Source organism: Bubalus kerabau, unplaced genomic scaffold (assembly GCF_029407905.1).
Source record: "Bubalus kerabau isolate K-KA32 ecotype Philippines breed swamp buffalo unplaced genomic scaffold, PCC_UOA_SB_1v2 scaffold_31, whole genome shotgun sequence".
Taxonomy (NCBI): domain Eukaryota; kingdom Metazoa; phylum Chordata; class Mammalia; order Artiodactyla; family Bovidae; genus Bubalus; species Bubalus kerabau.
Window position 1 is genome coordinate 4,375,672 of NW_026577885.1, and position 72,089 is coordinate 4,447,760.

Below are 72,089 nucleotides of genomic sequence, written 5' to 3' on the forward strand. Positions count from 1 at the left end.
GCCCCCGTCCTCGCGAGCTGAGGGCCTTCTTTTCCTGCATGGCCTGGAGAGCAATCCCGGGTCCTCTCTCCAAACGGAAGAGGAGGCTGGACTCCCTTGAGGCCGCTCAGGGGGCTCCAAAGACCCGCGTCGCGACTCGAGAGGAGAGCGGAGTCCTTGGCTTCCCCTCGAGACGAGGCCTGACTCCCCGTGGGAGCCTGGAATGCAACCCCGAGATCCCTGCCTTCCCTGGAGAGGAATATTAGGTCCCGGACACACGCCTAGGTGAGGTCTCTTCGGCCCTGCAGGGACTCGAGCGCAACCCCCAGCTGTCCCTCGCAACCCGAGGGGAAGATTGGGCTTCCCAGGGCCAACCCAAGGGGAAGGCTGAGATCCCCGTCGTAACTCGAGAATGCCGCCGCAACTCGAGAAAAACCACGTGGTTCCCACCTCTTGGCAAGATGAGGCCCTTGCCCGCGACGGCATCTCAAGGGAAGTCCCCTGTTCCGCCCTGAAGGGCGAAACGGTCCCTGACAGCCTTCCTGCGACCCCCAAAAGTCCCCCGACAAGCCGGGGTCCCCCGAGGGGAACACAGAGGGACCCAGCACCGCTTCCTCTGAGCCCCTTCTCCCCTCCTGATCGCGACAGGAGAGGCGATTCCCCTGCGTGGTCTGGAAGGTTTTCCCGGTCTTCCCGGCGCCCCTCAGGATGAGGCCGGTCTCACGAGGAAATTCGAGACGAGCCACGTGGGTGGGGCCACATGCCGAACGCCCCCGATTCCCCGGTCCGCTCTTGAGAAGGACCCGAGGCCCGGACCCCTCTTCGAAAGCAACCCTGTGGGTGAAGGCACAACACGAAGGGGCACTGCCACCCCCGTGCATTGTCCGCAAAGACCCGCGGGTTCCACACACAGCTCGACCAGGGGCCTGAGACCCCCTGAACAACTCGAGAGGCCAGCGGGGTTCCCTTCCTCAGACAAGACGAGGCCCGACTCTCCTGTCCCAACTCTGCAGGGACCCTGCGGTCGCAGTCCGAAACGGAGAGGAAGCCTGAGGTTCCTGCCTCCCCTCGAGGTGAGGCCCTCTTCCTTTGCGCCAGACCCAGCGGAGTCCCGAGGGGCCCCGCCACCTCCACAGGATCCCTCGCCTCTCAGAGGCACCCTGGGAAGTTCCCTAAGGTCCCCGGCAGAAGGCGAGGGAAACTAGGGTTTCCCGCCGCTCCCCGAGAAAGACCTCGAGACTCCTTCTTCAACGCGTCTCGAGGCCCTAGTCCCCTCCCCTGACTCGAGAGCCAGATCGCGCTCCCCCTCGCCACGCCCATGGAGATCTGACTTCCCTGGCGCCGCACGAGAGGCTCCCTGAGATCCTCGTCGTGCCTCGGGAGAAAACCCCCACGGGAGCCGCAGCTCGAGCAAACCCCTGAGACGCCCCCGTCCTCGCGAGCTGAGGGCCTTCTTTCCCTGCATGGCCTGTTGAGCAAACCCGGGTCCTCTCTCCAAACGGAAGAGGAGGCTGGACTACCTTGAGGCCGCTCAGGGGGCTCCAAGAGACCCGCGTCGCGACTCGAGAGGAGAGCGGAGTCCTTGGCTTCCCCTCGAGACGAGGCCTGACTCCCCGGGGGAGCCTGCAATGCAACCCCTAGATCCCTGCCTTCCCTGGAGAGGAATATTAGGTCCCGGACACACGCCTAGGTGAGGTCTCTTCGGCCCTGAAGTGACTCGAGCGCAACCCCCAGCTGTCCCTCGAAACCCGAGGGGAAGATTGGGCTTCCCAGGGCCAACCCAAGGGGAAGGCTGAGATCCCCGTCGTAACTCGAGAATGCCGCCGCAACTCGAGAAAAACCACGTGGTTCCCACCTCTTGGCAAGATGAGGCCCTTGCCCGCGACGGCGTCTCAAGGGAAGACCCCTGTTCCGCCCTGAAGGGCGAAACGGTCCCTGACAGCCTTCCTGCGACCCCCAAAAGTCCCCCGACACGCCGGGGTCCCCCGAGGGGAACACCGAGGGTCCCGGCACCGCTTCCTCTGAGCCCCTTCTCCCCTCCTGATCGCGACAGGAGACGCGATTCCCCTGCGTGGTCTGGAAGGGGTTCCCGGCCTTCCCGGCACCCCTCAGGATGAGGCCGGTCTCACGAGGAAATTCGAGACGAGCTACGTGGGTGGGGCCACATGCCGAACGCCCCCGATTCCCCGGTCCGCTCTTGAGAAGGACCCGAGGCCCGGACCCCTCTTCGAAGGCAACCCTGTGGGTGAAGGCACAACACGAAGGGGCACTGCCACCCCCGTGCATCGTCCGCAAAGACCCGCGGGTTCCACACACAGCTCGACGAGTGGCCTGAGACCCCCTGAGCAACTCGGGAGGCCAGCGGGTTTCCCTTCCTCAGACAAGACGAGGCCTGTCTCTCCTGTCCCAACTCTGCAGGTTCCCTTCGCTCGGAGTCCGAAACGGAGAGGAAGCCTGAGGTTCCTGCCTCCCCTCGAGGTGAGGCCCTCTTCCGTTGCGCCAGACCCAGCGGAGTCCTGAGGGGCCCCGCCACCTCCACAGCATCCCTCGCCTCTCAGAGGCACCCTAGGAAGATCCCTAAGGTCCCCGGCAGAAGGCGAGGGAAACGAGGGTTTCCCGCCGCCCCCCAAGAAGACCTCGAGAGTCCTTCTTCAACGCGTCTCGAGGCCCTAGTCCCCTCCCGTTACTCGAGAGCCAGGACGCGCTCCCCCTCGCCACGCGCATGGAGACCTGACTTCCCTGGCGCCGCACGAGAGGCTCCCTGAGATCCTCGTCGTGCCTCGGGAGAAAACCCCCACGGGCGCCGCAGCTGGAGGAAACCCCTGAGACGCCCCCGTCCTCACGAGCTGAGGGCCTTCTTTCCCTGCATGGCCTGGAGAGCAATCCCGGGTCCTCTCTCCAAACGGAAGAGGAGGCTGGACTCCCTTGAGGCCGCTCAGGGGGCTCCAAGAGACCCGCGTCGCGACTCGAGAGGAGAGCGGAGTCCTTGGCTTCCCCTCGAGACGAGGCCTGACTCCCCGGGGGCGCCTGCAATGCAACCCCGAGATCCCTGCCTTCCCTGGAGAGGAATATTAGGTCCCGGACACACGCCTAGGTGAGGTCTTTTCGGCCCTGAAGTGACTCGAGCGCAACCCCCAGCTGTCCCTCGCAACCCGAGGGGAAGATTGGGCTTCCCAGGGCCAACGCAAGGGGAAGGCTGAGATCCCCGTCGTAACTCGAGAATGCCGCCGCAACTCGAGAAAAACCACGTGGTTCCCACCTCTTGGCAAGATGAGGCCCTTGCCCGCGACGGCGTCTCAAGGGAAGTCCCCTGTTCCGCCCTGAAGGGCGAAACGGTCCCTGACAGCCTTCCTGCGACCCCCAAAAGTCCCCCGACACGCCGGGGTCCCCCGAGGGGAACACCGAGGGTCCCGGCACCGCTTCCTCTGAGCCCCTTCTCCCCTCATGATCGCGACAGGAGAGGCGATTCCCCTGCGTGGTCTGGAAGGGATTCCCGGCCTTCCCGGCGCACCTCAGGATGAGGCCGGTCTCACGAGGAAATTCGAGACGAGCCACGTGGGTGGGGCCACATGCCGAACGCCCCCGATTACCCGGTCCGCTCTTGAGAAGGACCCGAGGCCCGGTCCCCTCTTCGAAGGCAACCCTGTGGCAGAAGGCACAACACGAAGGGGTACTGCCACCCCCGTGCATCGTCCGCAAAGACCCGCGGGTTCCACACACAGCTCGACCAGGGGCCTGAGACCCCCTGAGCAACTCGAGAGGCCAGCGGGGTTCCCTTCCTCAGACAAGACGAGGCCTGACTCTCTTGTCCCAACTCTGCAGGGACCCTGCGGTCGGAGTCCGAAACGGAGAGGAAGCCTGAGGTTCCTGCCTCCCCTCGAGGTGAGGCCCTCTTCCGTTGCGCCAGACACAGCGGAATCCCGAGGGGCCCCGCCACCTCCACAGCATCCCTCGCCTCTCAGAGGCACCCTGGGAAGTTCCCAAAGGTCCCCGGCAGAAGGCGAGGGAAACGAGGGTTTCCCACCGCCCCCCGAGAAAGACCTCGAGAGTCCTTCTTCAACGCGTCTCGAGGCCCTAGTCCCTTCCCATGACTCGAGAGCCAGGACGCGCTCCACCTCGCCACGCGCATGGAGACCTGACTTCCCTGGCGCCGCACGAGAGGCTCCCTGAGATCCTCGTCGTGCCTCGGGAGAAAACCCCCACGGGCGCCGCGGCTCGAGGAAACCCCTGAGACGCCCCCGTCCTCGCGAGCTGAGGGCCTTCTTTCCCTGCATGGCCTGGAGAGCAATCCCGTGTCCTCTCTCCATACGGAAGAGGAGGCTGGACTCCCTTGAGGCCGCTCAGGGGGCTCCAAGAGACCCGCGTCGCGACTCGAGAGGAGAGCGGAGTCCTTGGCTTCCCCTCGAGACGAGGCCTGACTCCCCGGGGGAGCCTGGAATGCAACCCCGAGATCCCTGCCTTCCTTGGAGAGGAATATTAGGTCCCGGACACACGCCTAGGTGAGGACTCTTCGGCCCTGCAGTGACTCGAGCGCAACCCCCAGCTGTCCGTCGCAACCCGAGGGGAAGATTGGGCTTCCCAGGGCCAACCCAAGGGGAAGGCTGAGATCCCCGTCGTAACTCGAGAATGCCGCCGCAACTCGAGAAAAACCACGTGGTTCCCACCTCTTGGCAAGATGAGGCCCTTGCCCGCGACGGCGTCTCAAGGGAAGACCCCTGTTCCGCCCTGAAGGGCGAAACGGTCCCTGACAGCCTTCCTGCGACCCCCAAAAGTCCCCCGACACGCCGGGGTCCCCCGAGGGGAACACCGAGGGTCCCGGCACCGCTTCCTCTGAGCCCCTTCTCCCCTCCTGTTCGCGACAGGAGAGGCGATTCCCCTGCGTGGTCTGGAAGGGGTTCCCGGCCTTCCCGGCGCACCTCAGGATGAGGCCGGTCCCACGAGGAAATTCGAGACGAGCCACGTCGGTGGGGCCACATGCCGAACACCCCCGATTCCCCGGTCCGCTCTTGAGAAGGACCCGAGGCCCGGACCCCTCTTCGAAGGCAACCCTGTGGCTGAAGGCAAAACACGAAGGGGCACTGCCACCCCCGTGCATCGTCCGCAAAGACCCGCGGGTTCCACACACAGCTCGACCAGGGGCCTGAGACCCCCTGAGCAACTCGAGAGGCCAGCGGGGTTCCCTTCCTCAGACAAGACGAGGCCTGACTCTCCTGTCCCAACTCTGCAGGGACCCTGCGGTCGGAGTCCGAAACGGAGAGGAAGCCTGAGGTTCCTGCCTCCCCTCGAGGTGAGGCCCTCTTCCGTTGCGCCAGACCCAGCGGAGTCCTGAGGGGCCCCGCCACCTCCACAGGATCCCTCGCCTCTCAGAGGCACCCTGGGAAGTTCCCTAAGGTCCCCGGCAGAAGGCGAGGGGAACGAGGGTTTCCCGCCGCCCTCCGAAAAAGACCTCGAGAGTCCTTCTTCAACGCGTCTCGAGGCCCTAGTCCCCTCCCGTGACTCGAGAGCCATGACTCGATCCCCATCGCCACCGCATGGAGACCTGACTTCCCTGGCGCCGCACGAGAGGCTCCCTGAGATCCTCGTCGTGCCTCGGGAGAAAATCTCCACGGGCACCGCAGCTCGAGGAAACCCCTGAGACGCCCCCGTCCTCGTGAGCTGAGGGCCTTCTTTTCCTGCATGGCCTGCAGAGCAATCCCGGGTCCTGTCTCCAAACAGAAGAGGAGGTTGGCCTCCCTTGAGGCCGCTCAGGGGGTCCCAGAGACCCGCGTCGCGACTCGAGAGGAGGGCGGAGTCCTTGGCTTCCCCTCGAGACGAGGCCTGACTCCCCGGGGGAGCCTGGAATGCAACCCTGAGATCCCTGCCTTCCCTGGAGAGGAATATTAGGTCCCGGACACACGCCTAGGTGAGTCTCTTGGGCCCTGCAGTGACTCGAGCGCAACCCCCAGCTTTCCCTCTCACTCGAGAGGAAGATTGGGCTTCCCAGGGCCAACCCAAGAGGAAGACTGAGATCTCCGTCGTAACTCGAGAATCCCGCCGCAACTCGAGGAAAACCACGTGGTTCCAACGTCTTTGCAAGATGAGCCTCTTGCCCGCTATGGCGTCTCAAGGGAAGTCCCAGTTTCCGTCCTGAAGTGCGAAACAGTACCTGACACCTTTCATGCGACCCCCAGAAATTCCCCGACACACCAGGTTCCCTTGAGGGAAACACCAAGGGTCCCGACACCACTTCATCTGAGCCCCTTCTCCCCTCCTGATGGCGACAGGAGTGTCGATTCCCCTGCGTGTTCTGGAAGGGATTCTCGGCCTTCCCGGCGCATCTCAGGATGAGGCCGTCCGCACGAGGAAATTCGAGATGATCCACGGGGGTGGTGTCACATGCCGATCGAACTCGATTTCCCGGTCCACTCTTGAGAAGAACCCGTTGCACGGACACCTCTTCGAAGGCAACCCTGTGGGTGAAGGCACAACACGAAGGGGCAAGGACACTCCCGTGCATCGTCCAGAAACACCCGTGGGTTCCACACACAGCTCGAAGAGGGGCCTGAGACCCCCTGAGCAACTCGAGAGGCAAGCGGAGATCCCTTCCTAAGACAAGACGAGGCCTAACTCTCCGCTCCCAACCCTGCAGGGACCCTGAGGTCGGAGGGTCGGAGTCAGAAACAGAGAGGAAGCCTGAGGTTCCTGCCTCCCCTCGAGTTGAGGCCCTCTTCCATTGCGCCAACCCCAGCGGAGTCCCGAGAGGCCCCGCTAACTCCACAGCATCGCTCACCTTTCAGAGGCACCCTGGGAAGTTCCCTCAGGTCCTCGGCAGAAGTCGAGGGAAATGAGGGTTTCCCGCCGCCACTCGAGAAAGACCTCGATAGTCCTTCTTCAAAGTGTCTTGAGGCCCTTGTCCCCTCTCTGGACTAGAGAGCAATGATGCGCTCCCCCTCGCCTCGCGCATGCAGACCTGGCTTCCCTGGTGCCGCACGAGAGGCTCCCTGAGATCCTCGTCGTGCCTCGGGAGAAAACCCCCACGGGCGCCGCAGCTCGAGGAAACCCCTGAGACGCCCCCGTCCTCGCGAGCTGAGGGCCTTCTTTTCCTGCCTGGCCTGGAGAGCAATCCCGAGTCCTCTCTCCAAACTGAAGAGTAGGATGGACTCCCTTGAGGCGACTCATTGGGCTCCAAGAGATCCGCGTCGCGGCTCGAGAGGAGAGCGCAGTCCTTTGCTTCCCCTCCAGGCGAGGCCTGACTCCCCGGGGGAGTCTGGAGTGCAATCCCGAGATCCTTGTCTTCCCTTGAGAGGACTATTAGGTCCTGGACACACGCCTAGATGAGGTCTCTTTGGCCTTGCAGTGATTCGAGCACAATATCCAGCTTTCCCTCGCAACTCGAAGGGAAGTTTGGGCTTCCCAGGGCCAACACAAGAGGAAGCCTGAAATCCACGTCGTAACTCGAGAATCCCGCCGCAACTCGAGAAAAACCACGTGGTTCCATCGTCTTCGCAGCATGAGGCCCTTGCCCGCCACAGCGTCTCAAAAGAAGTCCCACGTTCCTACTGAAGTGCAAAACGGTACTTGGCACCCATGATGGCACCCCCAAAGTTCCCCAACATACAGGCCTCACTCGAGGGTAACACCCATGTTCCCCGCACCACATCATTTGAGCCCCTTCTCCCCTCCTGATTGCAACAGGAGTGTCGATTCTCCTGCTTTGTGTGGAAGGGGTTACCGATCTTCCCAGCGCACATCAGGATGAGGCCGGTCTCATGAGGAAATTGGAGATGTAGCCTCGTGGGTGGTGCCACATGCGGAAAGACCCCATTTCCCGGTCAGCTATTAATAAGAACCCGATGCCCGTACACTTCTTGGAATGCATCCCATAGGATGAAGGCACAACAAGGAGGGACCCTGAACACCCGTGCATCTTTTGGAAAATTCTGCAGGTTCCACATACAGCTCGACAAGTGACCTGTTACCTCATGAACAACTCGAGAGGCAAGCTAAGTTTCATTTCTCCACAGAATACGAGGCCTGACTCTCCTGTCCCAACTCTGCAGGAATCCTGAGATCGGAGTCTGAAATGGAGAGGAACCCTGAGGTTCCTTCCTCAACACGAGATGAGGCCCTCTTGTATTATACCACACCCAGTGGAGTCCCGAGAGGCCCCTCCCAACTCCACAGTATCAGTGTCTTCTCAGAGGCACCCTGAGCAACTCCCTGAGGTCACCGGCACAAGTCGAGGGAACACAGGGTATCCTGCCGCAACCCGAGAAAGACCTCAAGAGTCCGTCTTCAACGCGTCTTGAGGACGGATTCCCCTACCATGACTCGAGAGCAATGACACGCTCCCCCTCGCCATGCGCATGGACACCTGACTTCCCTGGCGCCACATGAGAGGCTCCCTGAGCTCCCCGTCATACCTCGTGAGAAACCCCACACTGGCACCGCAGCTCGAGAAATCCCACCGTCATCGCGAGATTGGGGACTTCTTTTCCTGCCTGACCTGGAGAGCAATCCCTGGTCTTTTCTCCAAACTTCACAGGAGGCTTGACTCCCTTTAGGCCACAAAGTGGGCTCCAAGAGGTGCCCGTCGCGACTCGAAAGGAGAGCGGAGTCCTTTGCTTCCCTTCGACATGAGGCCTGACTCCTTGGGTGAGCCTGGAATGCAAAACTGAGATCCCTGTGGCCCTTGGAGAGGAACCTTAGGTCCTGGACACAAGCCTAGATGAGGTCTCCTTTGCCCTGCAGTGACTCGAGCGCAACCCCCAGCTCTCCCTCGCAACTCGAATGGATGATTGGACTTCCCTGGCCCAACACAAGAGGAAGCCTGAAATCCCCGTCGTAACTCGAGAATCCTGCCGCAACTCGAGAAAAACCACGTGGCTCCCCCGTCATCGCAAGATGAGGCCCTTGGCCGCTACAGCGTATCAAGAGAAGTCCCACGTTCCATCCTGAAGTACAAAACGGTACTTGGCACCCTTGATGCGACCCCCAAAGTTCCCTGACATACGGTCTCACTCGAGGGAAACACCAAAGTTCACGGCACCACTTCCTGTGAGCCCCTTCACCCCTCCTGATCGCGACAGAATGGTCGATTCCCATGTTTTGTCTGCAAGGCGTTCCCGACGTTCCCCGCGAACCTCCGGATGAGGCTGGTCTCATGAGGAAATTCGAAAAGTAGCCTCATGGTTTGTGCCATATGCTGAAAGATCCCGAATTCCCGGTCCACTCTAGATAAGAACCTGACGCCCGGACATATCTTCGAAGGCAACCCTGTGGATGAAGGCACAACACGAAGTGACACTGACATCCCCATGCATCGTCTGGAAAAACCCGCAGATTCCACTCACAGCTCCAAATGTGGACTGTCACCTCGTGAACAACTCGAGAGGCAAGTGAAGTTGCATTCCTTCACACAATACGAGGCCTTACTCTCCTGTCCCAACTCTTCAGGGACCCTGCATTGGAGTCAGAAATGGAGAGGAACCCTGAGGTTCCTGCCTCAACTAGAGAAGAGGCCCTCTTCCATTGAACCAAACTCAGTGGTGTCCCGAGAGGCCCCTCCCAACACCACAGTATCCCTGAATTCTCAGAGGCTCCCTGAGAAGCTACCTGAGGTCACTGGCACAAGTCGAGGGAACCCAGAGTTTCCTGAAGTAACCCGAGAAAGACTTGGAGAGTCCTTTTTCAACGTCTCTTGATGCCCGATTCCCCTACCATGACTCCAGAGCAAGGACGCGCTCCCCTCGCCACAAGCAGGAAAACTGACTTCCCTAGTACCACACAAGAGGCTCCCTGAGTACCCCATCGTACCTCGTGAGAAAACCCATACTGGCGCCGCAGTTCGAGAAAAACCACAAGATGCCCCCGTCAAGGAGAGATGGGGGCCTTCTTTTCCTGCCTGACCTGGAGAGCAATCCCTGGTCCTCTCTCCAAACTTCACAGGAGGATTGACTCCCTTTAGGCCACTCAGTTGGGTCCAAGGAATACCCGGTGCGACTCGAGAGGAGAGCGGAGTCCTTTGCTTCCCTCGAGACGAGGCCTGACTCCCCGGGTGAGTTTGGAATACAACCCCGAGATCCATGTCACCCCTGGAGTGGAACATTATGTCCTAGACACAAGCCTAGATGAGGTCTATTTTGCCCTACAGTGACTCGAGCAACCTCCATCTCTCCCTCACAATTTGAATGGAAGATTGGTCTTCCCACGGTCAACACAAGAGGAAGTCTGAATTTCCCATCGTAATTCGAGAATTCAGCCTCAAGTCTTAAAAACCATGTGGTTCCCCCTTCATTGCAATATGAGGCCCTTGCCAGCTAGAGTCTCAAGAGAAGTCCCACGTTCCATCTTAAAGTTCGAAATGCTACTTGGCACCCTTGATGCGACCCCAAAGTTCCCCAACATACCGATCTCACTCCAGGGGAACACCGAAGTTCCTGGTGTCTCCAGGGAAGTCCCATGTTCCGCCCTGAAGGGCGAAACGGTACTTGACACCCTTGATGTGACCGCAAAAGTTTCCCGACACGCTGCGTTCCCTCGAGGGGAACACCGAGGGTCCCGGCACCACTTCATCTGAGCCCCTTCTCCCCTCCTGATCGCGACAGGAGAGTCGATTCCCCTGCTTTGTCTGGAAGGGGTTCCCGGCCTTCCTGGCGCACCTCAGGATGAGGCCGGTCTCAGGAGGAAATTCGAGACTAGCCACGTGTGAGGTGCCACGTGCCGAACGACTCCGATTTTCCGGTCCGCTCTTGATAAGAACCCGATGCCCGGACACCTCTTCGAAGGCAACCCTGTGGGTGAAGGCACAACACGAAGGGACACTGACACCCCCGTGCATCATCCGGAAAAACCCGCAGGGTCTACACACAGCTCGACAAGGGGCCTGAGACTCCCGGAACAACTCGAGAGGCAACCAGAATTCCATTCCTCAGACAAGACGAGGCATGACTCTCCTGTCCCAACACTGCAGGGACCGTGCAGTCGGAGTCCGAAACCGAGAGGAAGCCTGACGTTCCTGCCTCCCCTCGAGATGAGGCCCTTTTCCATTGCGCCGAACCCAGCAGAGTCCCAAGAGGCCCTGCCAACTACACAGCATCCCTCACCTCTCAGAGGCACCGTGGGAAGTTCCCTAAGGTCCCCTGCAGAAGTCGAGGGAACCCAGGGTTCCCTGCCGCAACCCAAGAAAGACCTCAAGAGTCCTTCTTCAATGCGTCTTGAGGCCCGATTCGCCTACTATGACTCGAGAGCAATCACGCACTCCCCTTCACCACACGCACGGAGACCTGACGTCCCTAGCACCACACGAGAGGCTCTCTGAGCTCCCCGTTGTACCTCGTGAGAAATCTGATACTGGCGCCGTAGCTGGAGAAAACCCACGAGATGCCCCCGTCATCGCGAGATGAGGGCCTTTTTTCCTGCATGGCCAGGAAAACAATCCCGAGTCATCTCCAAACTCCATAGGAGGCTTCACTCCCTTTACGCCACGCAGTGGGCTCCAAGAGATACCCGTCGCGACTCGACAGGAGAGTGGAGTCCTTTTTTTCCCCTCAAGACGAGGCCTGACTCTCCGGGTGAGTCGAGAATGCAACCCTGAGATCCCTGTCGGCCCAGTAGTGGAACACTAGGTCCTGGACACAAGCGTAGATGAGGTCTATTTTGCCCTGCAGTGACTGGAGAGCAATCCCCAGTTCTAACTTGCAACTCGAATGGAATACTGGATTTTCCTGGCGCCATACAAGAGGCTCCCTGAGATCCCCGTGGTACTTCATGAGACACCCCACACTGGCGCCGCAGCTCGAGAAAACCCACGAGACGCCACCGTCATCTCGAGATGAGGGCCTCCTTTTCCTGCATGGCCTGGAGTCCAATCCCGAGTCCTCTCTCCAAACTCCACAGGAGGCTTGACTCCCTTTAGTACATACAGTGGGCTCCAAGAGATACCCATCGCGACTCGAGACGAGAGCGGAATTCTTTGCTTACCCTCGAGGTGAGAACTGACTCCCCGGATGAGTCTGGAATGCAAACCCGAGATCCCTGTCGCCCCTGGAGAGCAATGTTAGATCCTGGACACAAGCCTAGATTAGGTCTCTTTTGCCCTGCAGTGACTCTAGCGCAATCCCCAGCTCCCCCTCGCAACCCGAATGGAAGATTGGATTTCAAGGCCAACAAGAGGAAGCCTAAATTCCCGGTCATAACTCGAGAATCCCGCCGCAACTCGAGCAAACCCACGTGGTTCTCCCGTCATCGCAAGATGAGGCCCTTGCCCGCTACAGCATTTCAAAAGATGTCCCAGGTTCCGTCTTGAAATGCGAAACGGTACTTGGCACCCTTGATGCGACCCCAAAAGTCCCCCAACACGCCGGTCTCACTCAAGGGGAACACCGAGGTTCCCGGCACCACTTCATTTAAGCCCCTTCTCCCCTCCTGATGGTGACCGGTGGGTCGATTCCCCTGCTTTGTCTGCAAGGGGGCCCGACCTTCCCTGCACAACTCAGGATGAGGCCGGTCTCATGGGGAAATTCGATACGTAGCTTTGTGGGTGGTGCCACTTGCTGAAAGACTCCAATTTCCCGGTCCGCTCTTGATAAGAATCCGATGCTCGGACACCACTTGGAAGGCAGCCTTGAGTATGAAGGTACAACACGAAGGGGCACTAACACACCTGTGCATCATCCGGAAAAACGGGCAGGTTACACACACAGCTCGACAAGTGGCCTGTCACCTCGAGAACAACTCGAGAGGCAAGAGGAGTCCCATCCTCCAGAAAAGACGAGGCCTGACTCTCCTGTACCAACATGCAGGGACCTTGCGATCTGAGTCAGAAATGGAGAGGAACACTGAGGTTCCTGCTTCAACTCGAGATGAGTCCCTCTTACATTCCACCAAATGCAGAGGAGTCTCGAGAGGCCCCTCCAAACTGCACAGTATCCCTGACTTCTCAGAGGCACTCTGAGAAGCTCCCTGAGGTCGCAGGCAGAAGTCAAGGGAACCCTGGGTTTTATGCAGTGACCCGAGAAAGACCTCGAGAGTCCTTCTTCAACCCGTCTTGAGGCCCGATTACCCTACCATGACTCGAGAGCAATGATGAGCTCCCCCTAGCCATCTCATGGGGACCTGACTTCCCTGGCGCCACACGAGAGGCTCCCTGAGCTCCCTCTCGTACCTCGTCAGAAACCCGGCACTAGCGCAGCAGTCTAGAAAACCCACGAGACGCCGCCATCATCGCGAGATGAGGGCCTTCTTTTCCTGCATGGCCTGGAGAGGAATCCCGAGTCCTCTATCCAAACACCACAGGAGGCTTGACTCCCTTTAGGGCACACAGTGGGCTCCAAGAGATACCCGTCGCGACTCAAAAGGACAGCGGAGTTCTTTGCTTCCCCTCGAGACGAGGCCTGATTCCCCGGGTGAGTCTGATATGCAACCCCAAGATCCCTGTCGCCCCTAGGGACGAGCATTAAGTCCTGGACACAAGCCTAGATGAGGTCTATTTTGCCCTGCAGTGACTCGAGAGCAATCCCCAGCTCTCCCTTTAAACTCGAAAGGAAGATAGGACTTCCCTGGCCCAACACATGAGGAAGACTGTATTCCCCGTCGAAACTCGAGAATCCCGCCACAACTCGAGAAACGCCACGTGGTTCCCCCGTCATCCCAAGATGAGGCCCTTGCCCCCTACAGCGTCTCAAGAGAAGTCCCACGTTCCGTCTTGAAGTGCGAAACGGTATTGGCACCCTTGATGCGCCCTCAAAAGTTCCTCGACACACCAGTCTGACTCGAGGAGAACACCGAGGTTCCCGGCACCACTACATCTGGGCCCCTTCTCCCCTCCTGATCGCGACAGGAGGGTCGATTCCCCTGTTTTGTCTTGAAGGGGTTCCCACCTTTCCCGGTGCATCTCAGGATGAGGCCGGTCTCACGAGGATATTCGAGACATAGCCACGTGGATGGTGACACATGCCAAAAGACCCCGATTTCCCGGTCCGCTCTTGATAAGATCCTGATGCCCGTACACCTCTTTGAAGATAACCCTTTTGATGAAGGCACAACACTTAGGGGCACTGACACCCCTGGGTATCGTCCGGAGAAACCCACAGGTACCACACACAGCTCGAGAAGTGACCTGTCACCCCGTGAACAACTGGAGAGGCAAGCAGAGTTCCATTCCTCCACACAAGACGAGGCCTGACTCTCCTGTTCGAACTCTGCAGCGAAACTGCGATCCGAGTCAGATCTGGCCCAGGGGAAGTCAGGAGAGGAAACATGAGTTTCCTGCCTCCACTAGAGATGAGGCCCTCTTCCATTGCACCGAACCCAGTGGAGTCCCGAGAGACCCCTCCCAACTGCACAGTATCCCTGACTTCTCAGAGGCACCCTTAGACCTTCCTGAGATCACCGGCACAAGTCGAGGGAACCAAGGGTTTCCTGCCCCAACCCGTAAAAGACCTCGAGAGTCCTTCTTCAACGCGTCTTGAGGTGCGATTCCCCTACCATGACTCGAGAGCAATGACGCGCTCCCCCTAGCCACACGCATAGAAACCTGACTTCCCTGGCGCCACAGGAGAGGCTCCCTGAGCTCCCCATTATACCTCGTGAGCAACACCACACTGGAGCCGCAGCTCGAGAATACCCACGAGACGCCCCAGTCCTCACGAGATGAGGGCCTTCTTTTGCTGTATGGCCTGGAGAGCAATCCTGAGTCCTCTCTCCAAACTCCACAGGAGGCTTGACTCATTTTAGGCCACACAGTGAGCTCCAAGATATACCCGTCGCGACTTGACAGGAGAGCGGTGTCCTTGGCTTCCCCTCGAGACGAGGCCTGACTCCCCGGGTGAGTCGAGAATGCAATGCTGAGATCGCTTTCGCCCCAGCAGAGGAACATTAGGTCCTGGACACAAGCCTAGATGAGGTCTATTTGGCCCTGCAGTGTCTCGAGAGCAATCCCCAGTTCTAACTCACAATTCGAATGAAAACTGGACTTCCCTGGGCCAGTTGAAGAGGAAGCCTGAATTCCCGGTTGTAACTCGAGAATCCCGCCCCAACTCAAGAAAAACCACGTGGTTCCCCCGTCATCGAAAGATGAGGCCCTTGCCCGATACAGCGTCTCAAGAGAAGTCCCATGTTCCGTATTGAAGAGCGAAAAGTTACTTGGAACCCTTGATGCGACCCCAAAAGTTCCCCGACATACCAGTCTCACTTGAGGAGAACACCGAGGTTCCCGGCACCACTTCATCTGAGACTCTTCTCCCCTCTTGATCGCGACAGGAGGTTCGATTCCCCTGCTTTGTCTGGAAGGCATTCCCGACCTTCCTGGTGCACATCAAGATGAGGCCAGTCTCACGAGGAAATTCGAGACATAGCCTCGTGGGTGGTGCGGCATGCCAAAAGACCCCGATTCCCTGGTCCGCTCTTGATAAGAACCCGATGGCAGAACCCAACTCGAAGGCAATCCTGTGGAACAAGGCACAACACGAAGGGGCAGTGACACCCCAGTGCATCGTCCAGAAAAACCCGCAAGTTCCACATACAAATCGACAAGTGGCCTGTCACCCCATGAACAACGCGAGAGTCAAGCGGAGTTCCATTCCTCCACACAAGACGAGGCCTGACTCTCCTGTCCGAACTCTGCAGGGACTCTGCGATCCGAGTCAGATCCGGCGCATTCGAAGCCAGGACAGGAACCCTGTGGTTCCTGCCTCAACTTGTCATGAGGCCCTCTTCCATTGCACCAAACCCAGTGGAGTTCCGAGAGGCCCCTCCCAACTCCACAGTGACCCTGACTTCTCAGAGGCACGCTGAGAAGCTTCCTGAGGTCACTGGCACAAGTCGATGGAACCCAGGGTTTCCTGCTGCAACCCAAGAAAGACCTCGAGAGTCCTTCTTTAACACGTTTTCAGGCCCAATTCCCCTACCATGACTCGAGAACAATGACGGGCTCCCTCTCACCACGTGCATAGAGACCTGACTGCCCTGGCACCACATGAGAGGCTCACTGAGCTCCCAGTCTTACTTCGTGAGAAAACCCACACTAGCGCCACAGCTCGAGAAAACCTACGAGACGCCCCAGTCATCGGGAGATGAGGGCCTTCATTTCCTGCATTCCCTGGAGAGCAATCCCGTGTCCTCCCTCCAAACAGCAGAGGAGGTTTGACTCCCTTTAAGCCACTCAGTGGGCTCCAAGACATACCCGTCCGACTCGAGAGGAGAGCAGAGTCCTTTGCTTCCCCTCGAGACGAGGCCTGACTCCAGGGTGAGTCTGGAATGCAACCCCGAGATTCCTGTCGCCCCTTGACATGAATATTAGGTCCTGCACACAAGCCTTGGTGGGGTCTCTTTTGCCTTCAGTGACTAGAGCGCACCTCCAGCTCTTCCTCGAATCTCGAATGGAAGATAAGACTTTTGTGGGCCAACACAAGAGGAAGCATGAATTCCCTGTGGTAACTCAAATATCCCACCGCAACTAGAGAAAAACCAAGTGGTTCCCCAGTCATTCCAAGATGAGGCCCTTGCCCGCTGGAGCACCCCAAGAGAAGTCCCACGTTCCAATTGGAAGAGCGAAACGGTACTTGGAACGCGTTATGCGACCCCAAAAGTTACCCGACATACCTGTCTCACTTGAGGGAAACACCGAGGTTCCCAGCAGCACTTCATCTGAGCCACTTCTCCCCTCCTGATCGCCACAGGAGGGTCGATTCCTCTGCTTTGTCTGGAAGGGTTTCATGAACTTCGCGGCACACCTCAGGATGAGGCCGGTTTCATGAGGAAATTCGAGACTAGCCACGTGGGTGGTGCCAAATGCTGAACGACCCCGATTTCCCAGTCACCTCTTCATAAGAACACGATGCCCGGACACCTCTTCGAAGGAAACCCTGTGGATGAAGACACAAAACGAAGGGTCACTGACACCCCCATGCATCGTCTGGAAAAACCTGCAGATTCCACACACAGTTTGACAAGGGGCCTGAAACCCCATGAACAACTCGAGAGGCAAGCGGAGTTCCATTCCTCAGAAAAGACATAGCCTGACTCTCCTGTCCCAACTCTGCTGGGACACTACGATCAGAGTCAGAATTGGAGAGGAAGCCTGAGGTTCCTGCCTCCACTCGAGATGAGGCCCTCTTCCATTGCGACAAACCCAGTGGAGTCCCGAGAGGCCCCGCCAAATCCACAGCATCCCTCACCTCTCAGAGGCACCCTGGGAAGTTTCCTCTGGTCCCTGGCAGAAGTCGGGGGAAACGAGGGTTTCCCGCTGCAACCCGAGAAAGACATCGAGAGTCCTTCTTCAACGCGTCTTGAGGCCCTAGTCCCCTCCCATGACTCGAAAACAATGACGCGCTCCTTCTCGCCACGTGCATGGAGACATGACTTCCCTGGAACCGCACGAGAGGCTCCCTGAGATCCTCGTCGTGCCTCGGGAGAAAACCCCCACGGGTGCCGCAGCTCGAGGAAACCCCTGAGATGCCCCCGTCCTCGCGAGGTGAGGGCCTTCTTTTCCTGCCTGGCCTGGAGAGTAATCACGAGTCCTCTCTCAAAAGTGAAGAGGAGGCTGGACTCCACTGAGGCCACTCAGGGGGCACCAAGATATCCACGTCGCAACTCGGGAGGAGAGCAGAGTCCTTGGCTTCCCCTCGAGACGAGGCCTGACTCCCCGGGGGAGCCTGGAATGCAACCCCGAGATCCCTGCCTTCCCTGGAGAGGAATATTAGGTAACGGACACACGCCTAGGTGAGGTCTCTTCGGCCCTGCAGTGACTCGAGCGCAACCCCCAGCTGTCCCTCGCAACCCGAGGGGAAGATTGGGCTTCCTAGGGCCAACCCAAGGGGAAGGCTGAGATCCCCGTCGTAACTCGAGAATGCCGCCGCAACTCGAGAAAAACCACGTGGTTCCCACCTCTTGGCAAGATGAGGCCCTTGACCGCGATGGCGTCTCAAGGGAAGTCCCCTGTTCCGCCCTGAAGGGCGAAACGGTCCCTGACAGCCTTCCTGCGACCCCAAAAAGTCCCCTGACACGCCGGGGTCCCCCGAGGGGAACACCGAGGGTACCGGCACCGCTTCCTCTGAGCACCTTCTCCCCTCCTGATCGCGACAGGAGAGGCGATTCCCCTGCAAGGTCTGGAAGGGGTTCCCGGCCTTCCCGGCGCACCTCAGGATGAGGCCGGTCTCACGAGGAAATTCGAGACGAGCCACGTGGGTGGGGCCACATGCCGAACGCCCCCGATTCCCCGGTCCGCCCTTGAGAAGGACCCGAGGCCCGGACCATTCTTCGAAGGCAACCCTGTGGGAGAAGTCACAACACGAAGGGGCACTGCCACCCCCGTGCATCGTCCGCAAAGACCCGTGGGTTCCACACACAGCTCGACCAGGGGCCTGAGACCCCCTGAGCAATTCGAGAGGCCAGAAGGGTTCCCTTCCTCAGACAAGACGAGGCATGACTCTCCTGTCCCAACTCTGCAGGGACCCTGCGGTCGAAGTCCGAAACGGAGAGGAAGCCTGAGGTTCCTGCCTCCCCTCGAGGTGAGGCCCTCTTCCGTTGCGCCAGACCCAGCGGAGTCCCGAGGGGCCCCGCCACCTCCACAGGATCCCTCGCCTCTCAGAGGCACCCTGGGAAGTTCCCTAAGGTCCCCGGCAGAAGGCGAGGGACACGAGGGTTTCCCACCGCCCCCCGACAAAGACCTCGAGAGTCCTTCTTCAACGCGTCTCGAGGCCCTAGTCCCCTCCCGTGACTCGAGAGCCAGGACGCGCTCCCCCTCGCCACGCGCATGGAGACCTGACTTCCCTGGCGCCGCACGAGAGGCTCCCTGAGATCCTGGTCGTGCCTCGGGAGAAAACCCCCACGGGCGCCGCAGCTCGAGGAAACCCCTGAGACGCCCCCGTCCTCGCGAGCTGAGGGCCTTCTTTTCCTGCCTGGCCTGGAGAGCAATCCCGGGTCCTCTCTCCAAACGGAAGAGGAGGCTGGACTCCCTTGAGGCCGCTCAGGGGGCTCCAAGAGACCCGCGTCGCGACTCGAGAGGAGAGCGGAGTCCTTGGCTTCCCCTCGTGACGAGGCCTGACTCCCCGGGGGAGCCTGGAATGCAACCCCGAGATCCCTGCCTTCCCTGGAGAGGAATATTAGGTCCCGGACACACGCCTAGGTGAGGTCTCTTCGGCCCTGCAGTGACTCGAGCGCAAACCCCAGCTTTCCCTCGCAACCCGAGGGGAAGATTGGACTTCACAGGGCCAACCTAAGGGGAAGGCTGAGATCCCCGTCGTAACTCGAGAATCGCGCCGCAACACGAGAAAAACCACGTGGTTCCCACCTCTTGGCAAGATGAGGCCCTTGCCCGCGATGGCGTCTCAAGCGAAGTCCCCTGTTCCACCCTGAAGGGCGAAACGGTCCCTGACAGCCTTCCTGTGACCCCCAAAAGTCCCCCGACACGCCGGGGTCCCCCGAGGGGAACACCGAGGGTACCGGCACCGCTTCCTCTGAGCCCCTTCTCCCCTCCTGATCGCGACAGGAGAGGCGATTCCCCTGCGTGGTCTGGAAGGGGTTCCCGGCCCTCCTGGCGCACCTCAGGATGAGGCCGGTCTCACGAGGAAATTCGAGACGAGCCACGTGGGTGGGGCCACATGCCGAACGCCCCCGATTCCCCGGTCCGCTCTTGAGAAGGACCCGAGGCCCGGACCCCTCTTCGAAGGCAACCCTGTGGGTGAAGGCACAACACGAAGGGGCGCTGCCACCCCCGTGCATCGTCCGCAAAGACCCGCGGGTTCCACACACAACTCGACGAGGGGCCTGAGACCCCCTGAGCAACTCAAGAGGCCAGCGGGGTTCCCTTCCTCAGACAAGACGAGGCCTGACTCTCCTGTCCCAACTCTGCAGGGACCCTGCGGTCGGAGTCCGAAACGGAGAGGAAGCCTGAGGTTCCTGCCTCCCCTCGAGGTGAGGACCTCTTCCGTTGCCCCAGACCCAGCGGAGTCCCGAGGGGCCCCGCCACCTCCACAGGATCCCTCGCCTCTCAGAGGCACCCTGGCAAGTTCCCTAAGGTCCCCGGCAGAAGGCGAGGGAAACGAGGGTTTCCCGCCGCCCCCCGAGAAAGACCTCGAGAGTCCTTCTTCAACGCGTCTCGAGGCCCTAGTCCCCTCCCGTGACTCGAGAGCCAGGACGCGCTCCCCCTCGCCATGCGCATTGAGACCTGACTTCCCTGGCTCCGCACGAGAGGCTCCCTGAGATCCTCGTCGTGCCTCGGGAGAAAACCCCCACGTGCGCCGCAGCTCGAGGTAACCCGAGACGCCCCCGTCCTCGCGAGCTGAGGGCCTTCTTTTCCTGCAAGGCCTGGAGAGCAATCCCGGGTCCTCTCTCCAAACGGAAGAGGAGGCTGGACTCCCTTGAGGCCACTCAGGGGGCTCCAAGAGACCCGCGTCGCGACTCGGGAGGAGAGCGGAGTCCTTGGCTTCCCCTCGAGACGAGGCCTGACTCCCCGGGGGAGCCTGGAATGCAACCCCGAGATCCCTGCCTTCCCTGCAGAGGAATATTAGGTCCCGAACACACGCCTAAGTGAGGTCTCTTCGGCCCTGCAGTGACTCGAGCGCAACCCCCAGCTTTCCCTCGCAACCCGAGGGGAAGATTGGGCTTCCCAGGGCCAACCCAAGGGGAAGGCTGAGATCCCCGTTGTAACTCGAGAATCCCGCCGCAACTCGAGAAAAACCACGTGGTTCCCACCTCTTGGCAAGATGAGGACCTTGCCCGCCACGGCGTCACAAGGGAAGTCCCCTGTTCCGCCATGAAGGGCGAAACGGTCCCTGACAGCCTTCCTGCGAACCCCAAGGGTCACCCGACACGCCGGGTTCCCTCGAGGGGAACACCAATGGTCCCGGCACCGCTTCCTCTGAGCCCCTTCTCCCCTCCTGATCGCGACAGGAGAGGCGATTCCCCTGCTTCGTCTGGAAGGGGTTCCCGGCCTTCCCGGCGCACCTCAGGATGAGGCCGGTCTCACGAGGAAATTCGAGACGAGCCACGTGGGTTGTGCCACATGCCGAACGCCCCTGATTCCCCGGTCAGCCCTTGAGAAGGACCCGAGGCCCGGACCCCTCTTCGAAGGCAAACCTGTGGGTGAAGGCACAACACGAAGGGGCACTGCCACCCCAGGGCATCGTCCGCAAAGACCTGCGGGTTCCACACACAGCTCGACGAGAGGCCTGAGACCCCCTGAGCAACTCGAGAGGCCAGCGGGGTTCCCTTCCTCAGACAAGACGAGGCCTGACTCTCCTGTCCCAACTCTGCAGGGACCCTGCGGTCGGAGTCCAAAACGCAGAGGAAGCCTGAGGTTCCTGCCTCCCCTCGAGGTGAGGCCCTCTTCCGTTGCGCCAGACCCAGCGGAGTCCCGAGGGGCCCCGCCACCTCCACAGGATCCCTCGCCTCTCAGAGGCACCCTGGGAAGTTCCCTAAGGTCCCCGGCAGAAGGCGAGGGAAACGAGGGTTTCCCGCCGCCCCCAGACAAAGACCTCGTGAGTCCTTCTTCAACGCGTCTCGAGGCCCTAGTCCCCTCCCGTGACTCGAGAGCCACGACGCGCTCCCCCTCGCCACACGCATGCATACCTGACTTCCCTGGTGCCGCACGAGAGGCTCCCTGAGATCCTCGTCGTGCCTCGGGAGAAAACCCCCACGGGCGCCGCAGCTCGAGGAAACCCCTGAGACGTCCCCGTCCTCGCGAGCTGAGGGCCTTCTTTTCCTGCATGGCCTGGAGAGCAATCCCGGGTCCTCTCTCCAAACGGAAGAGGAGGCTGGACTCCCTTGAGGCCGCTCAGGGGGCTCCAAGAGACCCGCGTCGCGACTCGAGAGGAGAACGGAGTCCTTGGCTTCCCCTCGAGACGAGGCCTGACTCCTCAGGTGAGCCTGGAATGCAACCCCGAGATCCCTGCCTTCCCTGGAGAAGAATATTAGGTTCCGGACACACGCCTAGGTGAGGTCTCTTCGGCCCTGCAGTGACTCGAGCGCAACCCCCAGCTTTCCCTCGCAACCCGAGGGGAAGATTGGGCTTCCCAGGGCCAACCCAAGGGGAAGGCTGAGATCCCCGTCGTAACTCGAGAATGCCGCCGCAACTCGAGAAAAACCACGTGGTTCCCACCTCTTGGCAAGATGAGGCCCTTGCCCGCGACGGCGTCTCAAGGGAAGTCCCCTGTTCCGCCATGAAGGGCGAAACGGTCCCTGACAGCCTTCCTGCGACCCCCAAGATTCCCCCTACACGCTGGGTTCCCCCGATGGGAACACCGAGGGTCCCGGCACAGCTTCCTCTGAGCCCCTTCTTCCCTCCTGATCGCGACAGGAGAGGCGATTCCCCTGCGTGGTCTGGAAGGGGTTCCCGGCCTTCCCGGCGCACCTCAGGATGAGGCCGGTCTCACGAGGAAATTCGAGACGAGCCACGTGGGTGGGGCCACATGCCGAACGCCCCCGATTCCCCGGTCCGCTCTTGAGAAGGACCCGAGGCCTGGACCCCTCTTCGAAGACAACCCTGTGGGTGAAGGCACAACACGAAGGGGCACTGCCACCCCCGTGCATCGTCCGCAAAGACCCGCGGGTTCCACACACAGCTCGACGAGGGGCCTGAGACCCCCTGAGCAACTCGAGAGGCCAGCGGGGTTCCCTTCCTCAGACAAGACGAGGCCTGACTCTCCTGTCCCAATTCTGCAGGGACCCTGCGGTCGGAGTCCGAAACGCAGAGGAAGCCTGAGGTTCCTGTCTCCCCTCGAGGTGAGGCCCTCTTCCATTGCACCAAACCCAGATGAGTCGCGAGAGGCCCCTCCCAACTCCACAGTATCCCTGAATTCTCAGAGGCACCCTGAGAATCTACCTGAGGTCACCAGCTCAAGTCCAGGGAACCCAGGGTTTCCTGCTGCGACCCGAGAAAGACCTTGAGAGTCCTTCGGCCCGTCTTAAGGCCCGATTCCCCTACCATGACTCGAGAGCAAAACCCGCTCCCCATCGCCATGCACATGGAGACCTGACCTCCCTTACTCCTGAAGAGAGTCTCCCTGAGCTCCCCATCGTACCTCTTCGGAAACCCCATTCAGGCACCGCAGCTCGAGAAAACCCACGATATGCCCCCGTCATCACAAGATGAGTGACTTGTTTCCTGCCTGGCATGGAGAGCAAAACCGAGTCCTCTCTCCAGACTCCACAGGAGGCTTGACTCTCTTTAGGCCTCTCACTTGGCTCCAAGAGATACCTGTCAGGACCTGAAGGGAGAGCAGAGTCCTTTGCTTCCCCTCGAGACGAGGCCTGACTCCCCGTGTGAGTCTGGAATGCAACCCCGAGTTCCTGTCACACCTGGAGAGGAAATCTCGGTCCTGGACACAAGCCTAGATGAAGTCTATTTTGCACTTCAGTTACTAGAAAGCAATCGCCAGCTCTCCCTCGCAAATCAAATTGAAGATTGGACTTCCCTGGGCCAATACAATTGGAAGTCTGAATTCGACATCGTAACTCGAGAATCCCGCCGAAACTCGAGAAAATCCACGTGGTTCCCCCATCAGCGCTAGATGAGGCCCTTGCCCGCTACAGCGACTCAAGAGAAGTCCCACTTTCTGTCTTGAAGTGCGAAACGGTACTTGGCACCCTTGATGCAATCTCAAAATTCCCCGACATACCGGTCTCACTCGAAAGGAACACCGAGGTTCCCGGAACCACTTCATTTGAGCTCCTTCTCCCCTCGTGATCGCGACAGGAGTGTCGATTCCCCTGCTATGTCTGGAAGGGATTCCCGATCTTTCCAGCGCGCCTAAGGATGAGGCAGGTCTCACGAGGAAATTCGAGACATAGCCTCGTGGGTGGTGCCACAAGCCGAAAGACCCCGATTTCCCGGTCTGCTCTTGATAAGAACGTGATGCCCTGACACCTTTACGAAGGAAAACCTGTGGATGAAAGCACAACACGAAGGGGCACTGACACCCCCGTGCATCGTCCAGAAAAACCCGCAGGTTACAAACACAGTTCAACAAGTGGTCTGTCACCCCATGAACAACTCGGCAGGCAAGTGGAGTTCCATTCCTCCACACAAGACGAGACCTGATTTTCTGTACCAACTCTGCAGGGAAACTGCGATCCGAGTCAGTACCAGCGACAGGAAACCCAGGAGAGGAAACATGAGGTTCCTGCCTCCACTCGAGATGAGGCTCTCATCCATTGCACCAAACCCAGTGGAGTTCAGAGAGGCCTCTCCCAACTCCACAGTACCCCTGACTTCTCAGAGGCACCCGGAGAAGCTCCATGAGGTCACTGGCACATGTCGAGGGAACCCAGGGTTTCCTGCCACAATGGGAAAAAGACCTCGAGAGTCCTACTTCAACGTGTCTTGAAGCCCGAATCTGCTTCCATGGCTCTATAGAAATGACACGCACCCCCTCGCCATGCACATGGAGACCTGACTTCCCTGGCGCCATAAGAGAGGCTCCCTGAGCTCCCTGTCGTACCTCGTGAGAAACCCCACACTGACGCCGCAGCTTGAGAAAACTCACCATACGCCCCTGTCATCGCGAGATGAGGGCCTTCTTTTCCTGCACGGCCTGGAGAGGAATCCCGAATCCTCTTTCCAAACTCCACAGGAGGCTTGACTCCCTTTAGGCCACTTAGTGGGCTCCAAGAGATACCCGTCGCGACTCGAGAGGAGAATGGAGTCCTTTGCTTCCCCTCGAGACAAGGCCTGACTCACCAGGTGGGTCTGGAATGCAACCCCGAGATCCCTGTCTCCCCTGGAGAGGAACATTAGGTCCTGGAAACAAGCCTAGATGAGGTCTCTTTTGCCCTTCTGTAACTCGAGAGCAATCCCCCGCTCTCCCTGACAACTCGAATGGAAGATTGGACTTCCCTGGGCCAACACAAGAGGAAGCCTGAATTCCCCTTCGTAACTCGAGAATCCCGCCGCAACTCGAGAAAAAGCACTTGGTTCCCTCGTCATCACAAGATGAGGCCCTTGCCCGCTACAGCTTCTCAAGAAAAGTCCCACGTTCCGTCTTGAAGTGAAAAACGATACTTGACACCCTTGATGTGACCCCAAAAGTTCCCCGAAATATCGGTCTCACTCGAGGTGAACACCGAGGTTCCCGGCACCAGTTTATCTGAGCCCCTTCTCCCCTCCTGTTCGTGATAGGAGGGTCACTTCCCCTGCTTTGTTTGTAAGGGGTTCCCGACCTTCACGGGGCACTTCAGGATGAGGCCAGTCTCACGAGGAAATTCGAGACGCAGCTCGCGGGTGGTACCACATGCCAAAAGACTATGATTTCCCGGTATGCTCTTGATAAGAACCCGATGCCTGGACACCTCTTCGAAGGCAACCCTGTGGATGAAGGCACAACACAAAGGGGCACTGACACCCTCGTGCATCGTCCGGAAAAACCCGCAGGTTCCACATACAGCTCAACAAGTGGCTTGTCACCCCTGAAGAACTCGAGAGGCAAGTGGGGTTTCATTCCTCTACACAAGATGATGCCTGACTCTCCTGTCCCAACTCTGCAGGGACTTTGCGATCCGAATCAGACCAGCGCCAGTGAAGTCACGAGAGGAACGCTGAGGTTCCTGCCTCCACTCGAGATTAGGACCTCTTCCATTGCACAAAACCCAGTGGAGTCCCGAGAGACGCGTCCCAGCTCCACAGTATCCCTGACTTCTCAGAGGCACCCTGAGAAGCTCCCTGAGGTCACCAGCACAATTCGAGTGAACCCAGGGTTTACTGCCGCCACCATAGAAAGAACTCAAGAGTCCTTCTTCAACGCATTTTGAGGCCTGATTCCCCTACCATGACTCGAGGGCAATGACGCGCTCCCTCTGCTACACTCATGAAGCCCTGACTTCCCTGGCGCCACACGAGAGGCTCCCTGAGCTCCCCGTCATACCTCGTGAGAAACCAAACACTGGCGCCACAGATAGAGAAAACCCACGAGACGCCCCCATTTTCGCGACATGACAGCCTTCTTTTCTAGCATGGCCTGGAGAGCAATCCCGAGTCCTCTCTCCAAACTCCACAGTAGGCTTGACTCCCTTTTGGTCACTCAGTGGACTCCAAGACATACCCGTCGCGACTCGAGAGGAGAGCGGAGTCTTTTCCTTCCCCTCGAGGCGAGGCCTGACTCCTCGGGTGTGTCTGATATGTGAACCGGAGATCCCTGTCGCCCCTGGAGAGAAACATTAGGTCCTGGACACAAGCCTAGATGAGGTCTCTGTTTTCCTGCAGTGACTCGAGAGCAATCCCCAACTCTCCCTCGCAACTCGAATGGAAGACTGGACTTCCCTGGGCCAACAGAAGAGGAAGCCTGAATTTCCCGTTGTAACTCAAGAATCCCGCCACAACTCGAGAAAAACCACGTCGTTCCCTCTTCATCGCAAGATGCGGCCATTGCCGCTACAGCGTCTCAAAAGAAGTCTTACGTTCCATCTTGAAGTGCGATACAGTACTTGGCACCTTTGATGTGACCCCAAAAGTTCCCCAACACACTGGTCTCACTGGAAGGGAACACCGAGGTTCCCGGCATCACCTCATCTGTGCCCCTTCTCCCCTCCTGATCGAGACAGGAGGGTCGATTCCCCTGCTTTGTCTGCAAGGGGTTCCGACCTTCCCGGCGCACCTCAGGATGAGGCCGGTCTCACTAGGAAATTCGAGACGTAGCCTGGTGGGTGGTGCCACATGCGGAAAGACCCCGATTTCCTGGTCCGCTCTTAATAAGAACCCGATGCCAGGACACCTCTTCGAAAGCAAACCTGTGGATGAATGCACAACACGAAGGGGTACTGACATCCCCATGCATAGTACGGAAAAACACGCAGATTCCAAACACAGATCGACAAGTGTCCTGTCATCCCTTGAAGAACTAGAGAGGCATGCGGAGTTCCGTTCCTCCACACAAGAGAAGGCCTGACTCTCCTTTCCCAACTCTGCAGGGACCGTGCGATCGGAGTCAGAAATGTAGATGAAACCTGACGTTCCTGCATCAACTCGAAATGAGGCCCTCTTCCATTGCGCCATACCCAGTGGAGTCCTGAGAGGCCCCTAAAACTCCACAGTATCCCTGATTCTCAGAGGCACCCTCAGAAGCTCTCTGCGGTCACTGGCACAAGTCGAGTGAACCCAGGGTTTCCTGCTGCATTCTGAGAAAGACCTTGAGAGTCCTTCTTTACCGCGTCTTGAGGCCCGATACCCTACCATGACTGGAGAGCAATGACGCATTCCCCTCGCCACGCCCATTGAAACCTAACTTCCCTGGCGCCACACGAGAGGCTCCCTGCGCTCCCCGTCCTACCTCATGAAAACCCCACACTGGCACCGCCGCTTGAGAAAACTCACGAGACGCCCCCATCATCGTAAGATGAGGGCCTTCTTTTCCTACATGACCTAGAGAGCAATCCCGAGTCCACTATCCAAACTCCACTGGAGGCCTGACTCCCTTTAGGCCACTCAGTAGCCTCCAAGAGATACACGTCGCTACTCTAGAGGAGAGCAGAGTCCGTTGCTTCCCCTCGAGCCGAGGCCTGACTACTTGGGTGAGTCTGGAATGGGATCCCGAGATCCGTGTTGCCCCTGTAGAGGAAAACTCGGTCCTGGACACAAGCCTAAATGAGGTCTTTTTTGTCCTGCATTGACTCAAGTGCAATCCCCAGCTCTCCCTCGCAACTCGAATGGAGATTGGACTTCCCTGGGCCAACACAAGAGGAAGCCTGTATTCCCCATTGTAATTCGAGAATCCCGCGGCAACTGGAGAAAAACAACGTGGCTCCTCCGTCATCGAAATATGAGGCCCCTGTCAGCTATAGCGTCTCCAGGGAAGTCCCATGTTCCGTCTTGAAGTGTGAAACGGTACTTGGCACCCTTGATGCGACCCCCAAATTTCCCTGACACCCCGGTCTCACTCGAGGAGAACATGGAGGTTCCCAGCACCGCTTCAGCTGAGCCTCTTCTCCCCTCCTGATGGCGACAGGAGGGTCGATTCCCCTGCTTTGTCTGGAAGGGGTTCCCAGACTTCCCGGCGAACCTCAGGATGAGGCCAGTCTCACGAGGGAAGTCGAGACGTAGCCTCGTGGGTTGTGCCACATGCCGAAAGAGCCCGATTTCCTGGTCTGCTATTGATAAGATCTCGATGCCCGGTCACCTCTACGAAGGTAACCCTGTGGATGAAGGCACAACACGAAGGGGCACTGACACCCCTGTGCATCGTCCCCCAAAACCGAAGGTTCCACATACAACTCGACAGGTGGCCTGTCATCCCGTGAACAACTCGAGAGGCAAGCGGAGTTCCATTACTCCACACAAGACGAGGTCTGACTCTCCTGTCCCAACTCTGCAGGGACCCTGCTATCCGAGTCAGAAATGGAGAGGAAACCTGACGTTACTGCCTCAATCCGAGATTAGGTCCTCTTCAATTGCACCAGTCCCTGTGATGTCCCGAGAAGCCCCTCTCAACTCCACAGTATCCCTGACTTCTCAGAGGAACCCCACTAAGCTCCCTGAGGTCATGGGCACAAGTCGAGGGAACCCAGGGTTTCCTGCCACACCCCGAGAAAGACCTCGAGAGTTCTTCTTAGAAGCGTCTTGAGGCTTGATTCCCCTACCATGACTCGAGAGCAATGAGGCGCTCCCCCACGCCACGTCCATGGAGACCTGACTTCCGTGGCACCACAGGAGTCTCCCTGAGCTCCCCGTCCTATCTCGTGAGAAACCCCAACCAGGCACTGCACCTTGAGAAAACCCACGAGACACCCCCGTCATCGCGAGATGAGGGCCTTCTTTTCCTGCATGGCCTAGAGAGCAATCCCGAGTCCTCTCTCCAAACTCCACAGGAGGCTTAACTCCATTTAGGCCACTCTTGGGCTCCAAGGGATAACCGTCGCGACTCGAGAGGAGAGCGGAGTCCATTCATTCCCTTCGAGACGAGGCCTGACTCCCCGGGTGAGTCTGGAATGCAACCCCGAGATCCCTGTCGCCCCTGGAGAGAAAAACTCGGTCCTGGACACAAACCTAGATGAGCTCTATTTTGCCCTGCAGTGACTCGAGAGCAATCTCCAGCTCTCACTTGCAACTCGAATGGAAGATTGGACTTCCCTGGGCCAACACAAGAGGAAACCTGTATTCCCCATCGTAACTCAAGAATCCTGCCGCAACTCGAGAAAAAACACGTGGGTCCCCCGTCAGCGCTAGATGAGGCCCTTGCCCACTACAGCATCTCAAGAGAAGTCCCAGGTTCCGTCTTGAAGTGCGAAACGGTACTTGGCACCCTTGATACAACCAGAAAAGTTACCCGACTTTCACTCAAGGAGAGCACCGAGGTTCCCGGCACTACTTCATCTGAGCCCTTTCTCTCCTCCTGATCCCGAAAGGAGGGTCGATTCCCCTGCTTTGTTTGGAAAGGGTTCCCGGACTTTCCTGCGCGCCTCAGGATGAGGCCGGTCTCACGAGAAAATTCGAGACGTAGCCTAGTGGGTGGTGCAACATGCTGAAAGACCCCAATTTCCCGGTCCGCACTTGAGGAGAACACGATGCCCGGACACCTCTTCGAAGGCAACCCTGTGGATGAAGGCACAACAGGAAGGAGCACTGACGCCCCCGTGCATCTCCGAAAAACCCGCAGGTTCCACACACATCACGAAAAGTGGTGTTATCCTTGAACAACTTGAGATGTAAGCGGAGTTCCATTCCTCCGCAGAACACGAGACCTGACACTCCTGAGCAAACTCAACAGGGACCCTGCGATCTGAGTCACATCCGGCCTCCAGGAAGTCAGGAGCAGAACCCTGAGGTTCCTGCCTCAACTCGAGATGAGGCCCACTTCCATTGCACCAAACCCAGAGGAGTCCCGAGAGGCCTCTCCCAAATCCACAGTATCCCTGACTTCTCAGAGGCACCCTGAGACGCTCCCTGAGGTCACCGGCACAAGTCAAGGGAACCCAGGGTTTCCTGCCGCAACCCTAGAAAGACATCGAGAGTTCTTTTTCAACCCGTCATGAGGCCCGATTCCCCTACCCTGACTTGAGAGCAATGACGCGCTCCCCCTTGCCCCGCCCATGGAGACCTGACTTCCCTGTTGCCACACAAGAGGCTACCTGAACTCCCCATCGTACCTCGTGAGAAACCCCACACTGGCGCCGCAGCTCGAGAAAACCCACGAGACGCCCCCGTCATCTCAAGATGTGGGCCTTCTTTTCCTGCATGGCCTGGAGAGCAATCCCGAGTCCTCTCTCCAAACTGAAGAGGAGGGTTGACTCCCTTTAGACCACTCAGTGGGCTCCAAGAGATACGCGTCACAACTCGAGAGGATAGCCGAGTCCTTTGCTTCCCCTCGAGACGAGGCCTAACTCCCCGGGTGAGTCTGTAATGCAAACACGAGATCCCTGTCGCCCTTGGAGAGGATCATTGGGTCCTGAACACAAGGCTAGATGAGGTCGCTTTTGCCCTGCAGTAACTCGAGAGCACTCCCCAGCTTTCCCTCGCAACCCGAATGGAAGATTGGACCTCCCTGGGCCAACACAAGAGGAAGCCTGAATTCCCAGTAGTAATTCGAGAATTCCGCCTCAACTTGAGAAAAACCACGTGGTTCCCCCGTCATTGCAAGATGAGGCCCTTGCCCGCTCCAGCGTCTCAAGAGTAGTCCCACGTTCTGTCTTCAAGTGCGAAATGATATTTGGCACCCTTAATGCTACCCCAAAAGTTCCCCGACATACGGGTCGCACTAGAGGGGAACACCGAGGTTCCTGGCACCACTTCATCTGAGCCCCTTCTCCCCTCCTGATCGCGAAAGGAGGGTCAATTCCCCTGCTTTGTCTGCAAGGGGTTCCCGACCTTCTCCACGCACCTCAGATGAGGCTGTCTCACGAGGAAATTCGAGACGTAGCCTCGATGGTGGTGCCACATGCCGAAAGACCGCGATTTCCCGATCCGCTCTTGATAAGAACGCGATGCCCAGACACCTATTCGAAGATAGTGTGGATGAAGGCAGAACACGAAGGGGCACTGACACCCCCGTGCATCGTCCGGAAAAGACCGCAGGTTACTCATACAGCTCAACAAGTGCCTGTCACCCAGTGAACAACTCGAGAGGCAAGCGGAGGTCCATTCCTGCACACAAGACAAGGCCTGACTCACCTCTCCCAACTATGCAGGGGGCTGCGATCGGAATCAGAAATGGAGAGGAACCCTGAGGTTCCTGCCTCCCCTCGAGATGAGGCCCCCTTCCATTTCACCAAACCCAGTGGAGTCCCGAGAGGTCTTTCCCAACTCCACAGTATCCCTGACTTCTCAGAGGCACCCGGAGAATCTCCCTGAGGTCACTGGCACAAGTCGAGGGAACCCAGGTATTCTTGCCAAGACCCGAGAGAGATCTTGAGAGTCCTTCAACGCGTCTAGAGGCCTGATTCCCCTACCATGACTCGAGAGCAATGACGCGATCCCCCTCGCCACACGCATCGAGACCTAACTTCCCTGGCGCCACACAAGAGGCTCCCTGAGCTCCCCGTCGTACCTCCTGAGAAACCAACACAGGTGCTGCAGCTCGGTAAAACCACCGAGACCCCACCCGTCATCGTGAGATGAGGGCCTTCTTTTCCTGCATGTCCTGGAGTGCAATCCCGAGTCCTCTCTCCAAACTCCAGAGGAGGCTTGACTCCCTTTAGTCCACTCAGTGGGCTCCAAGAAATACCCGTCGCGACTCGAGAAGAGAGAGAAGTCCTTTGTTTCCCCTCGAGAGGACGCCTGACTCCTGGGTGAGTCTAGAATGCAACCCCAAGATCCCAGTCATCCCTTGAGAGGAACATTAGGTCCTAGACACAAGCCTGGATGAGGTTTCTTTTGCCCTGCAGTGACTCGAGCGCAACCCCCAGCTCTCCCTCGCAACTCGAATGGAAGATTGGGCTTCCCTGGGCCAACACAAGAGGAAGCCAGAAATCCCCTTCGTAACTCGAGAATCCCGCCGCAACTCGAGAAAAACCACGTGTTTCCAATGTCATCCCAAGATGAGGCCCTTGCTGCTATGGCATCTCAAGAAAAGAACCACGTTCCGTCTTGAAGTGCGAAACGGTACTTTGCACCCTTGATGCGACACCAAATGTTCCCGGACACGCCGGTCTCACTCGACAGGAACACCGAGGTTCCCGCACCACTTCATCTGAGCACCTTCTCCCCTCCTGTTCGAGACAGGAGGGTCTATTCCCCTGCTTTGTTTGGAAGGGGTTCCCCACATTCCCGGCGCACCTAAGGATGAGGCCGGTCTCACGAGTAAATTCGAGACATAGCGTCGTGGGTGGTGTCACATGCCGAAATACCCCGATTTCCCAGCCCACTCTTGAGAAGAACCCGATGCCCGGACACCTCTTCTAAGGCAACCGTGTGGACGAAGGCACAAAACGAAGGGTCACTGACACTCCCGTGCATCATTCGGTAAAAGCCGCAGGTTCCACACACAGCTCGACAAGAGGCCTGTCATCCCATGAACAACTCGAGAGGCAAGCAGAGTTCCATTCCTCCACTCAAGACGAGGCCTGACTCTCCGGTCCCAACTCTGAAGGGACCCTGCAATCGGAGTCCGAAATGGAGAGGAACCCTGAGGTTCCTGACTCCACTCGAGATGAGGCCCTCTTCCATTACACCAAAAACAGTGGAGGCCCGAGAGGCCCCTCCCAAATCCACAGTATCGCGACTTCTCAGAGGCACCCTTAGAAGCTCCCTGAGGTCACTGGCACAAGTCGAGGGAACACAGGGTTTCCTGACGCAACCCGAGAAAGACCTCGAAAATCCTCCTTCAACGCATCTTGAATCCCGATTCCCCTACCATGACTCGAGAGCAATGATGCGTTCCCCCTCACCACTCGCATGGAGACTTGACTTCCCTGGCGCCACACGAGAGGCTCCCTGAGCTCCCCGTCATACCTCGTGAGAAATCCCACACTGGCTCCCCAGCTCCAGAAAACCCACGAGACGCCTCCGTCATCGCGAGATGAAGGCCTTCTTTTCCTGCATGGCCTGGAGAGCAATCTCGAGGCCTCTCTTCAAACTCCACAGGAGGCCTGACTCCCTTAGGCCACTCTGTGGGCTCCAAGAGATACCCGTTGGGACTCGAGAGGAGAGCAGAATTCTTTGCTTCCCCTATATACCAGGCCTGACTCCTCAGGTGAGTCTGGAATGCAACCCCGAGATCCCTGTCGCCCCTGGAGAGGAACATTAGGTCCTAGACACAAGCATAGATGAGGTCTCATTTGCCCTGAAGTGACTCGAGAGCAATCCCCTGCTCTCCCTCGCACCTCGAATGGAAGAATGGACTTCCCTGGGACAACACAAGAGGAAACCTGAATTCCCCGTCGTAATTCGAAAATCCTGCTGCAACTCGAGGAAAACCACGTGGTTCCCCCGTCATCGCAAGATGAGGCCCTTGCCAGCTACAGCCTCTCAGTAGAAGCCCTACGTTCCATCTTGAAGTTTAAAACGATAATTGGCAACCTTGATGTTAGCACAAAAGTTCCCCGACACCCTGGTCTCACTCGAGGGGAAAACCAAGGTTCGGTGCACCGCTTGTTCTGAGCCCCTTATCCCCTCCTGATCGCGACGGGAGGGTCGATTACCCTGCTTTGTCTGGAAGGGGTTCCGGACCTTCCCGGCGCACCTCAGGATGAGGCCGGTCTCACGAGGAAATTCGAGACGTAGCCTTGTGGTTGGTGCCACACGCCGAAAGACCCCGATTTCCCTGTCTGTTCTTGATAAGAACCCAATGCTAGGACACCTCTTCGAAGACAATCCTGTGGACGAAGGCACAAAACGAAGGGGTCTGACACCCTCCTGCATCGTTGGAAAAGCCCGCAAGTTCCACATACAGATCGACAAGTGGCCTGTCACCCCGTGAACAACTCGAGAGGCAAGAGGAGTTAAATTCCTCCACACAAGACGAGGCCTGACTCTCCTGTCCCAACTCTGCATGGACACTGAGATCCGATTCAGAAATGGAGAGGAACCATGAGGTTCCTGCCTCAACTCGAGATAAGGCCCTCTTCTACTGCACCAAACCCAGTGGAGTTCGGAGCGGCCCCTCCCAACTGCACAGTATCCCTGACTTCTCAGAGGCACCCTGAAAAGCTCCCTGAGGTCACGGGCATAAGTCGACGGAACCCAGGGTTTCCTGCCGTAACCTGAGAAAAACCTCGAGAGTCCTTCTTCACGCGTCTTGAGGCCCGATTCCCCTACCATGACTGGAGAAAAATGACGCGCTCCCCCTCGCCACGCGCATGAAGATCTGACTTCCCCGGCATCACATGAGAGGCTCCCTGAGCTCCCCATCGTACCTCGTGAGAAACCCCACACTGGCGCCGCAGCTCGAGAAAACCCACGAGACGCCCCTGTCATGGTGAAATGAGGGCCTTCTTTCCTGCATGACCTGAAGAGCAATCCCGAATCCTCTCTCCAAACTCCAAAGGAGGCTTGACTCCCTTTAGGTCACTCAGTGGGCTCCAAGAGATACCCGTCGATACTCAGGAGGAGAGCGGTGTCCTTTGCTTCCCCTCGAGATGAGGCCTGACTACGAGGGTGAGTCTGGAATGCAACCCTGGATCCCTGTCGCCCCTGGAGAGGAACCTTAGGTCCTGGACAAAAGCCTAGATGAGGTCTCTTTGGCCCTGCAGTGACTCAAGCGCAACCCCTAGCTTTCCCTTGCAACTCGAATGGAAGATTGGCCTTTCTGAGCCAACACAAGAGGAAGCCTGAATTTCCAGTTGTAATTTGAGAAACCCGCCGCAACTCGAGAAAAATCACGTGGTTCCCCGTATTGCAAGATGAGGCCCTTGCCCCCTACAGCGTCTCAAGAGAAGTCTCACATTCCGTCTTGAAGTGCAAAACAGTACTTGGCAGCCTTGATGCGACCCCAAAAGTTCCCCTATATACCGATCTCACTAGAGGGGACACTGAAGTTTCCGGCACCACTTCATCTGAGGCCTTTCTCCTCTCCTGATCGCGATAGGAGGGTCGATTCCACTGCTTTGTCTCGAAGGGATTCCCGACCTTCCCGGCACACCTCAGGATGAGGCCGGTCTCACGAGGAAATTCGAGAGGTAGCCTCGAGGGCCATACTACATGCCGAAAGACCCCGATTCCATGGTGCACTTTTGATCAAAACCAGACTCCTGGACACCTCTTCGAAGGCAAGCCTGTGGATGAAGGCACAACACGTAGGGGCACTGACACCCCGTGCATCTTCCGGAAAAACCCGCAGGTTCCTCACACAGCTCCACAAGTGGTCTGTCACCTCGTGAACAACTCGAGAAGCAAGCGGAGTTCCATTCCTCCACACAAGACGATGCCTGACTCTCCTGTCACAACTCTAGGGACCTTGCGCACCGAGTCAAAAATGGAGAGGAAGCCTGAGGTTCCTGCCTCCACTCAAGATGAGGCCCTTTTCCATTGCCACAAAACCAGTGGAGTCCCGAGAGGCCCGTCCCAAATCCACAGTATGCCTGACTTCTCAGAGGCACCCTGAGAAGCTCCCTAAGGTCACCGGCAGAAGTCGACGGAACCCAGGGTTTCCTGCCGCAACCCGAGAAAGACCTTGAGAGTCCTGCTTTAACGTGTCTTGAGGCCCGATTCCCGTATCATATCTCGAGAGCAATGACGCGCTCCCCCTTGCCATGCGCATGGAGACCTGAATTCCCTGGTGCCACACGAAAGGCTCCCTGAGCTTCCCGTCGCACCTCGTCAGAAACCGCACACTGGCACCGCAGCTCGAGAAAACCAACAAGACGCCCCTGTCATCGCGAGATGAGGGTCTTCTTTTCCTGCATGGCCTGGAGAGCAATCCTGAGTCTCTCTCCAAACTCCACAGGGGGCTTGACTCCCTTTAGGCCACTCAGTGGGCTCCAAGAGACAGCTGTGGTGACTCAAGAGGAGAGCGGGGTCCTTTGCTTCCCCTCGAGTCGAGCTCTGACTCCCAGGATGCGTCTGGAATGCAACCCCGAGATCGCTGTCGGACCTGGAGAGGAATATTAGGTCCTGGACACAAGCCTAGATGAGGTCTCTTTTGCCCTGCAGTGACTCAAGAGCAAACCCCAGCTCTCCCTCGAAACTCGAATGGAAGATTGGACTTCCCCGGGCCAACACAAGAGGAAGCCTGAATTCCCCGTCGTAACTCGAGAATCCCGCCGCACCTTGAGAAAAACCACGTGATTCCCCCGTCATCCCAAGATGAGGCCCTTGCCCTCTACAGCGTGTCAAGAGAAGCCCCAAGTCCGTATTGAAGTGCAAAACGGTACTTGGCACCCTTGAAGTGACCCCAAAAGTTTCCCGACACACCGGTCCCACTCGAGGGGAACACCGAGGTTCCCGGCACGACTTCATCTGAGCCCTTTCACTCCTCCTGATCGCGACAAGATGGTCGATTCCCCTGCTTTGTCTGGAAGGGGTTCCCAATCTTCATGGCGCACCTCAGGATGACACCAGTCTAACGAAGAAATTCGAGACGTAGCCTCATGGATGGTGCCACGTTCTGAAAGACCCCGATTTCCTGCTCTGCTATTGATAAGAACCCGATGTCCGGACACCTCTTTGAAGGCAACCCTGTGGATGAAGGCACAACACGAAGGGGCACTGACCCCCTCACGCATCTTATGGAAAAAAACGAAGGTTCCACTCACAGCTCGACAAATGGTCTGTTATCCTGTGAACAACTCGAGAGGCAAGTGGAGTTCCATTCCTCCACACAAGACGAGGCCTGACTCTCCTGTCCCAGCTCTTCAGGGACCCTGTGGTCGGAGTTTTAAATGGAGAGGAACCCTTAGGTTCCTGCCTCAACTCGAGATGAGAACCTTTGCCATTGCACCAAACCCAGTGGAGTTCCGAGAGCGCCTCCCAAGTCCACAGTATGCCTGACTTCTCAGAGGCACCCTGAGAAGCTCCCTGAGGTCACCGGTACAAGTCGAGGGAACCCAGGGTTTCCTGCCGCAACCTGAGAAAGACCTCGAGACTCCTTCTTCAACGCGTCTTGAGTCCCGATTTCCCTACCATGACTCGAGAGCATTTATGGGCTCCTCCTCATCACACGCATAGACACCTGACTTTCCTGGCGCCACACGAGAGGCTCCCTGAGCTCCCCGTCGTACCTCGTGAGAAAACTCATACTTGCGCTCCAACTCGAGAAAACCCACAAGACGCCCCCGTCATTGCGAGCTGAGGGCCTTCTTTCCTGTATGGCCTGGAGAGCAATCCCGAGTCCTCTCTCCAACTCCACAGGAGGCTTGACTCCCTGGAGGCCACTCAGTGGGCTCCAAGAGATACCTATCGCGACCCAGGAGGATATCAGAATCCTTTGCTTCCCCTCGAGCCGAGGCCTGACTCACTGGGTGAGTCTGGAATGCGTCCCCGTGATCCCTATCGCCCCTGGAGAGGAATATTAGGTCCTGGACACAAGCCTAGATGAGGTCTATTTTGACCTGCCGTGACTCGAGAGCAATTCCCACCCAGCTCTCCCTGGCAACTCGAATGGAAGAATGGACTTCCCTGGGCCAACAGAAGAGGAAGCCTGAATTCCCCGTCGTAAGTCAACAATCCCATCGCAACTCGAAAAAAACCACGTGGTTTCCCCTTCATCACAAGATGAGGCCCTTGCCCGCCACAGCGTCTCAAGAGAAGTCCCACGTTTCATCTTGAAGTTTGAAACAGTATTTGGCAAGCTTCGTGAGACCCCAAAAGTTCCCTGACATACCGGTCTCACTCAAGGGGAACACCGAGGTTCCCGGCACCACTTCATCTGAGCCCCTTCTCCCCTCCTGATCGCGACAGTAGGGTCGATTAACCTGCTTTGTCTGGAAGGCTTTCCCGACCTTCCAGGAGCACCTCAGCATGAGGGCCGTCTCACGAGGAAATTCGAGACGTAGCCTCGTGTGTGGTGCCGCATTCCAAAAGACCCCGATTTCCTGGTCCGCTCTTGAAAAGAACCCGATGCCCGCACACCACTTCGAAGGCAACCCTGTGGATGAAAGCACATCACGAAGGGGCACTGACACCCCCGTGCATTGTCTGGAAAAAACCGCAGGTTTCACACACAGCTCGACAAGTGGCCTGTCACTCCTTGAACAACTCGAGAGGCAAGCGGAGTTCCATTCCTCCACACAAGACGAGGCCTGACTCTCCTGTCCCAACTCTGCGGGGACCCTGCAATCTGAGTCAGAAATGGAGAGGAACCCTGAGGTTCCTTCCTGATCTCGAGATGAGGCCCTCTTCCATTGCAGCAAACCCAGTGGAGTCCCGAGAGGCCTCTCCCAGCTCCATAGTATCCCTGACTTCTCAGAGGCACCCTGAGAAGCTACCTGAGGTCACAGGCACAAGTCGAGGGAACCCAGGGTCTCCTGCCGCAACCCGAGAAAGACCTCAAGCGTCCTTTTTCATTGCGTTGAGCCCTGATTCCACTACCATGACTCGAGAGCAATGACGTGCGCCCCCTCGCCACTCGTATGGAGACTTGACTTCCCTGACACCACACGAGAGGCTCCCTGAGCTCCTGGTCGTACCTTGTGAGAAACCCCACACTGGCACCGCAGCTCCAGAAAAACCACGAGACTCCCCCGACATCGCGAGATGAGGGCCTTCTTTTCCTGCATGGCCTGGAGAGCAATCCCGCGTGCTCTCTCCAAACTCCACAAGAGAGGAGCCAAGATTGCTGAGGAGTAGGACGGGGAGAACTCTTTCCCCCCCAAACAATTTCATCAAAAGAGCATTTAAACGTCGAGTAAATTCCACAATACAACTTATGAATGCTGCCAGAGGACATCAGGCACCCAGAAAAGAACCCAACTCTTGGAAAGTAGGTAGGAAAAAGTATAAAAGACAAAAAAAAGAGACAAAAGAGGGAGGGAGGGATTTCCGTCCCGGGAAGATAGTCTTAAAAAGAGAAAAGTTTCCAAACACCAGGAAAGCTTTTCACTGCCAAATCTTTGCCAAGCTTTGGAAGCACAAAGGGCAACATAAGGGGGATAAAAATAAATAAACTATTAAAACTCGCAGATTGCAAGCCCTACGGTAACTCCCCCAGCCGCGAAGCAGTGCAGACGCCTGCTCACACCATTAGCAAGCAGGGGCTGGGCAGGGAGGCGCGGCGTGGGCTGCATCGCTTAGAGTAAGAATCTGGCCTGAATACCCTGAGCGCTATCTGAACGAAATAACTTGGGCTAGCAAACCAGACTCTGGGATATCTACCACGCAAAAAGCCAGCCCTAACCTAAGACACCGCCAGGCCCGCGCACGGAACAAAGGACTGAACAGAGATAGCCGGCTGCAGACCTTCCCCCTACGGTGACAGGCAGCCAGAGCCGGAAGGGGGCAATCGCAGCCCCAGAGAGACATTATCTATAAAACTGTAAGCAGGCTTCTTTGCTAACTAAAACTTCTTGGGGATCTGGACGGTCAACATCTGCCTGAGAAGGTGCGCCTGTTTTACACCCAGATAACCGAGTGGCGGGGAGGCGATAAGTCACAACATTGGCGCTCGCCAAACACCTCATCACCTGAGCTGCTCGGACCTGGGAAGAGCACAAAACGCAGGCCCAACCGAGTCTGTGCCTCTGAGGACTACCCGAGTGCCTGAACCTGAGCGGCTTGGACCTGGGAGGTGCATGCAGCCCAGGGCCAGCCTCGGATTGTTCCCGGTGGAACAACCTAGAGCCCGAGCAGTGTGGGCAGGGAGGCTACACGTGCCGTGAGCGGGGGCAGACCCAGTGTGGCTGAGGCACTGCGAGCGCACGCCAGTGTTATTTGTTTGCAGCATCCCTCCCTCCCTCCCCACAGCACAACTGAACAAGTGAGCCTAAAAAAAAAAGTGTCCTCCACCGTCCCCTTTGTGTCAGGGCATGAACCAGACACTGAAGAGACCAGCAAACAAAAGAAGCTATAACAGAGGGAAACGCCTTGGAAGCTACAGGCAATAGATTAAAACCCTGTGGTTACTAGGACTACATAGGAAGGCGCCTATAGATCTTGGGAAATATAAGTCGGACCAAGGAACTAGCCAAAAATGAACTGAACCCACGATACTCACAACAAAACCAGAGAAAGTCCTAGATATATTTTTATGATCATTCGTTCTTTTTTTTAATTTTTTTAATTTTAAGTCCTCTATTGTTCCTTTAATTTTCACTTTTATAACCTATTACTTTGCAAAAAAAAAGACCCTATTTTTTTCTTCTTCAGCATACTTCATATATATATATATATATATATATATATATATATTAATTTTTTGACCTTGTTTTTTTGTTTTGTTTTTTTTTTTTCTTCTTTTCTTTAACATTGTATTTTTGAAATTCCAAACTGTACTCTAGATTTTTAATTTATGCTTTTTGGTATTTGATATCAATTTTGTACCTGTAGTTTCTTTATAATTTTTGCGACATTGCTTGTTTTTGTTTGTTTGTTTTCTCTTTAGTTTTCTTCTTCCTTTTTTTTAACATTGTATTTTTGAAATTCCAAACTCTACTCTAGATTTTTAATTTTTGCTTTTTGGTATTAGTTATCAATTTTGTACCTGTATTTTCTTAATATTTTTTGCGAGCTTGTTTGTTTTTCTTTGTTCGTTTTTTCTCTCTTTCTTTTCCTTCTTCTTTTCTTTAACATCGTATTTTTGAAAGTCCAAACTCTACTCTAGATTTTTAATTTTTGCTTTTATGTATTTGTTACCAATTTTGTACCTTTAAGAACCCAATCTTCAGTACCCATTTTTCACTAGGGAGCAAGATTACTGGCTTGACTGCTCTCTCTCCCTTTGGACTCTCCTTTTTCTCCACCAGGTCGCCTGTGTCTCCTCCCTAACCCCTCTCTACTCTACCCAACTCTGTGAATTTCTGTGTATTCCAGATGGTGGAGAACACTTAGGGAACTGATTACTGGCTGGATCTGTCTCCCTCCTTTTCATTCCCCCCTTTTATCCTTCTGGCCACCTCTGTCTCCTTCCTCCTTCTTCTCGTCTCTGTATAACTCTGTGAACATCTCTGAGCGGTCCAGTTGTGGAGTGCACATAAGGAAGTGACTACTGGCCAGCCCACTCTCTCCACTATTGATTCCACCTGATCTCATTTGTGTCACCTCTAACTCCCTCCTCCCTCTTCTCTTCTCCATGTAACGCTGTGAACCTTTCTGAGTGACCCTCACAGTAGAGAAACTTTTCTTCTTTAATGTAGATGTTTTATCAATGGTGCTGTATAGAAGGAGAAGTGTTGAAACTACTGTAAAAGTAAGACAGATAACTGGAAGCAGGAGGCTTAAGTCCAAACCCTGACTCCAGGGAACTCCTGACTCCGAGGAACATTAATTGACAGGAGCTCATCAAATGCCTCCATACCGACACTGAAATCAAGCACCACACAAGGGCCAACAAGTTCCAGGGCAAGACATACCAAGCAAATTCTCCAGCAACAAAGGAACGCAGCCCTGAGCTTCAAGATACAGGCTGCCCAAAGTCACCCCAAAACCACAGACATCTCATAACTCATTACTGGACACTTCATTGCACTCCAGAGAGAAGAAATACAGCTCCACCCACCAGAACACGGACACAAGCTTCCCTAACCAGGAAACCTTGACAAGACACCTGTACAAACCCACACACAGCGAGGAAATGCCACAGTAAAGAACTCCACAAACTGCCAGAATACAGAAAGGACACCCCAAACTCAGCAATTTAAACAAGATGAGACAGAGGAATACCCAGCAGATAAAGGAACAGGATAAATGCCCACCAAACCAAACAAAAGAGGAAGAGATAGGGAATCTACCTGATAAAGAATTCCGAGTAAGGATAGTGAAATGGATCTAAAATCTTGAAATTAAAATGGAATCACAGATAAATAGCCTGGAGACAAGGATTGAGAAGATGCAAGAAAGGTTTAACAAGGACCTAGAAGAAATAAAAAAAGAGTCAATATATAATGAATAATGCAATAAATGAAATTAAAAACACTCTGGAGGCAACAAATAGTAGAATAACAGAGGCAGAAGATAGGATTAGTGAATTCGAAGATAGAATGGTAGAAATAAATGAATCAGAGAGGATACATGAAAAACGAATTAAAAGAAATGAGCACAATCTCAGAGACCTCCAGGACAATATTAAACGCTACAACATTCGAATCATAGGGGTCCCAGAAGAAGAAGACAAAAAGAAAGACCGTGAGAAAATACTTGAGGAGATAATAGTTGAAAACTTCCCTAAAATGGGGAAGGAAATACTCACTCAAGTCCAAGAAACCCAGAGAGTCCCAAACAGGATAAAGCCAAGGCGAAACCCCCCAAGACACATATTAATCACATTAACAAAAATCAAACACAAAGAACAAATATGAAAAGCAGCAAGGGAAAAACAACAAATAACACACAAGGGAATTGCCATAAGGATAACAGCTGATCTTTCAATAGAAACTCTTCAAGCAAGGAGGGAATGGCAAGACATACTTAAAATGATGAAAGAAAATAACCTACAGCCCAGATTATTGTACCCAGCAAGGATCTCATTCAAGTATGAATGAGAAATCAAAAGCTTTTCAGACAAGCAAAAGCTGAGAGAATTCTGCACCACCAAACCAGCTCTCCAACAAATACTAAACAGGAAACACAAAAACGGTGTATAAATTCAAACCCCAAACAATAAAGTAAATGGCAATGGGATCATACTTATCAGTAATTACCTCAAACGTAAATGGGTTGAATGCTCCAACCAAAAGACAAAGACTGGCTGAATGGATACAAAAACAAGACCCCTACATATGTTGTCTACAAGAGACCCACCTCAAAACAGGGGATACATACAGACTGAAAGTGAAGGGCTGGAAAAAGATTTTCCATGCAAATAGGGACCAAAAGAAAGCAGGAGTAGCGATACTCATATCAGATAAAATAGACTTTAAAACAAAGGCTGTGAAAAGAGACAAAGAAGGTCACTACATAATGATCAAAGGATCAATCCAAGAAGAAGATATAACAATTATAAATATATATGCACCCAACGTGGGAGCACCACAGTATGTAAGACAAATGCTAACAAGTATGAAAGGAGAAATTAACACTAACACAATAATAGTTGGAGATTTTAATACCCCACTCACACCTATGGATAGATCAACTAAACAGAAATTTAACAAGGAAACACAAACTTTAAATGATACAATAGACCAGTTAGACCTAATTGATATCTATAGGACATTTCATCCCAAAACAATGAATTTCACCTTTTTCTAAAGTGCACATGGAACCTTCTCCAGGATAGATCACATCCTGGGCCATAAAGCTAGCCTTGGTAAATTCAAAAAAATAGAAATCATTCCAAGCATCTTTTCTGACCACAATGCAGTAAGATTAGATCTCAATTACAGGAGAAAAACTATTAAAAATTCCAACATATGGAGGCTGAACAACACGCTGCTGAATAACCAACAAATCACAGAAGAAATCAAAAAAGAAATCAAAATTTGCATAGAAACGGATGAAAATGAAAACACAACAACCCAAAACTTGTGGGACACGGTAAAAGCAGTCCTAAGGGGAAAGTTCATAGCAATACAGGCACACCTCAAGAAACAAGAAAAAAGTCAAATAAGTAACCTAACTCTACACCTAAAGCAACTAGAAAAGGAAGAAATGAAGAACCCCAGGGTTAGTAGAAGGAAAGAAATCTTAAAAATTAGAGCAGAAATAAATGCAAAAGAAACAAAAGAGACCATAGCAAAAATCAACAAAACCAAAAGCTGGTTCTTTGAAACGATAAATAAAATTGACAAACCATTAGCCAGACTCATCAAGAAACAAAGGGAGAAAAATCAAATCAATAAAATTAGAAATGAAAATGGAGAGATCACAACAGAAAACACAGAAATACAAAGGATCATAAGAGACTACTATCAACAATTATATGCCAATAAAATGGACAACGTGGAAGAAATGGACAAATTCTTAGAAAAGTACAACTTTCCAAAACTGGACCAGGGAAGAACTAGAAAATCTTAACAGACCCATCACAAGCACGGAAATGGAAACTGTAACCAAAAATCTTCCAGCCAACAAAAGCCCAGGTCCAGACGGCTTCACAGCTGAATTCTACGAAAAATTTAGAGAAGAGCTAACACCTATCCTGCTCAAACTCTTCCAGAAAATTGCAGAGGAAGGTAAACTTCCAAACTCATTCTATGAGGCCACCATCAGCCTAATACCAAAACCTGACAAAGATCCCACAAAAAAAGAAAACTACAGGCCAATATCACTGATGACATAGATGCAAAAATCCTTAACAAAATTCTAGCAATCAGAATCCAACAACACATTAAAAAGATCATACACCATGACCAAGTGGGCTTTATCCCAGGGATGCAAGGATTCTTCAATATCCGCAAATCAATCAATGTAATACACCACCTTAACAAATTGAAAAATAAAAACCATATGATTTTCTCAATAGATGCAGAGAAAGCCTTTGACAAAATTCAACATCCATTTATGATTAAAAACTCTCCAGAAAGCAGGAATAGAAGGAACATACCTCAACATAATAAAAGCTATATATGACAAACCCACAGCAAACATTATCCTCAATGGTGAAAAATTGAAAGCATTTCCTCTAAAGTCAGGAACTAGACAAGGGTGCCCACTTTCACCATTACTATTCAACATAGCTTTGGAAGTTTTGGCCACAGCAATCAGAGCAGAAAAAGAAACAAAAGGAATCCAAATTGCAAAAGAAGAAGTAAAACTCTCACTGTTTGCAGATGACATGATCCTCTACATAGAAAACCCTAAAGACTCCACCAGAAAATTACTAGAACTAGTCAATGACTATAGTAAAGTTGCAGGATATAAAATCAACACACAGAAATTCCTTGCATTCCTATACACTAATAATGAGAAAACAGAAAGAGAAATTAAGGAAACAATTTCATTCACCATTGCAACGGAAAGAATAAAATACTTAGGAATATACCTACCTAAAGAAACTAAAGACCTATATATAGAAAACTATAAAACACTGGTGAAAGAAATCAAAGAGGACACTAATAGGTGGAGAAATATACCATGTTCATGGATTGGAAGAATCAATATAGTGAAAATGAGTATACTACCCAAGGCAATTTATAGATTCAATGCAATCCCTATCAAGCTACCAACAGTATTCTTCACAGAGCTAGAACAAATAATTTCACAATTTGTATGGAAATACAAAAAACCTCGAATAGCCAAAGCGATCTTGAGAAAGAAGAATGGAACTGGAGGAATCAACCTACCTGATTTCAGGCTCCGCTACAAAGCCACAGTTATCAAGACAGTATGGTACTGGCACAAAGACAGAAATATAGATTAGTGGAACAAAATAGAAAGCCCAGAGATAAATCCACACACATATGGACACCTTATCTTTGACAAAGGAGGCAAAAATATACAATGGATTAAAGACAATCTCTTTAACAAGTGGTGCTGGGAAATCTGGTCAACCACTTGTAAAAGAATGAAACTAGAACACTTTCTAACACAATACACAAAAATAAACTCAAAATGGATTAAAGATCTAAACGTAAGACCAGAAACTATAAAACTCCTAGAGGAGAACATAGGCAAAACACTCTCTGAAATACATCACAGCAGGATCCTCTATGACCCACCTCCCAGAATATTGGAAATAAAAACAAAAATAAACAAATGGGACCTAATTAACCTTAAAAGCTTCTGCACATCAAAGCAAACTATTAGCAAGGTGAAAAGACAGCCTTCGGAATGGGAGAAAATAATAGGAAATGAAGCAACTGACAAACAACTAATCTCAAAAATATACAAGCAACACCTACAGCTCAACTCCAGAAAAATAGATGACCCAATCAAAAAATGGGCCAAAGAACTAAATAGACATTTCTCCAAAGAAGACATACAGATGGCTAACAAACACATGAAAAGATGCTCAAAATCACTCATTATCATAGAAATGCAAATCAAAACCACTATGAGGTACCATTTCACGCCAGTCAGAATGGCTGCAATCCAAAAGTCTACAAATAATAAATGCTGGAGAGGGTGTGGAGAAAAGGGAACCCTCTTACACTGTTGGTGGGAATGCAAACTAGTACAGCCACTATAGAGAACAGTGTGGAGATTCCTTAAAAAACTGGAAATAGAACTGCCTTATGATCCAGCAATCCCACTGCTGGGCATACACACTGAGGAAACCAGAAGGGAAAGAGACACGTGTACCCCAATGTTCATCGCAGCACTGTTTCTAATAGCCAGGACATGGAAGCAACCTAGATGTCCATCAGCAGATGAATGGATAAGAAAGCTGTGGTACATATACACAATGGAGTATTACTCCGCCATTAAAAAGAATAGAATGAATCAGTTCTAATGAGGTGGATGAAACTGGAGCCTATTATACAGAGTGAAGTAAGCCAGAAAGAAAAACACCAATACAGTATACTAACGCATATATATGGAACTTTGAAAGACGGTAACAATAACCCTGAGTACGAGACAGCAAAAGAGACACTGATGTATAGAAGAGTCTTATGGACTCTGTGGGAGAGGGAGAAGGTGGGAAGATTTGGGAGAATGGCATTGAAACATGTAAAATATCATGTATGAAAAGAGTTGCCAGTCCAGGTTTGATGCATGACACTGGATGCTTGGGGCTAGTGCACTGGGACGACCCAGAGGGATGCTATGGGGGGGAGGAGGGAGGAGGGTTCAGGATGGGGAGCACATGTATACCTGAGGCGGATTCATTTTGATATTTGGAAAAACTAATACAATTATGTAAAGTTTAAAAATAAAATAAAATTAAAAAAAAATCCACAGGAGGCTTGACTCCCTTTAGGCCACTCAGTGGTCTCCAAGAAATACCCGTCGGGACTCGAGAGCAGAGCAGAGTCCTTTCCTTCCTCTCGAGATGAGGTCTGACTCCTCGGGTGCATCTAAAATGCAACCCCGAGATCTCTGTCGCCCCTGGAGAGGAACATTAGGTCCTGGACACAAGCTTAGATGAGGTCTCTTTTGCCCTGAAGTGACTCGAGAGCAATCCCTAGCTCTCTCTTGCAACTCCAATGGAAGATTGGACTTCCCTGGGCCAACACAAGAGGAAGCCTGAATTCCCCATCGTAACTCGAGAATCCCGCCGAAACTCGAGAAAAACCACATGGTTACCCTGTCATCGCAAGATGAGGCCCTTGCCCGCTACAGCGTCTAAAGAGAAGTCCCAGGTTTCTTCTTGAAGTGTTTTCACACTTCAAGTGTGAAAACTTGGCACCCTTGATGCGATTCCAAAAGTTCCCCGACACCCTGGTCTCTCTCGAGGGGAACACCGAGGTTCCCGGTACGACTTCATCTGAGCCACTTCTCCCCTCCTGATTGCGACTGGAGGGTCGACTCCCGTGCTTTGTCTGGAAGGGGTTCCCAACCTTCCCGGCGCACCTCAGGATGAGGCCGGTCTAACGAGAATATTTGAGACGTAGCTTCATGGGTGGTAACACATGCTGAAAGACCCCGATTCCCCGGTCCACTCTTGATAAGAACCCGATGCCCGGACACCTCTTGAAAGGCAACCCTGTGGAAGAAGGCACAACACGAAGGGGCACTGACACCCTCGTGCATCGTCCGGAAAAACCCGCAGATTCCAAACACAGTTCGACAAGTTGCCTGTCACCCCGTGAATAACTCGAGAGGCAAGCGGAGTTCCATTCCTCCTTACAAGACGAGGCCTGACTCTCCTGTCCCAACTCTGCAGGGACCCTGCGATCAGAGTCAGAAATGGAGACGAACCCTGAGGTTCCTGCCTCCACTCGAGATGAGGCCCTCTTCTATTGCACCAAACCCAGTGGAGTCCCGAGAGGGCCCTCCCAACTCCAGGGTATCCTTGACTTCTCAGAGGCACACTGAGAAGCTCCCTGAGGCCACCGGCACTAGTCGAGGGAACCCAGGGTTTACTGCCGTGCCCCAAGAAACACCTTGAAAGTCCTTCTTTAATGGTTCTTGAGGCCCGATACACCTTCCATGACTCTAGAGCAATGACGCACTCCCCCTCGCAATGCGCATGGAGACCTGACTTCCCAAGCGCCACATGAGAGGCTCCCTGAGCTCCCTGTAGTACTCATGAGAAACCCCACACTGGCGCTGCAGCTCGAGAAAACCCACGAGACGCCCCCTTCATCGCGAGATGATGGCCTTCTTTTCCTGCATGGCCTGGAGAGCAATCACGAGTCCTCTCTCCAAACTCCACAGGAGGCTTGACTCCCTTTAGGCCACTCAGTGGGCTCCAAGAGATACCCGTTGCAACTCGAGAGGAGAGCGGAGTCCTTCACTTCCCCTCGAGACAAGGACTGACTCCCCGGGTGCATCAGGAAAGCAACCCCGAGATCCCTGTCCCCCCTGGAGACGAACATGATGTCCTGGACACAAGCCTAGATAAGGTCTCTTTTGCCCTGCAGTAACTCAAGCGCAATCCCTAGCTCTCCCTCGCAACTCGAATGGAAGACTGGACTTCCCTGGGCCAACACAAGAGGAAGCCTGAATTTCCTGACCTAACTCGAGAATCCCGCCACAACTCGAGAAAAACAACGTGGTTAACCCGTCACCACAAGATGAGGCCCTTGCCAGCTACAGCGTCTCAAGAGAAGTCTCACGTTCCGTCTTGAAATTTGAAACGGTACTTAGCACCTTTGATGTGACTCCAAAAGTTCCCCGACATCCCAGTTTTACTCGAGGGGAACATCGAGGTTCCCGGCACCACTTCATCTGAGCCCCTTCTCCCCTCCTGATCGGGACAAGAAGGTCGATTCACTTGCTTTTTCTGAAAGGGTTACCGACCTTCCTGGTGCACCTCAGGTTGAGGTCCGTCTCAAGAAGAAATTCGAGACGTAGGCTTGTGGGTGGTGCCACATGCCGAAAGACACTGATTTCCTGGTCTGCTCTTGATAAGAATCTGAAGGCTGGATACCTCTTCGAAGGCAACCCTGTGTATGAAGGCAAAAAACGAAGGGGAACTGACACCCCCATGCATCGTCCGGATAAAACCGCAGGTTCCACACACAGCTCGACAAGTGGCCTGTTATCCGGTGAACAACTCGAGAGTCCAGTGGAGTTCCATTCCTCCACACAAGACGAGGCCTGACTCTCCTGTCCTAACTCTGTAGGGACTCTGTGTTCAGAGTCAGAAATGGAGAGCAACCCTGAGGTTCCTGCTTCAAATCGAGATGAGGCCCTCTTCTGACAAGGTCCAGCCTCGGCTGGTCCAGGGTTTTCAAAGGGGAGACAGAGTAGGCGGCCTATTGATTTATTTATCGAAGATATAAAGAGTAATAGAATGAGGATAGCTCAGTAGGAAAATTTAGTGGAGAAAAGAAGCTGAGTAGCTTGGTTTATGCGGAAAATCAGTATAACCCGTGACACCAGGTTAGCTCTGACCACGGAGGCCGCAGGCTCCCTCTCGAATAGCGAAAAGTGCCCCACCTTAGACACCTTCTCAAGTGGTCTTCGAAGCCCAGGCAAATAAATGGCCGCAGAGGATATCCGCGCTCCAGATGGACACTCAATTTTCAGATGAAAATTGAGGGGAAGAATGACATTAGGAGACTAAGCGTTGGCAATCAAGGCCCGTAGCTTTATTTTCAACAGGGGTTTTTATACCCTAAGTTACACATAGAGGATAATGGGGATGCAAAGACAGCAGCCTTTGATCCTTATCAAAAACCAGAGTTTCTGTCCTGCAAATGTATCGTATACAAATGGTTTAGGTGATTTACATCATCTTCTAGCCAGAAGACCTATTAACATTTTATGACTCTTGACAAAGACTTATCAACCGTAAGACTTATTTTCTCTAAGAGTAATTATTTTAAGGTTTGGCCCCATCTTTCGAAGATAAAATTGCATTCCTATAGGGCAGATGTGTAATGGGCTTACAACAAAGGAAATAATTTATTACCTTAAGGGTCTAAAGTTAGTAACACCAAGGCCACTACTTATTTCTTCTACATACCAACTATATTAATTAATACACATTCAAGGATACAATTCAGGGGATGTGGAAACTTGGCAACAAGCATTGGTTCATCAATGAAATCTTTTACTAGTTTTATTCTGACAGTTTCTAACTCTCTGAGAGGCTCTAAGCTATTTGAATATCTTAAGCTTCCCGTGCCTCTCGAGGCTCGGAGACTGTAAACAATTGTATGCATTGCTGTAGGAGACCGGGTAAACTTGTCAGGCGAGTTAGAGAGCCATCTGACGTGTTTGGATTTAAACACTCCTAATTGCCCAGGAACTTTATTAATTGGAGCTGTAAGTTAGCTCTTTGACAGAGAGAGTGAGATGGTGGTGGGGGACAGCCCCCAGTAAAGTCAGAGGTGAGAGCACAAAGCAATAAAGTAGGCAGACTCTGGTTTTGGGGGGTAGATGCTCAAGAATATCCGGGAGGACTCCCGAGGCTCGATCCCGCCTTTGTGTATGCCCAGCCTCCTTCCTCATGACCTTTGTCACGAGTGGAATGTCTCTCGCCGGCTCCCAGCATCTCCCCGTTTTTTATTTCTTAAAACAGCCAGATGTAGCTCAGTCGCGAGCCTCTGAATACTCTGCCGAAGAATCCTGACAATACAAGGAAGAATGATTATGAGAAGCAGAATTAAAGCAGCCACCGCAGCATAGCTAAAGACATTAGACAGAATATTCTTTCCTGAGATGTAGTTAGGGAAAGTTTGGAAGAAATCATTTGCTGTTCCAGCAGCAGTAAAATCTAATCGGGAGTGCTCCATGGTTGCTATTCGATAGTGAAGTTTCCCTACGTCTCAACCAATGTCAGAGCTGTTCCAGATACCTGAAATATGGTTTTTAATCTTTTCCCATTCAAAATCTGTCTCATTTACTTTCAGGGGTGTTACACATATCCACCGATAGTCAGCATGACAAGACAATGCCATTTTCACCTTTAAAGCCTGCAATTCAGCCCCAATATGTATTACTGCTTCCTCTAGGGCGTCTACCCTCATTTCTAATTTTCTCTCTATAGCTTCCTGTGTTGCCAATGTTAAAGAAACATTTTTGGACATAGAATCAACATATTGAGCAGTATGTACTTGTTGAGTCAATGATATTGCTGCCACAGTAACAGAAGTGATTGCACTTATCAAAGCTGCTGTTCCCAAGATAATTAAGCCCACAAACCGTCGTGTTTGCATTAAATCCTGTAGTTGTTGTAATACAGCAAGACCATAATTCAATAAGTGGTTACATCATAAGATAAGGTGGATGTTGTAGCATTACAAAGGAGCAAACATTATATTGAGGGTTTAAACAAGATGAACCAGGGAGCAGCTGTAGGCGTCAGCCTGGGGGAGCAGTGTCCCCAGCATCAGGAGGCAGAACGCGAGCGGCAGGCTGTGGGCCAAGGCGCCTATGGTGGGCGGAGGGGCAGGGTTCGTGGTTTAGGGCTAGCCGCCACCGCTTGGGCTCAGGGCGGTCCCCTCTCGCCGGTGGGGCCACGCTGGTCTGGATGGCACTCCGCGGGCGCGCTTTCCTCTCTGGCCCTCACTCGCTGCACAGACTTCTTTGCTCTAGGTCACGGGGTGCAGAGAGGTGGGTGCGAGGCGCTGCTGGTGGCGCGGAGGCGAGAGCTGGCTGGGGGAGGGGGAGCGAGCGAGTGCGCGTGCCGCGAACCTGGTCTTTGGGGAATGTGACATGACGAATTTGTCTGAGATCCAAACCGGAGAATCTGCATTCTGTAGAAATATACAAGCATACCCTCTCCCACAAGTTAGCAACACATCTGGCCTTTTTCACTCTCCCGTAAGGAGGCCTTTTTACTTGACCAGGGGCCGAGTCGTAGCCTGTAATTCAGGCATCTAGTGTCTCATCATTGTAGTCTGCCCCTGTGTGTTTACGTTTAAGTGATTAATTACAATTGGAACATAACTTCACTATTTGTCTAGCTGTTTCCCTATGGATATGTTAATTTAGGTCTAATGTTTAGTTTAGGTCTCTGTATAAATTTAAGTAATAAATGTATAACCTCCTTATCTCATTTTGGTATACAGGTATACAGATATACCTAAATGCAAAATGCATTTATATATGTATTTATATATGGCAACAAGTATAAAGTTATTGACATATAATATATATAAATCAATATACTTGAATTAATCTTTATAATTAATATATTAATTAATATATATTACAACAATACAACACATACACAGCTAATACCAACCAACACAAACCAATATACTGTAATAATACATGTCACACATTTATAATTATACAGTATATAGAACATTTATCATCACAGCACATCAATCCATACCAATTAATATCAGCCACACACACATTATATTCTGCCATATATATTTAATTATACAGTATATATATATGTGTGTGTATATAGTATACATATTAATTTATATACAAATTAATTAAGTATAGATCTATAAATAGAATTAGGTATACCTTTATTATATTTTATTTATACCCATACCTAATTAGGCAAACTGTAATTAGGCAAATACATTTATATTATGTATTTATAACAATATATAAAGTATTGTTAAATGTACCACCTGTACAGCATCTCCACCCCACATACCACTTTCTCTAATCCCACCAACTCATTTTCAGTATTATGTGTTGGCCAGGAGCTGGGCCAGTCTTTCCCAGCAATGTTAAGAGACGTCTGTTCCTGTGTCTAATAGCCCTGGCGTTTTATTCTCTTGAATTAAAAGATCTTTTAAAGGCCTTGGAACTGTAATTTCCTGCACCCAAAATGCTAGATCACTAGATCCAAATGTTTTGTGGCTCTTAGCTTGAGAAGTCAAGTTTTTCCTTGTCTGATAGTAAGGTAAAAGTAAAAGCTGTGTTACTCTTTGACCTTTATTAATTTGTACAGTTTTGATAGGCAGTGAGATCAAGACTTTAATTTCTCAATATCATCAGAATCTACTACACCATGCACCAGCGAAATTTCTTTTCTTTCTTTTTTTTTTTATTTAATTTTATTTTAAAAGAAAGCGAGCTACGCCCCAGGACAAATCTTACAATGTCCTCAGATAGGGGGCCAGCCACTCCGGTTGGAATTGGAGTAAGTGGCACATCAGGGGTTAATATTGTTATTAAATCTCCTTGCCTTTTCGCTTTTCTCCTAGCCTGGGTGAGACCCCCCTGAGGGAGTTTTCTCCAAGGAGCACACTCTGAATATTGTGTACTAAAAGCTCCTTTGTTTAAAAAACTTTTTATCTTCCTCAGTCTTAGGCAACACTTTGGGAGGCTTTGGGGGCAAAGTGGGGAACTCCTGGGTCCTGGGAGGCACAATCGAAGGCGGTGGTGGTCTCCTTAAATCAGAAAGTGGTGGATAAGTTTTTTAAAGGTTTGTGCAGAGGGGGAGGGAGCTCGCCAGGGCTCTCGGCCGCAGCGTCCTGTAAGCCCTCTCCTTCCTCGGGAGGTAGACCACTTTCTCCCTCCTTTTTTTTTTTTCAATGGCAGAAAATATGATCTGTGAAGTAAATGGAGACTCACCACCATCCACCTCTATAGCCTCCCCCATAGGCTATTTAACAGCCTCGTGACGGAGGTCCAGGACATTTCTAATCATATTCCACAGTCAATAAATATTTGTCTATTCTTAGATGCAGAGAAATCCATTTTTAATTTTTTTTTTAATTTTAGAGAATATTTTTATTTATTTTGTAACCTCTTTACCCTGGCTAAACTTCAGAGGGGACTAGAAAAGAAGCCTCAAGGTGAGGATCGAGTTCATCCTTGGGACTAGAGAAAATCCTTCTCCGGGAAACTCCTAGCGGTGGCCCTTTACCCCGACATGGAGGAGGAGGCATAGGGGGATGGGAGCGTCCCGAAGTTTTCCTCTTCTGTTCCGGAGATCCTTTAACTGTTTGGTAACTAAATCTTACGAACTGTCTGATCGGGGATGTTTCCCTCAACCTCCTAGGAGCGGATGGTCTGATTAGGGATGTTTTCTTAAACTTTTAGGAGCATCTTTAGCTAAAAAAAAAAAAAAAAAAAAAAACAACAATCCTCATCAGAATGGCATCGAGCTGCTGTTTCCTCTAAACCTTTTTCAAATTGAGGGGAGAGCTGATCTTTCTTTTCATCCCTATCTTTTACATGCTCATTGGCAGTCATAGCGGCTAGCCATTCATTTAGCTGTCGATAGCTAGGTATAGCCTCTTCATTTTCACTTTTCTTTATAACAGGTACCTTTTCAGATTTGCTTTTTTGTTTAACAGGTACTTTTCCAACTTTACTTTCCACTTTAACAGGTACCTTTTCAAATTCATGAGCTGGATCTAAAACATCTCTAGTCATATTCCACAGAGGAAAGGTGTAAGTAGGGATTTTTTCCAAACCTTGCTGAGCACAATAAGCTCTTAGCTGTTTTCCTAGTTTTTTTCAAGATATCTAGGTTAACAGTGCCTTGTTGTAGAAACCAAGGGCAGTGGTCTTGTACAAATGTAAAAAAATGATTGAATGGAAGATGTTTTAACCTTGATTCTTCTTTTACTTAATAACTGTAAAATTACTCCTATAAAGAGCTGTCTTTCATTTGATTCAGTGTTGCCCATGTCAGAAAATTAAGGATAGTAAAAGATTTTGCTTTTAGCTATCTAAAGATTAGGCCCTTTTTGTCAGCCTTTTTAGAAACCGTTTTTTCTCTCTAACTCTTCAACACTTCCCACTCCTCTCGCCCTGTCTATTCTACAGGGGGATCTGCAGCCCCCTAAGTGGGATCCTATCTGTCCCGAAAACTGAACACTGGGGGAATGGGGTTGGGGATTTACCTTCGAAATGCCTGTCTCGGGCGCCACCTGCAGAGGTCCAGCCCCAGCTGATCCAGGGTATTCGAAGGGAAGATGGAGTAGGCGACCTATTTATATATTTATTTATTCATCAAAGATATAAAGAGTAATAGAATGAGGATAGCTCAGTAGGAAAATTCAGTGGAGAAAAGCAGCTGAGTAGCTTGGTTTACGCGGAAAATCAATATAACCCATGACACAGGTTAGCTCTGACCACGGAGGCTGCAAGTGCCCTCTAGAATAGAGGAAGTTGCCCCACCTTAGACACCTTATCGAGTAGGTCTTCGAAGCCCAGGCAAATAAATGGTCGCAGAGGATATCCGCGCTCCAGATGGACACTCATCTGAAAATTGAGGGGAATAATGACATGGGGAGACCAAGCGTTGGCGAGCAAGGCCCGTAACTTTATTTTCAACACAGGTTTTAATACCCTAAGTTACACATAGAGGATAATAGGGGATGCAAAGTCAGCAGTCTTTAATCCTTATCAAAAACCAGGGTTTCTTTTCTGCAGATTTATCGTATAAAAATGGTTTAGATGATTTACATCATCTTCTGGCCAGAAGACCTATTAACATTTTATGACTCTTGACAAAGACTTATCAACCATAAGAGTTATTTTCTCTAAGAGTAATTGTTTAAGGTTTGGCGCCATCTTTCGAAGATAAAATTGCATTCCTATAGGGAGGATGTGTAATGGGTTTACAACAAAGAAAAGAATTTATTACCTTAAGGGTCTAAAGTTACTAACATCAAGGCCAGTACTTATTTTTTCTACATACCAACTATATTAATTAACACACATTCAAGGATACAATTCAGGGGATGTGGAAACTTGGCAAAAAGGATTGGTTCATCAATGAAATCTTTTACTAGTTTTATTCTGACAGTTTCTAACTCTCTGAGAGGCTCTAAGCTATTTGAATATCTTAAACTTCCCGTGCGTCTCGAGGCTGGGAGACTGTACACAATCGTATGCATAGCTGTAGGAGACCGGGTAAACTTGTCAGGCGAGTTAGAAAACCATCTGAGGGGTTTGGATTTAAACACTACTAATTGCCCAGGAACATTATTAGTTGGAGCTGTAAGTTAGCTCTTTGACAGAGAGAGTGAGATGGTGGTAGGGGACATCCCCAGTAATGTCAAAGGTGAGAGAACAAAGCCATAAAAAAGGCAGACTTTGGTTTTTGGGGGTAGATGCTCAAGAATATACGGGGGAACTCCCGGAGGCTCGATCCCGCCTTTGCGTATGCCGAGACTCTTTCCTCATGACATTTGTCACGAGTGGAATGTCTCTCGCTGGCTCCCGGCAATCTTCCATTGCACCAAACGCAGTGGAGTCCCGAGAGGCCCCTCCCAACACCACAGTATCAGTGTCTTCTCAGAGGAACCCTGAGCAACTGCCTGAGGTCACCGGCACAAGTCGAGGGAACACAGGGTCTCCTGCCGCAACCCGAGAAAGACCTCAAGAGTCCGTCCTCAATGCGTCTTGAGGCCGGATTCCCCTACCATGACTCGAGAGCAATGACACGCTCCCCCTCGCCATGTGCATGGACACCTGACTTCACTGGCGCCACATGAGAGGCTCCCTGAGCTCCCCGTCATACCTCGTGAGAAACCCCACACTGGCGCCGCAGCTCGGGAAAACCCACGAAACGCCACCGTCATCGCGAGATTGGGGACTTCTTTTCCTGCCTGACCTGGAGAGCAATCCCTGGTCCTTTCTCCAAACTTCACAGGAGGCTTTACTCCCTTTAGGCCACTCAATGGGCTTCAAGAGATACCTGTCGCGACTTGAGAGGAGAGCAGAGTACTTTGTTTCCCCTCGAGATGAGGCCTTACCTCGGGTGAGTCTGGAATGCAACCCTGAGATCCCTGTTGCCCCTGGAGAGGAACATTATGTCCTGGACAAAAGCCTAGATGAGGTCTATTTTGCCCTACAGTGACTCGAGAGCAACACCCATCTCTCCCTCTCAATTCGAATGGAAGATTGGTCTTCACTGGGCCAACACAAGAGGAAGTCTGAATTTCCCGTTGTAACTCGAGAATCCCGCCGCAACTCTTAAAAACCACGTGGTTCCCCATTCATCGCAATATGAGGCCTTTGCCCGCTACAGAGTCTCAAGAGAAGTCCCATGTTTCGTCATAAAGTTCGAAATGCTACTTGGCACCCTTGATGCGACCCCAAAAGTTCCCCAATATACCGGTCTCACTCCAAGGGAACACCGAAGTTCCTGGCACCACTTCATTTGAGCCCCTTCTCCGCTCCTGATCACGGCAGGAAGGTCGATCCCCCTGCTTTGTCTAGAAGGGGTTCCCGACCTTCATGGCGCACTTCAGGATGAGGCCAGTCTCACGAAGAAATTCGAGACGTAGCCTCGTGTTGGTGCCACGTGCCGAAAGACCACGATTTCTCGGTCTTGCTCTTGATAAGAACCCGATGCCCGGACACCTCTTCTAAGGCAACCCTGTGGATGAAGGCACTACACGAGGGGGCACTGGCAACCCTGTTCATCGTCCGGAAAACCCCACAGGATCCACATACAGCTCCACAACTGGCCTGTCACCCCTTAAACAATGAGAGAGGCAAGCGGAGTTCCCTTCCTCAGACAAGACGAGGCCTGAGTATCCAATCCCAACTCTGCAGGCACACTTCGATCTGAGTCAGAAATGGAGAGGAAACCTGAGGTTCCTGCCTCAACCCGAGATGAGGCCCTCTTCCATTAAAACAAACCCAGTGGAGTCCCGAGAGGCCCCTCCCATCTCCACAGTATCCCTGACTTCTCATAGGCATTCTGATAAGCTCCTTGAGGCCACTGGCAAACGTCGAGGGAAATAAGGGTTTCCTGCCACAATCGAAGAAAGACCTCGAGAGTCCTTCTTCAATGCGTCTTGAGGTCAGATTCCCCTACCATGGCTCGAGAGCAATAACCCGCTCCCCCTCGCCACACACATGGAGACCTGACTTCCCTGGCGCCACATGAGAGGCTCCCTGAGCTCCCTGACGTACCTCGTGTGAAACCCCACACTGGCTCCGCAGCTCGAGAAAACCCACAAGACCCCTCCGTCATCGCGAGATGAGGGCCATCTTTTCCTGCATGGCCTGGAGAGCAGTCCCAAGTCCTCTCTCCAAACTTCACAGGAGGCTTGACTCCCTTTAGGCCACAAAGTGGGCTCCAAGAGGTGCCCGTCGCGACTCGAAAGGAGAGCGGAGTCCTTTGCTTCCCTTCGACACGAGGCCTGACTCCCTGGGTGAGTCTGGAATGCAAACCTGAGATCCCTGTGGCCCTTGGAGAGGAACATTAGGTCCTGGACACAAGCCTAGATGAGGTCTCCTTTGCCCTGCAGTGACTCGAGCGCAACCCCCAGCTCTCGGTTGCAACTCGAATGGATGATTGGACTTCCCTGGCCCAACACAAGAGGAAGCCTGAAATCCCCGTCGTAACTCGAGAATCCCGCCGCAACTCGAGAAAAACCACGTGGCTCCCCCGTCATCGCAAGATGAGGCCCTTGGCCGCTACAGCGTATCAAGAGAAGTCCCACGTTCCATCCTGAAGTACAAAACGGTACTTGGCACCCTTGATGCGACCCCCAAAGTTCCCTGACATACTGGTCTCACTCGAGGGAAACACCAAAGATCACGGCACCACTTCCTGTGAGCCCCTTCACCCCTCCTGATCGCGACAGGAGGGTCGACTCCCATGCTTTGTCTGCAAGGGGTTCCCGACGTTCCCCGCGAACCTCTGGATGAGGCCGGTCTCATGGGGAAATTCGAAAAGTAGCCTCACGGTTGGTGCCATATGCTGAAAGATCCCGAATTCCCGGTCCACTCTAGATAAGAACCTGACGCCCGGACATCTCTTCGAAGGCAACCCTGTGGATGAAGGCACAACACGAAGGGACACTGACATCCCCATGCATCATCTGGAAAAACCCGCAGATTCCACTCACAGCTCCAAATGTGGACTGTCACCCCGTGAACAACTCGAGAGGCAAGTGAAGTTGCATTCCTTCACACAAGACGAGGCCTTACCCTCCTGGCCCAACTCTTCAGGGACCCTGCGATCGGAGTCAGAAATGGAGAGGAACCCTGAGGTTCCTGCCTCAACTAGAGAAGAGGCCCTCTTCCATTGAACCAAACTCAGTGGTGTCCCGAGAGGCCCCTCCCAACACCACAGTATCCCTGAATTCTCAGAGGCTCCCTGAGAAGCTACCTGAGGTCACTGGCACAAGTCGAGGGAACCCAGAGTTTCCTGAAGTAACCCGAGAAAGACTTGGAGAGTCCTTTTTCAACGTCTCTTGATGCCCGATTCCCCTACCATGACTCCAGAGCAAGGACGCGCTCTCCTTGCCACAAGCAGGAAAACTGACTTCCCTAGTACCACACAAGAGGCTCCCTGAGTACCCCATCGTACCTCGTGAGAAAACACACAGTGGCGCCGCAGTTCAAGAAAAACCACAAGATGCCCCCGTCAAGGAGAGATGGGGGCCTTCTTTTCCTGCCTCACCTGGAGAGCAATCCCTGGTCCTCTCTCCAAACTTCACAGGAGGATTGACTCCCTTTAGGCCACTCAGTTGGGTCCAAGAAATACCCGGTGCGACTCGAGAGGAGAGCGGAGTCCTTTGCTTCCCTCGAGACGAGGCCTGACTCCCCGGGTGAGTTTGGAATGCAACCCCGAGATCCCTGTCGCCCCTGGAGTGGAACATTATGTCCTAGACACAAGCCTAGATGAGGTCTATTTTGCCCTACAGTGACTCGAGAGCAACCTCCATCTCTCCCTCACAATTTGAATGGAAGATTGGTCTTCCCACGGTCAACACAAGAGGAAGTCTGAATTTCCCATCGTAATTCGAGAATTCAGCCTCAAGTCTTAAAAACCATGTGGTTCCCCCTTCATTGCAATATGAGGCCCTTGCCAGCTAGAGTCTCAAGAGAAGTCCCACGTTCCATCTTAAAGTTCGAAATGCTACTTGGCACCCTTGATGCGACCCCAAAGTTCCCCAACATACCGGTCTCACTCCAGGGGAAGACCGAAATTCCCGGCGTCTCCAGGGAAGTCCCATGTTCCGTCCTTAAGTGTGAAACGGTACTTGACACCCTTGATGAGACCGCAAAAGTTCGCCGACACGCTGGGTGCCTCGAGGGGAACACCGAGGGTCCCGGCACCACTTCATCTGAGCCCCTTCTCCCCTCCTGATCGTGACAGGAGAGTCGATTCCCCTGCTTTCTCTGGAAGGGGTTCCCGGCCTTCCTGGTGCACCTCAGGATGAGGCCGGTCTCAGGAGGAAATTCGAGACTAGCCATGTGTGAGGTGCCACGTGCCGAACGACCCCGATTATCCGGTCCGCTCTTGATAAGAACCCGATGCCCGGACACCTCTTCGAAGGCAACCCTGTGAGTGAAGGCACAACACGAAGGGGCACTGACACCCCCGTGCATCATCCGGAAAAACCCGCAGGATCTACACACAGCTCGACAAGGGGCCTGAGACTCCCGGAACAACTCGAGAGGCAACCAGAATTCCATTCCTCAGACAAGACGAGGCATGACTCTCCTGTCCCAACACTGCAGGGACCGTGCAGTCGGAGTCAGAATCGGAAAGGAAGCCTGAGGTTCCTGCCTCCCCTCGAGATGAGGCCCTCTTCCATTGCGCCGAACCCAGCAGAGTCCCGAGAGGCCCTGCCAACACCACAGCATCCCTCACCTTTCAGAGGCACCCTGGGAAGTTCCCTATAGTCCCCTGCAGAAGTCGAGGGAAACGAGGGTTTCCCGCCGCCACCCGAGAAAGACCTCAAGAGTCCTTCTTCAACACGTCTTGAGGCCCTAGTCACTTCCCATGACTCGAGAGTGATGACCAGCTTCCCCTCGCCATGCGCATGGAGACATGAGTTCCCTGGCACCGCACGAGAGGCTCCCTGAGGTCCTCGTCGTGCCTCGTGAGAAAACCCCCATGGGAGCCGCAGCCTGAGGAAACCCATGAGACGCCCCCGTCATCGCTAGATGAGGGCCTTCTTTTCCTGCCTGTCCTGGAGAGCAATCCCGAGTCCTCTCTCCAAACTGAAGAGGAGGCTCGACACCCTTGAGTCCACTCATTGGGCTCCAAGAGATCCGTGTCGCGACTTGAGAGGAAAGCGGAGTCCTCTGCTTCCCCTCGAGGCGAGGCCTGACTCCCTGGGGGAGTCTGGAATGGAAACCCGAGATCCCTGTCTTCCCTTGAGAGGAATATTAGGTCCTGGACACACGCCTCGATGAGGTCTCTTTGGCCCTGTAGTGACTCGAGCAGAACCCCCAGCTTTCCCTCGCAACTCCAGGGGAAGATTGGGCTTCCCAGGACCAACCCAAGAGGAAGCCTGAAATCCCCGTCGTTTTCGAGAATCCAGACTCAACTCGAGAAAAACGACGTGGTTCCAACGTCTTCACAGAATGAGGCCCTTGCCCGCTACAGCGTCCCCAGGGAAGTCACATGTTCCGTCCTGAAGTGGGAAACGGTACTTGGCTCCCTTGTTGCGACCCCTAAAGTTCCCTGAAATGCCGGGTTCCCTCGAGTGGAACACCTAGAGTCCCGGCCCCACTTCATCTGAGCCCCATCTCCCCACCTGATCACGACAGGAGAGTCGATTCCCCTTCTTTGTGTGGAAGCTGTTCCCGGCCTTCCCGGCGCACCTCAGGATGATGCTGGTCTCACGAGGAAATTCGAGATGAGCCACGTTGGTGCTGCCACATGCCGAACGACCCCGATTTCCTGGTCCGCTCTTGAAATGAACCCGATGCCCGGACACCTCTTTGAAGGCAACCCTGTGGGGGAAGGCACAAAATGAAGGGGCAATGACACCCCTGTGCATCTTCTGGAAACACCCGCAGGTTCCACACACAGCTCGACAAGGGGCCTGAAACCCACTGAACGACTCAAGAGGCAAGCAGAGTTCCATTACTCAGACAAGACGAGGCCTGACTCTCCTGTCCCAACCCTGCAGGGACCCTGCGGTCGGAGTCAGAAATGGAGAGGAAGCCTGAGGTTCCTGCCTCCAATCGAGATGAGGCCCTCTTTCATTTCGTCAAACCTAGTGGAGTCCCGAGAGGCCCCTCTAACTCCTCAGTATCCCTCACCTCTCAGAGGCACCTGGGAAGTTCACTAAGGTCCCCGGTAGAGGTCGAGGGAAATAAGTGTTTCCCGCCCCTACCCAAGAAAGACCTCGAGAGTCCTTCTTAAATGCGTCTTGAGGCCCTAGTCCCTCCCATGACTCCAGAGCAATGACGCGATCTGCCTGGCCACACGCATGGAGGCCTGACTTCTCTGGCGCCACACGAGAGGCTCCCTGAGCTCCCCATCATATCTCGTGAGAAACCCCACACTGACGCCGCAGCTCGAGAAAACCCATGAGATGCTCCCGTCATCAAGAGAGGAGGGCCATCTTTAACTGAATGGTATGCAGATCAAGCGTGAACCTTCTGTCCAAGCTACACAGGATGCTTGACTCCCTTTAGGCCACTCATTGGGCTCCAAGAGTTACACGTCGTGACTCGAGAGGATAGTGGAGTCCTTTGCTTCGACTCGAGACGAGGCGTGACCCACCAGGTGAGACTGGAATGCGACCCCGATATCCCTGTTGCCCCTGGAGAGGAACACTACGTCCTGGACCCAAGCCTAGATGAGGACTCTTTGCCCTGAAGTGACTCGAGAGCAACCCACAGCTCTCTGTGACAAGTTGAATGGAAGATTGGACTTCCTGGGCCAACACAAGAGGAAGCCTGAATTCCCCGTCGTAACTCGAGAATCCCGCCGCATCTCGAGAAAAACCACGTGTTTCCCTCGTCATCGCAATATGAGGCCCTTGCCCGCTACAGCATCTCCAGAGAATTCCCACGTTCCGTCTTGAAGTGCGAAACTGTACTTGGCACCCTTGATGCGACCTCAAAAGTGCCGTGACATACCGGTCTCACTCGAGGGGACCACCGAGGTTCCCCGCAACACTTCATCTGAGCCCCTTCTCCCCTTCTGATCGTGACCGGTGGATCGATTCCCCTGCTTTGTCTGCAAGAGGTTCCCTACCTTCCCGGCGAACCTCAGAATGAGGCCGGTCTCCCGAGGAAATTCTAGACATAGCCTCGTGGGTGGTACCACATGCTGAAAGACCCCAATTTTCTGGTACGCTCTTGAAAAGAACCCGATGCCCGGACACCTCTTTGAAGGCAACCCTTTGGATGAAGGCACAACACGAAGGGGCACTGACACCCCTGTGCATCGTCTGGAAAAACCCGCAGGTTCCACACACAGCTCAACAAGTGGCCTGTCACTCCGTGAACAACTCGAAAGGCAAGCGGAGATCCATTCCTCCACAGAAGACGAGGCGTGACTCTCTTGTCCATACTCGGCAGGTACTCTGCGACCCGAGTCAGAAATGGAGAGGACCCCTGAGGTTCTTGCCTCCATTCGAGATGAGGCCCTCTTCGATTGCACCAAACCCAGTTGAGTAACGAAAGGCCCCTCCCAAATCCACAGTGTCCCTGACTTCTCAGAGGCACCCTGAGAAGTTGCCTGAGGTCACCAACACAAGTCGAGGGAACACAGGGTTCCCTGCCACAACCCGAGAAAGACCTCGAGAGTCCTTCTTCAATGCGTCTTGAGGCCCAATTCGCCTACTATGACTCGAGAGCAATCACGCACTCCCCTTCACCACATGCACGGAGACCTGACGTCCCTAGCACCACACGAGAGGCTCTCTGAGTTCCCCGTCGTACCTCGTGAGAAATCTGATACTGGCGCCGCAGCTGGAGAAAACCCACGAGACGCCCCCGTCATCGCGAGATGAGGGCCTATTTTCCTGCATGGCCAGGAAAACAATCCCGAGTCATCTCTCCAAACTCCATAGGAGGCTTCACTCCCTTTACGCCACGCAGTGGGCTCCAAGAGATACCCGTCGCGAATCGACAGGAGAGTGGAGTCCTTTTTTTCCCCTCAAGACGAGGACTGAATCTCCGGGTGAGTCGAGAATGCAACCCTGAGATCCCTGTCGGCCCAGTAGTGGAACACTAGGTCCTGGACACAAGCGTAGATGATGTCTATTTTGCCCTGCAGTGACTGGAGAGCAATCCCCAGTTCTAACTTGCAACTCGAAAGGAATACTGGATTTTCCTGGCGCCACACAAGAGGCTCCCTGAGATCCCCGTGGTACTTCATGAGACACCCCACACTGGCGCCGCAGCTCGAGAAAACCCACGAGACGCCACCGTCATCTCGAGATGAGGGCCTCCTTTTCCTGCATGGCCTGGAGTCCAATCCCGAGTCCTCTCTCCAAACTCCACAGGAGGCTTGACTCCCTTTAGTACACACATTGGGCTCCAAGAGATACCCATCGCGACTCGAGATGAGAGCGGAATTGTTTGCTTACCCTCGAGGTGAGAACTGACTCCCCGGATGAGACTGGAATGCAAACCCGAGATCCCTGTCGCCCCTGGAGAGCAACATTAGATCCTGGACACAAGCCCAGATTAGGTCTCTTTTGCCCTGCAGTGACTCTAGTGCAATCCCCAGCTCCCCCTCGCAACCCGAATGGAAGATTGGATTTCAAGGCCAACAAGAGGAAGCCTAAATTCCCGGTCATAACTCGAGAATCCCGCCGCAACTCGAGCAAAACCACGTGGTTCTCCCGTCATCGCAAGATGAGGCCCTTGCCCACTACAGCGTTTCAAAAGATGTCCCAGGTTCCGTCTTGAAATGCGAAACGGTACTTGGCACCCTTGATGCGACCCCAAAAGTCCCCCAACACGCCGGTCTCACTCAAGGGGAACACCGAGGTTCCCGGCACCACTTCATTTAAGCCCCTTCTCCCCTCCTGATGGTGACCGGTGGGTCGATTCCCCTGCTTTGTCTGCAAGGGGGCCCGACCTTCCCTGCACAACTCAGGATGAGGCCGGTCTCATGGGGAAATTCGATACGTAGCTTTGTGGGTGGTGCCACTTGCCGAAAGACTCCAATTTCCCGGTCCGCTCTTGATAAGAATCCGATGCTCGGACACCTCTTGGAAGGCAGCCTTGAGTATGAAGGTACAACACGAAGGGGCACTAACACACCTGTGCATCATCCGGAAAAACGGGCAGGTTACATACACAGCTCGACAAGGGGCCTGTCACCTCGAGAACAACTCGAGAGGCAAGAGGAGTCCCATCCTCCAGAAAAGACGAGGCCTGACTCTCCTGTACCAACATGCAGGGACCTTGCGATCTGAGTCAGAAATGGAGAGGAACACTGAGGTTCCTGCTTCAACTCGAGATGAGTCCCTCTTACATTCCACCAAATGCAGAGGAGTCTCGAGAGGACCCTCCAAACTGCACAGTATCCCTGACTTCTCAGAGGCACTCTGAGAAGCTCCCTGAGGTCGCAGGCACAAGTCAAGGGAACCCTGGGTTTTATGCAGTAACCCGAGAAAGACCTCGAGAGTCCTTCTTCAACCCGTCTTGAGGCCCGATTACCCTACCATGACTCGAGAGCAATGACGAACTCCCCCTAGCCATCTCATGGGGACCTGACTTCCCTGGAGCCAGACGAGAGGCTCCCTGAGCTCCCTCTCGTACCTCGTCAGAAACCCGGCACTAGCGCGGCAGTCTAGAAAACCCACGAGATGCCGCCGTCATCGCGAGATGAGAGCCTTCTTTTCCTGCATGGCCTGGAGAGGAATCCCGAGTCCTCTATCCAAACAGCACAGGAGGCTTGACTCCCTTTAGGGCACACAGTGGGCTCCAAGAGATACCCATCGCGACTCAAAAGGACAGCTGAGTTCTTTGCTTCCCCTCTAGACAAGGCCTGATTCCCCGGGTGAGTCTGGTATGCAACCCCCAGATCCCTGTCGCCCCTAGGGACGAACATTATGTCCTGGACACAAGCCTAGATGAGGTCTATTTTGCCCTGCAGTGACTCGTGGACAATCCCCAGCTCTCCCTTGAAACTCGAATGGAAGATAGGACTTCCCTGGGCCAACACATGAGGAAGACTGTATTCCCCGTCGAAACTCGAGAATCCCGCCAAAACTCGAGAAACGCCACGTGGTTCCCCCGTCATCGCAAGATGAGGCCCTTGCCCCGTACAGCGTCTCAAGAGAAGTCCCACGTTCCGTCTTGAAGTGCGAATCGGTATTGGCACCCTTGATGCGACCTCAAAAGTTCCTCGACACACCGGTCTGACTCGAGGAGAACACCGAGGTTCCTGGCACCACTACATCTGGGCCCCTTCTCCCCTCCTGATCATGACAGGAGGGTTGATTCCCCTGTTTTGTCTTGAAGGGGTTCCCACCTTTCCCGGTGCATCTCAGGATGAGGCCGGTCTCACGAGGATATTCGAGACATAGCCTCGTGGATGGTGACACATGCCGAAAGACCCCGATTTCCCGGTTCACTCTTGATAAGATCCCAATGCCCGGACACCTCTTTGAAGATAACCCTTTTGATGAAGGCACAACACGAAGGGGCACTGACACCCCCAGGTATCGTCCGGAGAAACCCGCAGGTACCACACACAGCTCGAGAAGTGACCTGTCACCCCGTGAACAACTGGAGAGGCAAGCAGAGTTCCATTCCTCCACACAAGACGAGGCCTGACTCTCCTGTTCGAACTCTGCAGCGAAACTGCGATCCGAGTCAGATCTGGCCCAGGGGAAGTCAGGAGAGGAAACATGAGTTTCCTGCCTCCACTCGAGATGAGGCCCTCTTCCATTGCACCGAACCCAGTGGAGTCCCGAGAGGCCCCTCCCACCTGCACAGTATCCCTGACTTCTCAGAGGCACCCTTAGACCTTCCTGAGATCACCGGCACAAGTCGAGGGAACCAAGGGTTTCCTGCCCCAACCCGTAAAAGACCTCGAGAGTCCTTCTTCAACGCGTCTTGAGGTGCGATTCCCCTACCATGACTCGAGAGCAATGACGCGCTCCCCCTAGCCACGCGCATAGAAACCTGACTTCCCTGGCGCCACAGGAGAGGCTCCCTGAGCTCCCCATTATACCTCGTGAGCAACACCACACTGGAGCCGCAGCTCGAGAATACACACGAGACGCCCCAGTCCTCACGAGATGAGGGCCTTCTTTTCCTGTATGGCCTGGAGAGCAATCCTGAGTCCTCTCTCCAAACTCCACAGGAGGCTTGACTCATTTTAGGCCACACAGTGAGCTCCAAGATATACCCGTCGCGACTCGAGAGGAGAGCGGTGTCCTTGGCTTCCCCTTGAGACGAGGCCTGATTCCCAGGGTGAGTCGAGAATGCAATGCCGAGATCGCTGTCGCCCCAGCAGAGGAACATTAGGTCCTGGACACAAGCCTAGATGAGGTCTATTTGGCCCTGCAGTGTCTCGAGAGCAATCCCCAGTTCTAACTCGCAATTCGAATGAAAACTGGACTTCCCTGGGCCAGTTGAAGAGGAAGCCTGAATTCCCCGTCGTAACTCGAGAATCCCGCCACAACTCAAGAAAAACCACGTGGTTCCCCCGTCATCGAAAGATGAGGCCCTTGCCCGCTACAGCGTCTCAAGAGAAGTCCCACGTTCTGTATTGAAGAGCGAAAAGTTACTTGGAACCCTTGATGTGACCCCAAAAGTTCCCCGACATACCAATCTCACTTGAGGAGAACACTGAGGTTCCCGGCACCACTTCATCTGAGACTCTTCTCCCCTCTTGATCGCGACAGGAGGTTCGATTCCCCTGCTTTGTCTGGAAGGCGTTCCCGAACTTCCTGGCGCACATCAAGATGAGGCCAGTCTCAATAGGAAATTCGAGACATAGCCTCATGGGTGGTGCGACATGCCAAAAGACCCCGATTCCCTGGTCCGCTCTTGATAAGAACCCGATGGCAGAACCCAACTCGAAGGCAATCCTGTGGATCAAGGCACAACACGAAGGGGCAGTGACACCCCGGTGCATCGTCCAGAAAAACCCGCAAGTTCCACATACAAATCGACAAGTGGCCTGTCACCCCATGAACAACGCGAGAGTCAAGCGGAGTTCCATTCCTCCACACAAGACGAGGCCTGACTCTCCTGTCCGAACTCTGCAGGGACTCTGGGATCCGAGTCAGATCCGGCGCATTCGAAGCCAGGACAGGAACCCTGTGGTTCCTGCCTCAACTTGTCATGAGGCCCTCTTCCATTGCACCAAACCCAGTGGAGTTCCGAGAGGCCCCTCCCAACTCCACAGTGACCCTGACTTCTCAGAGGCACGCTGAAAAGCTTCCTGAGGTCACTGGCACAAGTCGATGGAACCCAGGGTTTCCTGCTGCAACCCAAGAAAGGCCTTGAGAGTCCTTCTTTAACATGTCTTCAGGCCCAATTCCCCTACCATGACTCGAGAACAATGACGGGCTCCCTCTCACCACATGCATAGAGACCTGACTGCCCTGGCACCACGTGAGAGGCTCACTGAGCTCCCAGTCTTACTTCGTGAGAAACCCCACACTAGCGCCACAGCTTGAGAAAACCTACGAGACGCCCCAGTCATCGGGAGATGAGGGCCTTCATTTCCTGCATTCCCTGGAGAGCAATCCCGTGTCCTCCCTCCAAACAGCAGAGGAGGTTTGACTCCCTTTAAGCCACTCAGTGGGCTCCAAGACATACCCGTCCGACTCGAGAGGAGAGCAGAGTCCTTTGCTTCCCCTCGAGACGAGGCCTGACTCCAAGGTGAGTCTGGAATGCAACCCCGAGATTTCTGTCGAGTCTTGAGATGAACATTAGGTCCTGCACACAAGCCTTGGTGGGGTCTCTTTTGCCTTCAGTGACTAGAGCGCACCTCCAGCTCTTCCTCGAATCTCGAATGGAAGATAAGACTTTTGTGGGCCAACACAAGAGAAAGCATGAATTCCCTGTGGTAACTCAAATATCCCACCGCAACTCGAGAAAAACCAAGTGGTTCCGCAGTCATTCCAAGATGAGGCCCTTGCCCGCTGGAGCACCCCAAGAGAAGTCCAACGTTCCATTTTGAAGAGTGAAATGGTACTTGGAACGCTTTATGCGACCCCAAAAGTTACCCGACATACCTGTCTCACTTGAGGGAAACACCGAGGTTCCCAGCAGCACTTCATCTGAGCCACTTCTCCCCTCCTGATCGCCACAGGAGGGTCGATTCCTCTGCTTTGTCTGGAAGAGTTTCATGACCTTCGCGGCACACCTCAGGATGAGGCCGGTTTCATGAGGAAATTCGAGACTAGCCACGTGGGTGCTGCCAAATGCTGAACGACCCCGATTTCCCAGTCCGCTCTTCATAAGAACCCGATGCCCGGACACCTCTTCGAAGGCAACCCTGTGGATGAAGGCACAAATCGAAGGATCACTGACACCCCCGTGCATCATCTGGAAAAACCTGCAGATTCCACACACAGTTTGACAAGGGGCCTGAAACCCGATGAACAACTCGAGAGGCAAGCGGAGTTCCATTCCTCAGAAAAGACGTAGCCTGACTCTCCTGTCCCAACTCTGCAGGGACCCTGCGGTCTGAGTCCGAAACAGAGAGGAAGTCTGAGGTTCCTGCCTCCCCTCGAGATGAGGCCCTCTTCCATTGCGACAAACCCAGCGGAGTCCCGAGAGGCCCCACCAACTCCACAGTATCCATCAACTCTCAGAGACACCCTGGGAAGTTCCCTAAGGTCCCCGGCAGAAGGCGAGGGAAATGACTTTTCCCGACACAACCCGAGAAAGACCTCGATAGTCCCTCTTCAACGCGTCTCGAGGCCCTAGTCCCCTCCCGTGACTCGAGAGCCATGACGCGCTCCCCCTCGCCACGCGCAGGGAGACCTGACTTCCCTGGCGCCGCACGAGAGGCTCCCTGAGATCCTCGTCGTGCCTCGCGAGAAAACCCCCAAGGGCGCCGCAGCTCGAGGAAACCCCTGAGACGCCCCCGTCCTCACGAGGTGAAGGGCCTTCTTTTCCTACATGGCCTGGAGAACAATCCCGAGCCCTCTCTCCAAAATGAAGAGGAGGCTTGACTCCACTGAGGCCACTAGGGGGCTCCAAGAGATCCGCGTCGCGACTCGGGAGGACAGCGGAGTCCTTGGCCCCCCTCGAGACGAGGCCTGGCACCCCGGGGGATCCTGGAATGCAACCCCGAGATCCCTGCCTTCCCTGGATAGGAACATTAGGTCCTGGACACACGCCTAGATGAGGTCTCTTTGGCCCTGCAGTGACTCAAGGCAGCCCCCAGCTTTCCCTCGCCACTCGAATGGAAGACGGGGCTTCCCAGGGCCAACAGAGGAGGAAGCCTGTAATCCCCGTCGTCACTCGAGAATCCCACCGCAAATCGAGAAAAAACAAGTGGTTTCAACGTCTTCGCAAGATGAGGCCCTTGCCCACTACGGCGTCTCAAGGGAAGTCCCATGTTCCGCCCTGAAGGGCGAAACGGTACCTGACACCCTTCGTACGACACCCAAAAGTTCCCTGACACGCCGGGTTCCCTCGAGGGGAACACCGAGAGTCCCGGCACAGCTTCATCTGAGCCCCTTCTCCCCTCCTGATCACGACAGGAGAGGCGATTCCCCTGCGTGGTCCAGAAGGGGTTCCCGGCCTTCCCGGCGCACCTCAGGATGAGGCCGGTCTCACGGGGAAATTCGAGACGAACCACGTGGGTGGTGCCACATGCCGAACGCCCCCGATTCCCCGGTCCACTCTTGAGAAGGACCCGAGGCCCGGACCCCTCTTCGAAGGCAACCCTGTGGGTGAAGGTACCACTCGAAGGGGCACTGACACCCCCGTGAGTCGTCCGGAAAAACCCGCGGTTTCCACACACAGCTCGACGAGGTACGTGAGACACCCTGAGCAATTCGAGAGGCAAGCGGAGTTCCCTTCCTCAGACAAGACGAGGCCTGACTCTCCTGTCCCAACTCTGCAGGGACCCTGTGGTTGGAGTCCGAAAAGGAGAGGAAGCCTAAGTTTCCTGTCTCCCCTCGAGATGAGGCCCTCTTCCATTGCGCCAAGCCCAGCGGAGTCCCGAGAGGCCCCGCCAACTCCACAGCATCCCTCACCTATCAGAGGCACCATGGGAAGTTCCCTCAGGTCCCTGGCAGAAGTCGAGGGAAATGAGGCTTTCCCGCCGCAACCCCAGAAAGACCTCGAGTGTCCTTCTTCAACGCGTCTGGAGGCCCTAGTCCTCTCCCATGACTCGAGAGCCATGACGCGCTCCCCCTCGCCACGCGCACAGAGACCTGACTTCCCTGGCACCGCACGAGAGGCTCCCTGAGATCCTCGTCTTGCCTCGTGAAAAACCCCCACGGGCGCCGCAGCTCGAGGAAACCCCTGAGAAGCCCCCATCCTCGCGAGGTGAGGGCCTTCTTTTCCTGCCTGACCCAGACCGCAATCCTGAGTCCTCTCTCCAAACTGAAGAGAAGGCCTGACTCCCTTGAGGCCACTCAGTGGGCTCCAAGAGATCTGCGTCGCGACTTGAGAGGAGAGCGGCATCCTTTGCTTGCCCTCGAGGCTAGGCCTGACTCCCCGGGGGAGTCTGGAACGCCACCCTGAGATCCCTGTCTTCCCTTGAGAGGAACGTTAAGTCCCGGACACAGGCCTAGATGAGGTCTCTTTGGCCCTGCAGTGACTCGAGTGCAACCCCAAGCTTTCCCTCGCAACTCGAATGGAAGATTAGGCTTCCCGGAGCCAACACAAGAGGAAGCCTGAAATCCCCGTCGTAACTCTAGAATCCCGCCGCAACTCGAGAAAATCCACATGGTTCCAACGTCTTCGCAAAATGAGGCCCTTGCCCGCTACGGCGTCTCAAGGGAAGTCCCAGGTTCTGTCCTGAAGTGCGAAATGGTACCTGACTCCTTTCATGCAACCCCCAAAAGTCCCCCACACGCCGGTTTCTCTCGAGGGTAACACCGAGGGTACCGGCCCCACTTCATCTGAGCCCCTTCTCCCCTCCTGATGGCGACAGGAGAGTCGATCCCCCTGCGTTGTCTGGAAGGGTCCCCGGCCTTCCCGGCACACGTCAGGATGAAGCCGGCCTCACTAGGAAATTTGAGACTAGCCCCGTGGGTGGTCCCACATGCCGAAAGACCCCGATTTCCCGGTCCGCTCTTAAAAAGAACCCGAGGCCCAGACACCTCTTCGAAGGCAACCCAGTGGGTGAAGGCACAACACGAAGGGGCACTGTCACCGTCGTGCATTTCCGGAAATATCCGCAGGTTCCACACACAGCTCAACAAGGGGCCTGAGACCCCCTGAGCACCTCGAGAGGCAAGCGGAGTTCCCTTCCTCAGACAAGACGATTCCTGACTCTCCTGTCCCAACTCTGCAGGGACCCTGCGGTCGGAGTCCGAAACGGAGAGGAAGCCTGAGGTTCCTGCCTTCCCTGGAGATGAGGCCCTCTTCCATTGCGCCAAACCCA